Source organism: Pseudophryne corroboree, chromosome 1, assembly GCF_028390025.1.
Source record: "Pseudophryne corroboree isolate aPseCor3 chromosome 1, aPseCor3.hap2, whole genome shotgun sequence".
NCBI classification, from domain to species: domain Eukaryota; kingdom Metazoa; phylum Chordata; class Amphibia; order Anura; family Myobatrachidae; genus Pseudophryne; species Pseudophryne corroboree.
This window is the reverse complement of record NC_086444.1, coordinates 1,233,750,551-1,233,822,639: the sequence shown is the minus strand read 5'-3', so window position 1 is coordinate 1,233,822,639 and position 72,089 is coordinate 1,233,750,551. Positions and strand designations below refer to the sequence as shown.

General features: G+C 42.1%; 1 protein-coding gene across 1 annotated transcript; it reads right to left on the bottom strand.

Moving 5' to 3' along the window:
- Window positions 1-17,387: 17,387 nt before the first annotated feature.
- Window positions 17,388-68,989, bottom strand: LOC135052481 (vomeronasal type-2 receptor 26-like). Its single transcript, XM_063957435.1, has 6 exons — window positions 68,945-68,989; window positions 58,518-59,306; window positions 57,707-57,758; window positions 56,481-56,677; window positions 18,819-18,942; window positions 17,388-18,295 (listed from the first exon to the last, which is right to left on the bottom strand). The coding sequence occupies exons 1-6, from the start codon at window positions 68,987-68,989 to the stop codon at window positions 17,388-17,390; spliced, it is 2,115 nt and encodes a 704-aa protein (XP_063813505.1).
- Window positions 68,990-72,089: the final 3,100 nt, after the last annotated feature.

The window sequence follows — 72,089 nt, the reverse complement described above, 5'->3', positions numbered from 1 at the left end:
TGGAAGCCTGCATAGTTCAAGCAGTAGACAGAGAGGGAGTTCAGATCAGGTTACAAGACATGTGCAACAGTATACTATGTAAGAAAATCACATAGAGAACTGCAGTCGCATTGATACTGTGTAGATGTGTAAATGGTACAGTAGCAGTGATCCCTTCTCATTAAGTACAATACAGATTCTCACAACACAGATTCTCTAATGCCGACGATCTACAGTACTGTGTTGCTCGAACAGTTAGTTGCTTCAGAATACACTAATTTATATTTACTGGTACTTTATGTCTATGGGTGTTCATTACCACTGTGTATTGTATATAGCGGAATGAGTCGCTCCTGCAGATTTACTTTGATTTATGTGAAACCTGTGTGCACCCTTCCATTGTATGTATTACAAAAAAATTATAAAAAAGTGAATGTCACGAGAACACAAAAAAAAGGTTGGCAGTTTGGGACTCGAACCCGGGACTCTCAGTGTGGGAGGTGGGAGCCTTCATCGCTAGCCCATGATGCTTCATGAGAGATTCACAAGCTCATGTGTAAAAGTACTGCAAAGAGCGATTCCTTCCCATTGGTTTTGGCTTATGCCTTAGGGGATTCGGATGCTCATACAGTACATGTATTTCATAAGCACGGTATTTTCCACCACCTACCCCTACCCCCATTGCCCGTCCCCCCTAGGAGCCTGCATAGTTCATGCAGTAGACAGGGAGGGAGTTCAGGTCAGGTACAATACACAAACGCCGACGATCTACAGTACTGTGTTGCTCAGTTAGTTGCGTCAGAATAAACTAATTTATAGCGGAATGAGTTGCTCCTGCAGATTTACTCTGATTTATGTGAAACCTGTGTGCACCCTTCCATTGAATGTATAACAGAGAAAATAAACAATAAAAAAGTGAATGTCACGGAAACACATAAAAAAAAGGTTGGCACTTTGGGACTTGAACTCGGGACTCTCAGCGTGGGAGGCGGGAGCCTTCATCACTAGCCCACGATGCTTCATAAGAGATTCACAAGTTCATGTGTAAAATCACTGCAAAGAGCGATTCCTTCCCATTGGTGCGCTCCTTCCCATTGGTGTTGGGGACTCGGACGCTCATACATGTATTTCAAAAGCACGGTATTTATGAACTGTACATACTTTAAAGTCAATGAGCTACATTATTCCTTTCACACATTAGTTGCATCTGCATACACAATCTTGCATCTGCATACACCAACCACTATTCACCCTCGCAAATTAACACCTCAACCCTGGCACACCAAATGCACGAGATATCTGCAAAAATGCTCACGCACTGCTGAGCAACACTGGAGGAAATCACGCTCTAAAGCAGACTTCCTCCATTTTCAAATGTATGCTCTCATCCTTCAGTGCTGCTAAACAGTCATACTTCAAGAACCTCATCTATTTCTCTTGCTAAACAGTCATACTTCAAGAACCTCATCTCCTCACTGTCTTCCAACCCCCGGTGCCTCTTTGCCACTCTCAACTCATTCCTGTGCCCATTGCCACCTAGTCTCCGCTCCTCAATCTCTGCTCTTGACTTTGCCACTTACTTCACATTCAAAACTGACTCCATACGTCAGGCTATCACATCACATCAGACCATCAGTAACCATCCTCCTCCCATCCCTTACCACCCCTCCCCATCCCTCCCACCAACTCTGACATCTTTCTCCCATGCATCTGGAGAGGAAGTCATGGCCCACATTCGTTCCTGTCCCCTCACCATCTCCCCACTTGACCCTATCCCCTCCTGCCTCCTCCGCTACCTCTCTCCTGCCTGTTCGCATCTTTCCCACCTTCTCAATCTCTCCCTCTCATCAGGCACTGTCCCCTCTGCCTTCAAGCATGCACTCATCTCTCCTATTCTCTGTCTTCCTACCTCTCTGACCGTTCATTCTCTGTCTCCTCTCGTGACTCCACCTCCCCCTCACTTCCACTAACTGTAGGTGTACCCCAAGGTTTTGTCCTTGGTCCTCTTCTTTTCTCCCTCTATACATCCTCACTAGGTAATCTCATTAGTTCTTTTGGTTTCCAATATCATCTCTATGCTGATGACACTCAAATCTATCTTTCCACTCCTGACCTCTCCTCTGCTCTCCTCACTCGTATCTCCAACTGTCTCTCTGCAATCTCTGTTTGGATGTCCCAGTGCTTTCTTAAACTTAACATGTCTAAGACCGAGCTGATCATCTTCCCTCCCTCCCGCATTACCTCACCTCCTACATTCTCATTATCTATTGATGGCACTACTATCTCCTCTAGCCCCCAAGTGCACTGTCTTGGAGTAATCCTTGACTCCCCCCTCTCCACAAACCACACATTCAGCACCTCTCACAATCCTACCATTTTCATCTAAAAAATATTTCCAGGATCAGACCCTTTCTGACCCAGGACACTACTAAGACCCTTATCTACTCACTGGTCATCTCCAGACTGCACTACTGTAATCTCCTCCTGACTGGCATGAAAAAATACCTCTCTCCACTCCAGTCTATCCTCAATGCTGCTGCCCGGCTAATTTTCCTCACCAAACGCACTACATCCACTTCTCCTCTCCTACAAGACCTTCACTGGCTTCCCTTCCCTTTCAGAATCCATTTCAAGCTTCTCACACTTGCTTACAAAGCTCTCTTCCACTCCTCTCCCATCTACATCTCTGACCTTATCTCCCTTTACATTCCCACCCATCCTATCCGCTCAGCTAATGCACGCTGACCTTCCTGCCTACGGATTACTTCCTCCCACTCCTACCTCCAAGATTTTTCATGTGCTGCATCACTTCTCTGGCATTCCCTACCTCTCCCCCTCAGACTCTCCACCTCTCTACAAAACTTCAAACAGGCTCTCAAAACCCACTTCACCAAACCCAGCCAAATCTCATCCTAACCCTCTGTTCCACGCTCTCTATGTACCCCATCTGTGTCACCACTGTCTGTCTACCCCTACCCTTTAGAATGTAAGCTCTCACGAGCAGGGTCCTCTTCCCTCATGTGCTTATTCTTTTTCTTACTTTAATAATCTTAAACTTCACCAAATCCAGCAGTCTTCTGCCACCTGATACTTATTTCAGGGTCATCTGCTGATGTAGCTATATTTATTTACCCTGTACTTGTCCTATATTGTCGTCAACTGTAAGTGGCTGTTTTCCTGTTTTGATTATTTGTTTATGTACTCTGTAATTGGGCGCTGCGGAACCCTTGTGGCGCCATATAAATAAAGGATAATAATAATAATAATAATAATACACAAGTATTTTAACATGTTCATTTGTGTCTGTATAAACTTTTTATTTTTTTACTCTCTCAGTCTGACCATTGGTCACCATCTATTAACATTACAGTCATCACTGACCATTTGCCAGACCTGTAGATCAATCTGCCACTATTCGATCTAGAGTACTGGATTAGTGGAGCCTTTGCCACCCAGTAGTGGAGATGTGTATTGCATGCTGAGTATCTAGTCATGCCTCAATGCGCCTGTCCGTGATTAAACTCAGAAACCTAAGCTATCGCCTAGGCGTGACTAAACCTCCATCTAGGCGCAGAAAGAGCAAAGATAACAGAGGACCCATCTGTATGTTAGGAGTCTCAAAAATGCTCTGAGTTCTTTAAATGTGTTGGAAACTCTTGCAGATTGTATAATGTCTTTTCTTTCCTCAGTGAGGTGTTTAGCTTGGTGGGAGATGCAGTGACCTAAAAATTCAACCTTTGGCTGAACTATTTGTAGTTTGTCCTTTGATATTTTGCAATTTTTGACATAAAAAAGTGAAGCAAAGATTGTATCTTGCAAAAACGGTGTCTTTGTATCTGTGCAAAGTTGTAGATCATCTACAAACTGTATGATCACCGTGGCTGTGTTGTAAGGCAACCAGTCTTTTAACACTAGTGCCACAGTCTATGAGTATTCACTCAGGCTACTAGCCCCTCACTGGGGAAATCTTGTCCGAATATATATTGTACCCCTTGTTGTGTAAATGTCAATAATTGCTGACTTTATTTCATTATAGTATCAGAAAAAATGCATTTGCAAGATCTATAACTGTGAACCAGCAAGAAGTGGGTGGTATATCATTAAGCAGTGTGTGTGGATTTGGCACTATGGGGGCATGTATTTGTATTATTTTGTTTATTTCCCTTAGATCATGAACCATTCTAAATAAAGGTGATACATCAGGACTGGGGGGGGGGGGGCTTTTTCCTAATTGGAAACAACAGTGAGTTCCAACTTGGTCAGGTATTAGAGAGTACTGGTCAGGTTTTAGGGGGTACTACTTAACTTTAACAAGCTGTACATTTGCTTTGAATTTAATCTGAACAGGCTGCCCAGGTAACAATCCCACATGGATTTTTCATTTTGCCCACAAATCATCATGGACCTGATGTCACGATCCGGGTATCTGGACGCCATTTCTTACCCATCAGATGCCTTCTAAGGCTGGCTCAGCGCTCCAGGACCGGATCCCATCTGTTATCCTAATGTTCACATTCCTGCATCCTCTCCTGTCTCTCTGAGACGCTGTCACAGTAACGCCTTATTACATCTGGCATGGCGTCTCCCGCGGCCTCCGCCGCCGTCCCTGAGCTTCTGCATGCAGAGTGTCAGAGTGGCGATTACGTCAGCCGTGGCCTCCGCTGTGTCCGCGTGGTTGGATGTGCACTTGTCAGCCTGGCGTCTCCTGTCTCCAGTGGCCGGCGCCGCCATTACTGTTTTCATTACCACATGGATTACAAACCAAACTTCCCTCCAAGTGTCTGCATGGGCGCAGCCATCTTGGATTCTGTCAGCTGATCATTTCCTCCAATCTGTTGTCAGTATTGTTAATCTGCATAATTGCCTAGCCAATCCCTTCCTTGCTGCAGGTATAAATACACTGTGCCTGAGCAAGGAAGGCGTCAGTGCTTTGGTTGTCAAACCTAGTTCCTGTTTGTCTTTCTCCTGTGATTGTCTTCCAGGTTCCAGCTCCTGTCTCAAGACTTCCACCATAGAGACCCGCACCAGCATTCCACCTGCGGTGTAGCCTGACTCTCCAATCCATTGTGGATTCATCTGTTTCCAGCTACAACATTACCTGCTTCCAGCTCAGCTTCCAGCAGAGTACAGCTTCCCTTAAAGGGCCGGTGTCCTTTCTACACTTTACCACTCTCCACCGGTATTATTATTTCTCCGCTCTCAAGTTCTACATTTCAGTTCATATTTCATCGCTCCCAAGTTCATTTATTATTTAACTGGTTCCAGCCAGTATCCACTCCGTGCTAACAACAGTCTGGTTCCAGCCAGTATCCACAGCAGCTGTTTTACCTTCAGCAACCCAGCTTTTCCTGGAACACCAGCTGGCACAATCCTGGGTTATCTCCATTGCTACAGTCGGGCCTGGTAAGGACTTTCCATCTAGAAGATCATAAGAACTATCTCACACTACCAGTGCCCTGTGGCTCCTGCCATCCTGTAGTACCCAGGAACTGTATTTATTATTTGCTGACTTTTACGTTTTCTTTTACTGCTGCTGTGTTGCGGAGTTGTCATAATAAACATCATTGACTTTTATCCAAGTTGTCGTGGTCACGCCTTCGGGCAGTTATTATTCATGTTACTTACATGTCCAGGGGTCTGATACAACCTCCCAGGTTCCGGTACATCTCAGCCCCTACAACTGAGGCTGCCTCCCGTCAGCTCAGGCCCTCAGTTGTGACAGTAAGCACTGACCTAATGAATCCAGCCGGAGACCAGGATCAAGCGGCCAGGCCGATGCAAGAACTGGCAGCCCGACTAGAACATCAGGAGGCTGCACAGGGCCACATCATCCGCTGTCTCCAGGATCTCTCTACTCGGCTGGATGGGATTCAGACAACTCTCCGTGGATCAGGCGCATCTGGTGCGTCAACCACAGTGACTCCAGCTATAACCCCACCCACCTTACCCATTTCTGCTCCACGTCTTCATCTTCCAACGCCAGCAAAATTTGACGGATCTCCAAGATTCTGCAGGGGATTTCTCAACCAGTGTGAGATTCAGTTTGAGCTACAACCTGGCAATTTTCCCAGTGACCGTACAAAAATTGCCTACATCATCTCTCTTCTCAGTGGCTCCGCCCTTGACTGGGCATCACCGTTATGGGAGAGGTCCGACACCCTGCTATCTTCTTACACTGCATTCGTGTCAACATTCAGGCGCATCTTCGACGAGCCAGGCCGGGTAACCTCAGCTTCATCCGAGATTCTCCGTTTACGCCAGGGGTCACGTACTGTAGGACAATATCTGATACAGTTCCAGATCCTGGCATCCGAACTGGCATGGAACGACGAGGCCCTGTATGCTGCATTCTGGCATGGCTTATCTGAGCTTATTAAAGATGAGTTAGCTACCAGAGACTTACCTTCTAAGTTAGATGAGCTAATCTCACTCTGCACGAAAGTTGATTTACGTTTCAGAGAGAGAGCAACTGAGCGTGGAAGATCATCTGCTCCAAAATCTTCTGCTCCTCCTCCTCGTCAACTGTCACCATCTAAAGATGAGCCCATGCAAATTGGCCGTTCCCGTTTAACTCCTGCTGAGCGCCGAAGACGTCTCTCTGAGTCTCTTTGTCTTTACTGTGCAGCTCCGTCTCACACCATCAATGCCTGTCCCGAACGTCCGGGAAAACTCCAAACCCTAGCTTGCCCAGGAGAGGGCCGGCTAGGAGTAATGATCTCCTCTCCATCTCCTCATGATTGTAATCTCCCAGTCTCGCTTCAAGTTGCTCAACGTTATCGGAACGTCATTGCTCTCCTTGATTCCGGAGCAGCTGGGAACTTTATTACTGAAGCCTATGTTAAACGGTGGTCCCTACCCACCGAGAGACTTCCTTCCTCCTTTTCCTTAACTGCCGTGGATGGCAGTAAAATTTTTGATACTGTTATTGCTCTAAGGACTCTACCAGTTCGTCTGAGAGTGGGAGTTCTTCATTCCGAACTTATTTCACTTTTAGTGATTCCAAGAGCCACACATCCTGTGGTCCTGGGCCTTCCATGGCTCCGTCTTCACAATCCTACAATTGATTGGACGACTACGCAAATCCTGGCATGGGGTTCCTCCTGTGCAGAGACATGTTTGTTTAAAGTATTGCCTGTCTGTTCTTCCTCCCCCAGGTCGTCTGATGTTCCACCTCCTCCATATCAAGATTTCACGGATGTGTTCAGTAAAGCTTCTGCTGATATCCTTCCTCCTCATAGAGAATGGGACTGCCCGATTGATCTCGTTCCAGGGAAGGTTCCACCTCGAGGCCGAACTTATCCGTTGTCTCTGCCTGAGACGCATTCTATGGAGGAATACATTAAAGAGAACCTAGCAAAGGGGTTCATTCGACCTTCTTCTTCCCCAGCCGGCGCAGGCTTCTTTTTTGTAAAAAAGAAAGATGGTGGTCTGCGGCCGTGCATCGACTACAGAGGTTTGAACGACATTACCATCAAGAACCGTTATCCTTTACCCCTGATTACTGAGCTCTTTGACAGAGTTAGCGGAGCTACCATCTTTACAAAGCTGGACTTGCGAGGTGCATACAATCTCATCCGGATCCGTGAGGGTGACGAGTGGAAGACCGCCTTTAACACCCGTGACGGACATTATGAGTACCTCGTCATGCCCTTCGGATTGAGCAATGCTCCAGCTGTCTTCCAGCATTTTGTCAATGAGATTTTCAGAGACATTCTATACCGTCATGTCGTGGTCTATCTAGACGATATCCTCATTTTTGCAAACGATTTAGAGGAACATCGTTTTTGGGTTAAAGAGGTTCTGTCCCGTCTCCGTGTCAATCATCTCTATTGCAAATTAGAAAAATGCGTCTTTGAAGTCAAGTCCATTCCGTTTCTAGGGTACATTGTGTCCGGTTCCGGACTAGAGATGGATCCTGAGAAACTACAAGCAATTCAGAATTGGCCGGTACCCTTAACCCTCAAAGGGGTCCAGAGGTTCTTAGGGTTCGCCAATTATTACCGAAAGTTTATACGAGACTTTTCCACCATTGTGGCGCCTATTACTGCTTTCACCAAGAAGGGTGCTAACCCGTCCAAGTGGTCTGAAGAAGCCATGCAAGCTTTTCATCTTTTAAAACAGAGGTTCATCTCTGCGCCTGTCCTGAAACAGCCTGACATCGACTCTCCTTTCATCCTAGAGGTGGATGCCTCCTCCGTTGGAGTAGGAGCGGTGTTATCTCAGAGGGCTAAAGATGGCCATTTACATCCTTGCAGTTTCTTCTCCCGGAAGTTCTCCCCAGCTGAGCGCAACTATGCCATTGGTGACCAGGAGTTGCTAGCCATCAAGCTCGCTCTAGAAGAGTGGAGGTATCTGTTGGAGGGAGCTTCTCATTTAATCACCATACTTACAGACCACAAGAACCTTTTATACCTGAAGGGCGCACAATGTCTCAACCCTCGTCAGGCCAGATGGGCACTTTTCTTTTCCAGGTTCGACTTTAAACTCCAGTTCTGTCCGGGCTCTCAGAATCGCAAGGCCGATGCCCTTTCCCGCTCATGGGAGCAAGAAAATGAGTCAGAGTCTTCAGACAAGCATCCTATTATAAATCCGTTGGCATTCTCCACGGTAGGGATGGACTCTACGCCCCCATCAGGGAAAAGTTTTGTGAAGCCGATGCTAAGGAAGAAGCTCATGCATTGGGCCCATGCTTCCCGTTTTGCCGGACATACAGGTATCCAAAAAACCCTGGAGTTTATCTCTAGGTCCTATTGGTGGCCAACTCTGAAAAAGGACGTCTTGGAGTTTATTGCATCTTGCCCAAAGTGTGCCCAACATAAAGTATCCCGCCAGTCGCCTGCGGGGCAACTGGTTCCACTATCCGTTCCCCGTCGACCATGGACCCACTTGTCGATGGATTTCATTACAGACTTACCCATGTGCAACAAGTTCAATACCATCTGGGTGGTAGTTGACCGGTTCACCAAGATGGCACACTTCATTCCTCTCACCGGTCTTCCGTCAGCTTCCAAGTTGGCTCAAGTATTCATACAAGAGATCTTCCGACTCCACGGTCTTCCTGAAGAAATTATCTCAGATCGAGGAGTTCAATTCACAGCCAAATTCTGGCGAAGTTTATGTCAAGTCCTCCAAGTCAAGCTAAAGTTTTCCACGGCTTACCATCCTCAGACCAATGGTCAAACCGAGAGGGTGAATCAGGACTTGGAGGCCTTCCTCCGCATCTATGTGTCCTCCTCTCAAGATGACTGGGTTCAATTACTTCCCTGGGCCGAGTTCTGTCATAACAACCAGTATCATTCTTCATCTGCTTCAACACCATTCTTCACTAACTTTGGATTCCACCCTAAAGTTCCTGAGTTCCAACCACTTCCAGCAACTTCTGTTCCCGCAGTGGATATCACCTTGCATCAGTTTGCCAATATCTGGAAGAGCGTACGATCAGCTCTGCTCAAGGCATCGTTCAGGTACAAGAAGTTTGCGGATAAGAAGCGTCGAGCAGTTCCTGCTCTCAAGGTGGGTGATCGGGTATGGTTATCCACGAAGAATTTGAGGTTAAGAGTTCCCAGTATGAAGTTTGCACCTCGCTATATCGGTCCTTTCAAGATTGAACAAGTCATCAATCCTGTTGCTTACAGACTCCAGTTGCCTCCCTTCTTAAAAATACCCAGGACATTCCATGTTTCCCTGTTGAAACCGCTGATCTTGAATCGGTTTCATTCCTCACTTCCTCCAACTCCGAAAGTCCAAACTCAACGAGGCGTTGAGTATGAAGTGGCCAAGATCCTGGACTCACGTCACCGTTACGGTCAACTACAATATCTTATTGACTGGAAGGGTTATGGTCCTGAGGAACGTTCATGGACCAATGCTTCTGATGTCCATGCTCCTGCCTTGGTCCGGAGATTCCATTCCAAGTTTCCTCAAAAGCCAAAGAAGTGTCCTGGGGCCACTCCTAAAGGGGGGGGTGCTGTCACGATCCGGGTATCTGGACGCCATTTCTTACCCATCAGATGCCTTCTAAGGCTGGCTCAGCGCTCCAGGACCGGATCCCATCTGTTATCCTAATGTTCACATTCCTGCATCCTCTCCTGTCTCTCTGAGACGCTGTCACAGTAACGCCTTATTACATCTGGCATGGCGTCTCCCGCGGCCTCCGCCGCCGTCCCTGAGCTTCTGCATGCAGAGTGTCAGAGTGGCGATTACGTCAGCCGCGGCCTCCGCTGTGTCCGCGTGGTTGGATGTGCACTTGTCAGCCTGGCGTCTCCTGTCTCCAGTGGCCGGCGCCGCCATTACTGTTTTCATTACCACATGGATTACAAACCAAACTTCCCTCCAAGTGTCTGCATGGGCGCAGCCATCTTGGATTCTGTCAGCTGATCATTTCCTCCAATCTGTTGTCAGTATTGTTAATCTGCATAATTGCCTAGCCAATCCCTTCCTTGCTGCAGGTATAAATACACTGTGCCTGAGCAAGGAAGGCGTCAGTGCTTTGGTTGTCAAACCTAGTTCCTGTTTGTCTTTCTCCTGTGATTGTCTTCCAGGTTCCAGCTCCTATCTCAAGACTTCCACCATAGAGACCCGCACCAGCATTCCACCTGCGGTGTAGCCTGACTCTCCAATCCATTGTGGATTCATCTGTTTCCAGCTACAACATTACCTGCTTCCAGCTCAGCTTCCAGCAGAGTACAGCTTCCCTTAAAGGGCCGGTGTCCTTTCTACACTTTACCACTCTCCACCGGTATTATTATTTCTCCGCTCTCAAGTTCTACATTTCAGTTCATATTTCATCGCTCCCAAGTTCATTTATTATTTAACTGGTTCCAGCCAGTATCCACTCCGTGCTAACAACAGTCTGGTTCCAGCCAGTATCCACAGCAGCTGTTTTACCTTCAGCAACCCAGCTTTTCCTGGAACACCAGCTGGCACAATCCTGGGTTATCTCCATTGCTACAGTCGGGCCTGGTAAGGACTTTCCATCTAGAAGATCATAAGAACTATCTCACACTACCAGTGCCCTGTGGCTCCTGCCATCCTGTAGTACCCAGGAACTGTATTTATTATTTGCTGACTTTTACGTTTTCTTTTACTGCTGCTGTGTTGCGGAGTTGTCATAATAAACATCATTGACTTTTATCCAAGTTGTCGTGGTCACGCCTTCGGGCAGTTATTATTCATGTTACTTACATGTCCAGGGGTCTGATACAACCTCCCAGGTTCCGGTACATCTCAGCCCCTACAACTGAGGCTGCCTCCCGTCAGCTCAGGCCCTCAGTTGTGACACCTGAGATTTATTTAATTGGGGGTTCTGGAGCTTTGCAAGCATAACACAGTTCATTCTTAACTGTGTTATGTCAAATACAACATTGCCAAATGCTCCTGGTTTCAAAATCAGAGTCACTTACCTATTTTAGTACAGTATGACTACATTTAAAACTGACAGCATGTCAGTTCCCAGTAATTTAACAGGAAAATCATCAGAAAGAAGAAATTGAGTTGCAATTACTACAGAATAATTAACACAGACTTGTAGGAGTTTTGTCAATTGTAAATATTGCAATTCTTTGCTCAAACCAGTTGTCGGCACAATAGAGAATGTGAGCATGTCAGAAGGCATCAATCTAGATTGCACTATTGATGTGGCAGCTCCAGAGTCTAACAATGCAGTAGTATCAATTGTTCCCTGTATGTTAATAAGGACCTTGTGGACCATTAAATTTAGTCAAACTGGTGAGTATATAACTCTGATGGACATTTTTCTATGCTTGCTTTTATTTGTGCTCTGCTGTGGGTTCAGTGGTATGTGGGCAGTATTTTTTAAGGTGCACTCTTTGTTGGCAATGGAAATACAGACCCTGCTTCATGCACGTTTGTGATCTTTGCCTGATTTTAACAACTGTGTATGCTGACGGTTTAATTTTAGGGTTAGCACCAAGGTTACCTCGGGTTTCCTGGTGTTGTACTTGAGAGGCATTTGCTGCACTACATAACTGGTTTGTGCAGCCTATATCTTGTTTAATCTGTCAATATTGTTATCCTCAACAGATCTAAGTATTGTGAGAATTACTTAAGGGTCCAGAGTTGCATATTATGGGTGACTGACCTTAAGGGCCTTGAGTAACTCTAGCTGTATACCACCAAGGAAAGTGTTTTTAAATATGTGTGCATCCCAAGGATCATCTAAACCTAATCCATAATTTTCATGTCTTTGATGGGTTGTTTACACCATCAGCCGCTCTTGCAGGATTCATTTGGGAGAATACTGGATATAGCCAGGTAGAGGGGGGATTACAGAGGCTTGTGGTACCAAAGCCATGGCTACATTATAGGAGGGTGGTTGACTGAGGGATTGTCTATTATCCCTATGTAACCTGCATTTATTAAATTTTTTCTCTCGCCACAGTTTAACAGTGGGACAATTACACCTCCAAGTGTGCTTTTTGTTGTACGACATCCAATTGTTTTTAATTTCTGCATATCCCCTTGTATCATTTATGTGACCAGCAAAGGGAGTTGTGATGTAACAAGGTCTACATTACTCTAACCAAGGTGTCTTACAGACTATACACAACTGATCCTCAGATGAATTGCAAAATCTACTATCTGGATTTGGACACCTCCAGTGTCTTCCATTATTGCCAAAAACTGAACAACTTGAATTACAATCATCCCAGATGTTACCTAAATTCATTGCACAAATCTGCTTTCCTAAATCTTGCGGGTTTTTTTCTAAGATTACCTGTTCTGCCACTTTGAGCCAATTGGACAACTTTCTCTTTAGTTTATGACTTTTTATATAGGGACCTCATGTCTTATAAATTTGTTGTAACTTAATTGGGTCCAATGTGCCCTTTTTTGTCTATTCCAGCCTTTTTAAATAGATCTGGCAGTCTTTCCACGCCCTCAGGACCTAAAACTGTGCTCATAATGTCCACAAGGTTTTGGATTTCTTCAAGTATTTTACTGTCAGTGTTACCCATACTAATTTTTCAGTGGGTTTAACTAAAACCCTATTGTTACCTGTTATAAAATAACTTATTCATATTTAGGAGACTCTGTCTTAAATAAGTTTTTTATATCTGTGGAGACCAGATGTTTTGGTATCTCCTGTACCTTAGGACACATTACAACTAGGTTCGTAAAATACTCTGGCTCTGTTTGTCAACCAAAAACCAAAGCAAAACAACCCACCTTTTTAATACAGTGGGATATAGAAAATATATTGAACAAGGGATTTTTGAGGATGATATTCAAATAAGATTTGGTACCCTGGACAAGGGGGCTTTTTGTATAATGACTACACTTTTACAGTCCTTACCATCTAAAATTATTTATGTTTACAGACATGTCATATTGAAAATAACAACAAGAGCCTGAGACACATAGATATCCATACTTGTTACCACAGACACATATAGGAGGGCATAAGACAATGTAGTCCGATGAGTAGTAAACCTACTCACCACAGTTAGAGTCAGAGTCCAGGATTTCAGCCTAACCCGTCATGTCTGTTCTTGGAGAGTAGGATATCTCAGTGGAACTTCTTGGAAAAGTGAGATCCAACCTTGGACCCTCAGTGGGTCACTGGGCTAGGTGAGCTCTTATTTGTGTCAGGGCCCCTGGTCCGCTTAGTACCAGCTGAAGTGAATAAACACAGGATAACTCTGTGGTTTCAAGGTATTCTGATTTAATTGTAAAATGGTTCCATATTTATAGCACATTGCATGGGTTCATTCCTTTTACAGTTTCTTACTAAAGAGTTCCTCTTAGAGTTTCTTGCTAATGAGTTCCTCTTACAGTTTCTTGCTAAAGCTGCTTGATTACTAATACATTTCTGCTACTGAATATGCTTAAGCTAGTAGCAAAATGGCAACTGAAGAACAACATGGCTGCTGACTATAAAATCACACTTCTCAATGGTATTTTAATATACACTTTATGTTTCAGTGACATACAATAACTTCCATCAACCCAAATGTCAATTACTTAAATTATAGTGCAGACCAGAAGTAGTGCAACATTTTAAGACATAATAATGTCTCAAAAATCAAACATTTCCACAATGTGCACTGATAAAGAACATGAAATTAAATATAGTTTTTACACCCCTGACATGTTCTGTCTGTGAGATATCGGCATCTCTAGGGTATTAAATCTGGTTATTACCTGGAAGCACTGGTGCAGGGAGATAAGTGAGGGCCTCAAACCTTCTCCAATCTGGCCCTGGCATTTACTGTTGCACTTGTGGTCAGTAAATAGACGTTTGTATACTGAATCAAATTGAAACTGAATCAAATTGAAAGAGCAGCAGGAGTAGGAGACATAGTAGTGATGGGAGACTTTAACTATCCCGAGATAAACTGGAAAATCAATTCATGTGATACTGCTAGGGGCAATATGTTTTTAAACACACTAAATGATAATTACTTAGTTCAATTAATCGAGGAACCAACAAGGTACAATGCAATCTTAGACCTGGTATTAACTAACAATGGGGAATTGGTATCAAATATTGAAGTAGGAGAGCCCATAGGTAACAGCGACCACAATATGGTCACATTAAATATCAGTTTTCGTAAGCAGTCCTATACTGGCTCAACTAGGACTCTAAACTTTAGCAAAGCCAACTTTGACATGATAAAGGAAGCGTTAAGGGACATTGAATGGGAAATTATGTTTCACGGAAAAAATACTACAGAGAAATGGGATGTATTAAAAACACTGCTAATTAATAATACTCGTAAATTTATTCCCACCAGCAGCAAAAAAAGGAATAAAAATCCCAAACCAATGAGGTTTAACAAAAACATACAGGAATTAATGGACAAAAAAAGACAAGCATTTAAAAAATACAAATCTGAGGGGTATGCTGAGTCATTCCAGCACTATAAAGACTGTAACAAAATATGCAAAAAAGGAATAAGAGCAGCTAAAGTAGAAACTGAAAAACTAGTAGCAAAGGAAAGCAAAGCGAATCCCAACATTTTTTTAAGTACATCAACAACTAGAGACTAAAAAAGGAGAGTATAGGCCCTTTAAAGGAAAAGAGGGGAGTCTTAATCAAAAATGATAATGACATAGCAAACAAACTAAACAAGTTTTTTTCAACGGTATTTACCAGAGAGGACTAAATGCTGCGTCTAACACAAAATCTCAACAAAGATTATGTTCCACTGCTAAATGCTTATTTATGTGAGGACTTAGTCTGTGACCGATTAAAAAAGTTAAAGATTAATAAGTCACCTGGTCCAGATGGAATTCACCTGAGAGTTCTTATGGAGCTGCACGCTGAACTAGCAAGACCTCTATTTTTGATCTTCAGGAATTCTGTTAAATCGGGTATGGTTCCCAAAGACTGGCGTATAGCAGAGGTAGTGCCGTTATTTCAAAAAGGGGAGCAAAGCTGAACCAGGTAATTATAGACCAGTTAGTCTTACATCTATAGTGGGGAAAGTATTGGAAGAAATTCTAAAGGACAGTATTTAAAAGTTCCTTGAAGCAAATAAGGTCATTAAAAGGAACCAACATGGATTTGTGAAGGACAGATCATGTCAAACCAACTTACTTGGCTTTTATGAAACAGTAAGTGCGAACCTTGATCAGGGTAAGGAGGTGGATGTAATCTTTTTAGACTTTGCCAAAGTTTTTGATTCTGTACCACATATGCGTCTTATCTATAAGCTACAAGAAATAGAGCTAGGGAGCACAATATGCAATTGGGTTAGTAATTGGTTAGATAATAGGGAGCAGCGCGTTGTGGTCAATGGATCATTTTAAAATTGGACTAAAGTACTAAGTGGTGTGCCACAAGGGTCTGTACTTGAACCACTTTTGTTCAACATTTTCATCAACGACCTAACAGTAGGTCTAGAGAGCATGGTGTCAATTTTCGCAGACGACACAAAATTGTGTAAGGTTATAAATACGGAGGGGGATGCTGAGTCTCTTCAGAACGAATTAACTAAACTGGAAGCATGCGCGGCAAAATGGAGAATGAATTTCAACACAGACAATTGTAAGGTAAGGCACCGTGAGGGCAAGACCAAAAATAACACCTACATACTAAATGGGGTAATATTAGGGGATTCTGTACTGGAAAAAGACTTAGGGGTTCACATAGATAATAAATTAAGCAGCAGCAGCCAAAGTAGGAGTGCAGCAAAGAAGGCAAAGAAGATATTAGCATGCATAAAATGGGGAATTGATGCAAGGGACGAGAGTATTATACTCCCATTATATAAATGACTAGTGAGGACACATCTTGAATACTGTGTGCAATTTTGGGCACCATATTACAAAAAGGATATCCTGGAGCTAGAAAAGGTTCAGAGGCGGGAAACCAAACTAATCAAGGGCATGGAGACGCTGGAATACGAGGAATGGCTTGCAAGGCTAGGCATGTTTACATTGGAAAAGAGGAGACTAAGAGGGGGACATGATCAACCTCTACAAATATATAAGGGGTCAATACATGGAGCTTGGGAGGGACTAGTTTTCAAGAAGATCAGCACAGAGGACATGTGGTCACTCGTTTAGGATAGAGGGGAGGAGTTTCCGCACATTGAGGCGAAAAGGTTTTTTCACAGTAAGGACAGTACGTGTTTGGTATTCCCTGCCTGAGAGAGTAGACATTATAGTTAATCTAACTAGTCCTAACATAAAAATAACTAGTCCTATAATAGGACCACAATAGGTTGAACTCGATGGACAATTGTCTTTTTTCAACCTTAGTTACTATGTTACATGTTTGCCCCTTTAAAAAAAATTCTGAGTTTAGTGGCTTGCATCCCACATGGCTGCCGAACTTGAACTTCATTGTTCTAATGGTCTAAAAGTTGTAAAAAAAAATGACCTTTAGTAAATACAGTATACCCCATAGAATTACATGAAATAGGAGGATGCAGTATTTGTTTAACTGCATTAGGGGGGTAATTCCGAGTTGATCGCAGCATCAAATTTGTTAGCAGTTGGGCAAAACCATTTGCACTGCAGGTGTGGCAGATATAACATTTGCAGGGAGAGTTAGATTTGGGTAGGGTGTGTTCAAACTGAAATCTAACTTACAGTGTAAAAATAGTATTTACAATGCACATAAACAAAATAACCCACCCAAATCTAACTCTCTCTGCAAATGTTATATCTGCCCCACTGCAGTGCACATGGTTTTGCCCAACTGCTAACAAATTGCTGCTGCGATCAACTCAGAATTACCCCCAATATGTATACAGTAACTGTGGGTACGTTGTTGCTTAGTGTATTGGTCTTATTACTTTTTCATCATTTAGGGAACAGTTAGATTGGTACTTTTAATAGCCAATGGATCAACTATACTCATAATCTTACAATGCAAGTAATTTTAATGAAAGAAAGGTCAGGGAACACAAACATTATTATAGAACAGTATATGATATTTATACATGATTGTTTTCTAGTATTATTTTTCTGGAGTTCAGGTCAGGTTTTATAAGCAGAATATACAGCTTTGGGAAAAATATACAGCCCAGAACTCCAGCACACGAGGTGAGTATAGCGAATATCTCCACAGCCACCATGTATTTCCCTTTGGTGCTCAGATAGGCCGGGATCATTGAAATCCAGACACTGCAGAACACCAGCATGCTGAAGGTGATGTACCTGGCCTCATTAAAGCTGTCTGGCAATGTCCTCACCATGAAAGCCAGAACAAAGCTCACAGCTGCCAGGATCCCCATGTAACCCAACATAGAGTAGAACCCAATGACTGACCCCTCATTACACTGAACAATGATCATTCCCTTATAGGAGTGATGGTCATACTCCTGGTAGGGAGGAGAAACAAAGAGCCATATACCACAGATCAGAACTTGGAGAGAGGAGCACACAATGACCACATAATTAGATACTTTGACTGTGACCCACTTCCTCCAGGGACTGCCAGGTTTGGTGGCTTTGAAAGCAATACAGACGGTGATGGTCTTGGCCAGTACACAAGAGACAGCTGTTGAGAAGAAGATCCCAAATAACATCTGTCTAAGCCTGCAGGTTATATCTACCGGTCGACCATGGAACAAGAACACACAGAGGAAGCTCAGCAAGATGGTGACCAGGAGAATGAAACTTACAGACCGATTACTGGCTTTCACAATTGGGGTGTTACAGTAATAAATAAAGTTCCATAATATAAATATTGTTGTGGCAGAAAAAGATAAAGCAGTTACTGAAGAAATTAGGACCACAATGTCCTGTTCATATGATAGAAAGTTGTATGGTTTGGGAACACATCTGACTTTTCTGTCGTCTGGCCACGCTTCATCAGGACATCTATGGCAGATCTCACTGTCTAAAATGAAATATAAAACCACACATATTATCTGGGGGCCAGTTTTTCTGTTCGTAATAAAATAAACATCAACTTTCAATAAAAATCTGCAAAAATATCTTCCATGCTTTTTACATACTGTAGCAACGGGAGTCTTGGCCAAGATTCCTCCTCAAATAGCTAACCAAATGTAGGGTATCAGAGTATATTTAATCTAAATACAATATTTGTGTCTCTCAATGGTTTGAATATATCTCTGTTGAATCTCAATAAATAGGCATAGTTAACTGGAAACGTACTACATTATGATATATAGTGTGTTCAGAATGTGGTATTTTATTCTTTAGTGTGAATACATCAACTTTTCATTCTGTTCTTTCTCAGTGAAATAGCGACATGAAGATCTTTTCTTAGCAATTTGGACTTTATTTTATTCCTTCATACTGTATATCTTATATACTGAGCACATATATTGTATCATTACCGTTATTGTAAAATCTTTACTTTCATATGATGACTTTTCCTGGGTATAACACATTCCTACCTGTTGTATCAGAAATGTCTCCCTCAGAACACGGGACACAGTCATAGCAGCAGACATGGAATCCTCCATTAAAAGCTTTTCTGTATCCAGGAGGACATCTGTCATTGCACCGAGATTTAGGGATCTTGTAAATTCAGTAAAATGTAAAATATGATTAGATTTTTTTTATTAATATACAATACTTAATTTCATATATTTTATCTGCACAACCTTAAACTTTATGGTTTATTTATCATGGGTATGAGCGGGTTCGGTTTCTCTGAAACCGAACCCGCACGAACTTCATGTTTTTTTTACGGGTCCGAGCAGACTCGGATCCTCCCGCCTTGCTCGGTTAACCCGAGCGCGCCCGAACGTCATCATGACGCTGTCGGATTCTCGCGAGACTCGGATTCTATATAAGGAGCCGCGCGTCGCCGCCATTTTCACACGTGCATTGAGATTGATAGGGAGAGGACGTGGCTGGCGTCCTCTCCATTAGAAATTAGATTAGAAGAGAGAGAGAGATTGTGCAGAGTCAGACAGAGTTTACCACAGTGACCAGTGCAGTTGTTGTTAGTTAACTTTTATTTATTTTAATATAATATATCCGTTCTCTGCTATATCCGTTCTCTGCCTGAAAAAAAACGATACACAGCAGCAGCCAGTCACACAGTGTGACTCAGTCTGTGTGCACTCAGCTCAGCCCAGTGTGCTGCACATCAATGTATAAAAGGCAAAGCTTATAATAATTGTGGGGGAGACTGGGGAGCACTGCAGGTTGTTATAGCAGGAGCCCCCAGGAGTACATAATATTATATTAATTTAAAATTAAACAGTGCACACTTTTGCTGCAGGAGTGCCACTGCCAGTGTGACTAGTGGTGACCAGTGCCTGACCACCAGTATAGTAGTATATTGTTGTATGTATTGTATACTATCTCTTTATCAACCAGTCTATATTAGCAGCAGACACAGTACAGTGCGGTAGTTCACGGCTGTGGCTACCTCTGTGTCGGCAGTCGGAACTCGGCAGGCAGTCCGTCCATCCATAATTGTATTACAATATATACCACCTAACCGTGGTATTTTTTTTTCTTTCTTTATACCGTCGTCATAGTGTCATACTAGTTGTTACGAGTATACTACTATCTCTTTATCAACCAGTGTACAGTGCGGTAGTTCACGGCTGTGGCTACCTCTGTGTCGGCAGTCGGCAGGCAGTCCGTCCATCCATAATTGTATTATTATTATAATATATACCACCTAACTGTGGTATTTTTTTTTCTTTCTTTATACCGTCGTCATAGTGTCATACTAGTTGTTACGAGTATACTACTATCTCTTTATCAACCAGTGTACAGTGCGGTAGTTCACGGCTGTGGCTACCTCTGTGTCGGCAGTCGGCAGGCAGTCCGTCCATCCATAATTGTATTATTATTATAATATATACCACCTAACCGTGGTTTTTTTTTCATTCTTTATACCGTCGTCATAGTGTCATACTAGTTGTTACGAGTATACTACTATCTCTTTATCAACCAGTGTACAGTGCGGTAGTTCACGGCTGTGGCTACCTCTGTGTCGGCAGTCGGCAGGCAGTCCGTCCATCCATAATTGTATTATTATTATAATATATACCACCTAACCGTGGTTTTTTTTTCATTCTTTATACCGTCGTCATAGTGTCATACTAGTTGTTACGAGTATACTACTATCTCTTTATCAACCAGTGTACAGTGCGGTAGTTCACGGCTGTGGCTACCTCTGTGTCGGCAGTCGGCAGGCAGTCCGTCCATCCATAATTGTATTATTATTATAATATATACCACCTAACTGTGGTATTTTTTTTTCTTTCTTTATACCGTCGTCATAGTGTCATACTAGTTGTTACGAGTATACTACTATCTCTTTATCAACCAGTGTACAGTGCGGTAGTTCACGGCTGTGGCTACCTCTGTGTCGGCAGTCGGCAGGCAGTCCGTCCATCCATAATTGTATTATTATTATAATATATACCACCTAACTGTGGTATTTTTTTTTCTTTCTTTATACCGTCGTCATAGTGTCATACTAGTTGTTACGAGTATACTACTATCTCTTTATCAACCAGTGTACAGTGCGGTAGTTCACGGCTGTGGCTACCTCTGTGTCGGCAGTCGGCAGGCAGTCCGTCCATCCATAATTGTATTATTATTATAATATATACCACCTAACCGTGGTTTTTTTTTCATTCTTTATACCGTCGTCATAGTGTCATACTAGTTGTTACGAGTATACTACTATCTCTTTATCAACCAGTGTACAGTGCGGTAGTTCACGGCTGTGGCTACCTCTGTGTCGGCAGTCGGCAGGCAGTCCGTCCATCCATAATTGTATTATTATTATAATATATACCACCTAACTGTGGTATTTTTTTTTCTTTCTTTATACCGTCGTCATAGTGTCATACTAGTTGTTACGAGTATACTACTATCTCTTTATCAACCAGTGTACAGTGCGGTAGTTCACGGCTGTGGCTACCTCTGTGTCGGCAGTCGGCAGGCAGTCCGTCCATCCATAATTGTATTATTATTATAATATATACCACCTAACCGTGGTTTTTTTTTCATTCTTTATACCGTCGTCATAGTGTCATACTAGTTGTTACGAGTATACTACTATCTCTTTATCAACCAGTGTACAGTGCGGTAGTTCACGGCTGTGGCTACCTCTGTGTCGGCACTCGGCAGGCAGTCCGTCCATCCATAATTGTATTATTATTATAATATATACCACCTAACCGTGGTTTTTTTTTCATTCTTTATACCGTCGTCATAGTGTCATACTAGCTGTTACGAGTATACTACTATCTCTTTATCAACCAGTGTACAGTGCGGTAGTTCACGGCTGTGGCTACCTCTGTGTCGGCAGTCGGCAGGCAGTCCGTCCATCCATAATTGTATTATTATTATAATATATACCACCTAACTGTGGTATTTTTTTTTCTTTCTTTATACCGTCGTCATAGTGTCATACTAGTTGTTACGAGTATACTACTATCTCTTTATCAACCAGTGTACAGTGCGGTAGTTCACGGCTGTGGCTACCTCTGTGTCGGCAGTCGGCAGGCAGTCCGTCCATCCATAATTGTATTATTATTATAATATATACCACCTAACCGTGGTTTTTTTATACCACCTAACCGTGGCAGTCCGTCCATAATTGTATACTAGTATCCAATCCATCCATCTCCATTGTTTACCTGAGGTGCCTTTTAGTTCTGCCTATAAAATATGGAGAACAAAAAAGTTGAGGTTCCAAAATTAGGGAAAGATCAAGATCCACTTCCACCTCGTGCTGAAGCTGCTGCCACTAGTCATGGCCGAGACGATGAAATGCCAGCAACGTCGTCTGCCAAGGCCGATGCCCAATGTCATAGTACAGAGCATGTCAAATCCAAAACACCAAATATCAGAAAAAAAAGGACTCCAAAACCTAAAATAAAATTGTCGGAGGAGAAGCGTAAACTTGCCAATATGCCATTTACCACACGGAGTGGCAAGGAACGGCTGAGGCCCTGGCCTATGTTCATGGCTAGTGGTTCAGCTTCACATGAGGATGGAAGCACTCAGCCTCTCGCTAGAAAACTGAAAAGACTCAAGCTGGCAAAAGCACCGCAAAGAACTGTGCGTTCTTTGAAATCCCAAATCCACAAGGAGAGTCCAATTGTGTCGTTTGCGATGCCTGACCTTCCCAACACTGGACGTGAAGAGCATGCGCCTTCCACTATTTGCATGCCCCCTGCAAGTGCTGGAAGGAGCACCCGCAGTCCAGTTCCTGATAGTCAGATTGAAGATGTCAGTGTTGAAGTACACCAGGATGAGGAGGATATGGGTGTTGCTGGCGCTGGGGAGGAAATTGACCAGGAGGATTCTGATGGTGAGGTGGTTTGTTTAAGTCAGGCACCCGGGGAGACACCTGTTGTCCGTGGGAGGAATATGGCCGTTGACATGCCAGGTGAAAATACCAAAAAAATCAGCTCTTCGGTGTGGAGGTATTTCACCAGAAATGCGGACAACAGGTGTCAAGCCGTGTGTTCCCTTTGTCAAGCTGTAATAAGTAGGGGTAAGGACGTTAACCACCTCAGAACATCCTCCCTTATACGTCACCTGCAGCGCATTCATAATAAGTCAGTGACAAGTTCAAAAACTTTGGGTGACAGCGGAAGCAGTCCACTGACCAGTAAATCCCTTCCTCTTGTAACCAAGCTCACGCAAACCACCCCACCAACTCCCTCAGTGTCAATTTCCTCCTTCCCCAGGAATGCCAATAGTCCTGCAGGCCATGTCACTGGCAAGTCTGACGAGTCCTCTCCTGCCTGTGATTCCTCCGATGCATCCTTGCGTGTAACGCCTACTGCTGCTGGCGCTGCTGTTGTTGCCGCTGGGAGTCGATGGTCATCCCAGAGGGGAAGTCGTAAGCCCACTTGTACTACTTCCAGTAAGCAATTGACTGTTCAACAGTCCTTTGCGAGGAAGATGAAATATCACAGCAGTCATCCTACTGCAAAGCGGATAACTGAGTCCTTGACAACTATGTTGGTGTTAGACGTGCGTCCGGTATCCGCCGTTAGTTCACAGGGAACTAGACAATTTATTGAGGCAGTGTGCCCCCGTTACCAAATACCATCTAGGTTCCACTTCTCTAGGCAGGCGATACCGAGAATGTACACGGACGTCAGAAAAAGACTCACCAGTGTCCTAAAAAATGCAGTTGTACCCAACAATGTCCACTTAACCACGGACATGTGGACAAGTGGAGCAGGGCAGGGTCAGGACTATATGACTGTGACAGCCCACTGGGTAGATGTATGGACTCCCGCCGCAAGAACAGCAGCGGCGGCACCAGTAGCAGCATCTCGCAAACGCCAACTCTTTCCTAGGCAGGCTACGCTTTGTATCACCGCTTTCCAGAATACGCACACAGCTGAAAACCTCTTACGGCAACTGAGGAAGATCATCGCGGAATGGCTTACCCCAATTGGACTCTCCTGTGGATTTGTGGCATCGGACAACGCCAGCAATATTGTGTGTGCATTAAATATGGGCAAATTCCAGCACGTCCCATGTTTTGCACATACCTTGAATTTGGTGGTGCAGAATTTTTTAAAAAACGACAGGGGCGTGCAAGAGATGCTGTCGGTGGCCAGAAAAATTGCGGGACACTTTCGGCGTACAGGCACCACGTACAGAAGACTGGAGCACCACCAAAAACTACTGAACCTGCCCTGCCATCATCTGAAGCAAGAAGTGGTAACGAGGTGGAATTCAACCCTCTATATGCTTCAGAGGTTGGAGGAGCAGCAAAAGGCCATTCAAGCCTATACAATTGAGCACGATATAGGAGATGGAATGCACCTGTCTCAAGTGCAGTGGAGAATGATTTCAACGTTGTGCAAGGTTCTGATGCCCTTTGAACTTGCCACACGTGAAGTCAGTTCAGACACTGCCAGCCTGAGTCAGGTCATTCCCCTCATCAGGCTTTTGCAGAAGAAGCTGGAGGCATTGAAGAAGGAGCTAACACGGAGCGATTCCGCTAGGCATGTGGGACTTGTGGATGCAGCCCTTAATTCGCTTAACAAGGATTCACGGGTGGTCAATCTGTTGAAATCAGAGCACTACATTTTGGCCACCGTGCTCGATCCTAGATTTAAAGCCTACCTTGGATCTCTCTTTCCGGCAGACACAGGTCTGCTGGGGTTGAAAGACCTGCTGGTGACAAAATTGTCAAGTCAAGCGGAACGCGACCTGTCAACATCTCCTCCTTCACATTCTCCCGCAACTGGGGGTGCGAGGAAAAGGCTCAGAATTCCGAGCCCACCCGCTGGCGGTGATGCAGGGCAGTCTGGAGCGACTGCTGATGCTGACATCTGGTCCGGACTGAAGGACCTGACAACGATTACGGACATGTCGTCTACTGTCACTGCATATGATTCTCTCAACATTGATAGAATGGTGGAGGATTATATGAGTGACCGCATCCAAGTAGGCACGTCACACAGTCCGTACTTATACTGGCAGGAAAAAGAGGCAATTTGGAGGCCCTTGCACAAACTGGCTTTATTCTACCTAAGTTGCCCTCCCACAAGTGTGTACTCCGAAAGAGTGTTTAGTGCCGCCGCTCACCTTGTCAGCAATCGGCGTACGAGGTTACATCCAGAAAATGTGGAGAAGATGATGTTCATTAAAATGAATTATAATCAATTCCTCCGCGGAGACATTGACCAGCAGCAATTGCCTCCACAAAGTACACAGGGAGCTGAGATGGTGGATTCCAGTGGGGACGAATTGATAATCTGTGAGGAGGGGGATGTACACGGTGATATATCGGAGGGTGAAGATGAGGTGGACATCTTGCCTCTGTAGAGCCAGTTTGTGCAAGGAGAGATTAATTGCTTCTTTTTTGGGGGGGGTCCAAACCAACCCGTCATATCAGTCACAGTCGTGTGGCAGACCCTGTCACTGAAATGATGGGTTGGTTAAAGTGTGCATGTCCTGTTTTGTTTATACAACATAAGGGTGGGTGGGAGGGCCCAAGGATAATTCCATCTTGCACCTCTTTTTTCTTTTCTTTTTCTTTGCATCATGTGCTGATTGGGGAGGGTTTTTTGGAAGGGACATCCTGCGTGACACTGCAGTGCCACTCCTAGATGGGCCCGGTGTTTGTGTCGGCCACTAGGGTCGCTTATCTTTCTCACACAGTCAGCTACCTCATTGCGCCTCTTTTTTTCTTTGCGTCATGTGCTGTTTGGGGAGGGTTTTTTGGAAGGGACATCCTGCGTGACACTGCAGTGCCACTCCTAGATGGGCCCGGTGTTTGTGTCGGCCACTAGGGTCGCTTATCTTACTCACACAGCGACCTCGGTGCAAATTTTAGGACTAAAAATAATATTGTGAGGTGTGATGTGTTCAGAATAGGCTGAAAATGAGTGTAAATTATGTTTTTTGAGGTTAATAATACTTTGGGATCAAAATTACCCCCAAATTCTATGATTTAAGCTGTTTTTTAGGTTTTTTTGAAAAAAACACCCGAATCCAAAACACACCCGAATCCGACAAAAAAAATTCGGTGAGGTTTTGCCAAAACGCGGTCGAACCCAAAACACGGCCGCGGAACCGAACCCAAAACCAAAACACAAAACCCGAAAAATTTCAGGCGCTCATCTCTAGGTATAATACATAATGCTGATACTGTACACCCTCTGCTGATAACATTACCATCTCTTCTGTTCCCCCAAGTATGTTTCCTCTGTGTCATCCTCAAATCCACTTTCTGCTACACGTGCCACATTAAGACTACTGTATCTCTCCAAACTGTTGTTTCCACCTTCAGAGCATCCCTTTACCCATTCCTTTCTTAGTTCTAATGCCACAAGAACTCATATAAAGATCTCTTTTCCCACTTAGGCTACTGTAACCTCTTTTCTGGTATGCTTCACTAGATCTCTATCCCATCCAGAATCCAGTTCAAACTCCTCATCCATTCCTACAAAGTCATAAACTACTTTGCACTCCACTACATATCTGGCTTCATCTCTACACACACTCACTTCTGCCCTCTAATCTCATCCTTGGACTGGTCCCTTTCAACCACACTGGTTATTTCAACTCACTCTTTCCACCAAGATTTCGCTCACTCCCTCACCAAGTACATTTTTTTCCTAGCCACCTCATTTTTAAATACACCCAAAAATTGACCTTTTTATTAAAGCATACCAGACTTTCTATTAAATTGATACTTTTCAAACTCTGCAACATTTGTATTTCCCAGATCACTGTCCAACTGGTCTTCCCTTCCACTCAGAATGTATGCTCTTGCTGGCAGGGATCTCCTCCATCTTGCTTTTAAATTGAACAATCTATGTCACCAGTACTCCTCACACTTGTATCTTGCTCACCATCTATGCTTCTGTTATCTTGCCCATATGTTGGGTATAGGAACACCGAGTACTGAATTTCATCTCACCTGTGACTCCAGCTACTGTATCTTCAATGAGCTGCCCTAACCATATTGTAAATGTTAATGAGAAATGTTTGTACTGTGTGTATACACTGTGCAGTAGTTTGTACTTTTTGTTGCACATTATAAATAAAAGGCAATAAAAATAGCATGGGATTACACTTCTTTGACTTTTTTTGTGTTCCTTTGGACACAGCAGTTACATCATTAGTAATAATTTTTCACAGCACATCAACAATAAAGAATAGTGTACAAAATTCCACATTATAAAATTATACAAATGATCAAACAAAAACAAATAGACATAGTATTAATGGAACACAGAATTGCAGAATCAGCTGTTGACAAGACAGTGAGCACACGTGATAAGTAGCACTCTCATGGCATAGGTCAGTGATCCAAAGATTGAACTTGAAAACATTGAGAATGAGATGCAGTGCTAGGAAGGAAAACCACAAGGGAAGAGTTCCCTGATAATGATGGCTTTCATCCTAGAGGGAACAGGCAGACACACATTGGGTGGCACTAAGTGAGGTGTCGAGATGGAAAAAAATACAAGAGGTTAATAGGGTGATAAGGTTGACTGAAGATGTAAAGTTTTTGTTTTTTCCATACAGTGAATGGACAAAATCCTAGAGAATTTGTAGCAGTTGACTATATGGGAATACGGATTGTTTCAATAATGGGAGTGAAGAAGATGGAGGAGTTGAGGATGATTTCCCGACAGCAGACTTTTGTGACAAGGGAGAGGGTATTACCTTTAATGGACAGGGGAAGAAAGGGATGGGAGGAGTATTGGGAGGGGTGAATAATGACTAACATTTCATACATATTGAGTGTTTTGCAAAGAGAATGACGATATGGTTTCCTGCGCTGTGAACAGGACCTTTAGCAGGACGGGAACAGCCCTGTAGCTCCCTTAATAGACCTCCTAATGTTAGACTGGCAAAGTAAGGGAAGGGTGACTCTTCCTACTAGGCACTGATCCTGTGAAACTGTGTATTAGGGTGCATCAAACGCCCCGACATTCGGTTGCTTGCTGTCCCTATTCTTAAAATGTACCTTTTTAGCATAGAAACAACTGTGCAAATTTTTTTTGATGTACGATTTGACTAAGGTGGTCCACCTCCACACCCAAAAATTGTCTGAATTGTATTGCATTGTATTGTACTGTACTGTATTGTATTATACAAAACAACTAACTTTAGCAAAACGAAGCCAACTTTTGTATGTGTGCCATGAATGCGTGTCTTACATTGATTTAAGAACATAAGAACATAACAAAAAAAGGGAACAGCATGAAGCCTCATGGGCCTATCGTGGCTGTTCCCATCCAAATCACAAATCATTAATCAAATCATTATTTCTTTTTCAGATAAAATAAATAGAAATTTATAGAAATAAATAGAAATAAAATAATTTAAAAAAATAGAAATTAATAGAAATCTTTAATCTTCAGGGGCATGGTGGGCCACATAAATATCATCTCAGATTCTTCAAAATTGGTATGCAATATATCCTTAACAATTCAAAAAAATGTAGCATGGGGACAAATCATTTTTCTTACTTTTAAAAATTCATGGGGCGTTTGATGCACCCTACTGTGTATGAGTACTGAAACTCCAATTTTCAGGTAGAGGGGTCCCTTTTTCATGGCTGTATGCCCTCAGTGCCCTTGTCCATCCTTGTATGTTGTAGGCTGACCATTCCTGACTGGCCACATATGAAATCCCAGCACTTCCGGTCCGGCAATTACTGGAACCGGAAGTGATGTCCGCTTGCCTTCCACCTGCTGGCCAGAAGTCAGATGCGGTTCACCTGACCAGAATCAGAAGTCCGAGGGAGTTAGATTGCCGCAAAACGGTATGGAATAGTCCATGTGGGTTTGTTGTTGCTTCTTCTCTCCTTCATATGTCCATTGTTGTTTTTGATGAGAGTGATGTTTCAGTCACTTGAAATGTATTTCCCAGATGTGTAAACAGGGAAAATATAAACACAAATAAATAGGTAAATGGCATGCAAATAAATAGGTAAAAGTCCTAGTTCAGGCTATTGCCAGATTGGTTTTCTAAATTTCTGTTTTTCCATGTTGCCTTGATGTTAATTAGTCCCACAAAGTATAATATGGAGTCCGAGGAACATTGATGTTCTTTCCTAAAATACTCCAAGAGATGATGTGTGGTTAATCCTTTGCGGATGTTGCGCTGATGTTCCCCTATGCAGATTTTGAGGGACCTTGAAGCTCTGCCCAAGTAAGATTTGCCACATTTACATGGGATAAGATATACGACATTTGCGGTATTACAGGTGATAAAATCATGTATTTTCATAGTGATCCCGTTAACAGTTATTTTGGTGTATTTTTATTTATCAGTTTTCACACTCCTGCATACCAAGCATGTACCACACCGATGTAAACCTGATGTTCTAATTGGATTTGAGTTTTTGAAAGGTAAGGCACTGTATACCAAATGATTTTTAAATTGGGTGCTTTGCGGATGATGAATTTAGGTTTGGGTGGAATAATGTCCCTTAAAAAAGGATCACCTTGCAGGATATGCCAATGTTTTATTATGATTTGCTTGAAGAATTTATGATTAGAGTCAAATCCTGACCATGGACATTAAACTATAATTTGTGGGACTAATTAACATCAAGGCAACATGGAAAAACTGAAATTTGGAAAACAATCTGGCAATAGCCGAACTTAAGACCATCTTTTTTCTTCAAACTCTTTCTCTGATAGGCCTGAACCAGGGCTTTGAAATAAAGTGGTTCCTATAAGGCCATATACAGTATATTTATTCATTTTTATCACTCTCGGCTATTTTTTCAAGATTTTGTTATATTACTTTTTTATATATTACCTGCTCAACTTACTTGGTGTTTACCTCAAAATTATTTACATGCCATTTACCAATTTATTTGTATTTATATGTTCCATGTTTACACATCCGGGAACGTTTTTTCAAGTGACTGAAACATTGCTCTCATCAAAAACAACTATGGACATATGAAGGAGACAAGAAGCAACAAAAACCCCACTTGGTTTATTCCATTCCGGTTCGTGCCAATCTAACTTCCACAGACTTCTGGTTCCAGTCAAGTGAATTGAATCCATCTTCCGTCCGGCAGCTAGAATGCACGTGGACGTCACTTCCGGTTCCAGTAATCGCCAGACTGGAAGTGCGGGGATTTCACACGCGGCCAGTCAGGAATAGTCAGCCTACAACATAAAAGGATGGACACGGGCACTGAGGGCATACAGCCTTGAAAAAGGGATTGTCCCAAAACACATCAGAATTGCCCTCCTGGGCTACTACAGATGGACTTTCTGGCTGAGTAAATTGCCATTTGGAAATTAATCTTTGGGAGCCATGTGCAAGGTATCTTCCTGGGAGTACCTAGAATCAGTACACCTGTAGCTCCTTCCTCAACATTGGTTGGATTGATTTCCCTTTTGGTTTACACTTCTGTTTTTATTGTTATTTTATTTAACCCTATTTATCTGTTTCTATTTGTGTCAGTGATTACTGTATGTATTAAACTCTGATATTGTTTTACCATACATCCTGACCCAAGGTGTATTTCATATATACTGTACACTCATCAACCCTCCACCTAAAAATGTAAGTTTCATAACTCAAACACAGTTTCACAGGATCAGTGCCTAGTAGGAAGAGTCACCCTTACCTTATATTGAGATTGAGGTTGGGATATAAAAAGACAACTGTAGACATGAAAAAGGAGGGAGGGTCAGAGGTCAAAAGAAAAGAGAAGCTTTTTGGAAGCAAAAAGATCTGAAGAGATCATCAATGGAGGAGTAGAGTAGAGGACAACAAACTGATACTTGGCTTACCAAAATTGTTAAAGGAACAAATGGATAGGTGGAGTCATGGAAACATACATAAAAGGAACAGTTAGTTAAGAGACAACATTGTCGCAAAGGCAGATGGAATTAAATGATTTGAGTGGAAATAAAGAAGTCAACAGTATCAAAGGAAGCAAACAGTAGCGTTGGATATGAACAGCAGTATTCCTCTGACCTGCCAGTTTGGGGAAGCAAGAGTGGGTGGGTTGGAAAGAGGGCAATGCTGGTAGGGTAGAAAGTAGGAAAACCTCATTTCCATGTGACAAGACAGAAGGAAGAGGAGGAAATTAAAAGCTCTGTTGTAAAGAGATGTCATGATGTTTGGATTTGGAGCCTAATTCAGAGATGGACATAAACCTGATGTTTGTAGATCTGTAGAGAGGTAGAATAGACCGGACCAAGGAAGTGTCCATTAAAAAGGGCAGGAGAGGAGGTTCACTGACATTCACTGAGATCATTGCAGAAGAAAAAAGGTCGTTTTTAGTGAGTAGGTTCAGATGGATTGTTAATAAGGATGTTAAAATCCATGAGATGATATGGAAAGTTAGAAAAAAAATGCAAGAGAGCTAAGTGGCTAAGTTATCAAGGAATTTAGAGACCGTTCGCTTTGCAGAAATTGACAGGATGGAAGAGGCAGATAGTGGACCTCAAAGTAGAAGGAAAGGGAAGGTTCAGGTCAATCATACTGGATGTGCAGTTGAATGGGAATAAAGACTCACACACCAACCACTTGTCAGATCTGGGATTATAGCATATGCAGAAGTCTACAAAAAGAGTGCAGCATTGAGGTTGTGTAAGTGGAGGACAATGAAGGTAAGAAAATTATAGATTAAGTAAACATGGACAGAAGTCATATTTTTTTGCACATTGCTCTGGCATTACAGAGAGAATGCTGAAGAGAGCCTAATAGATTTTAGTGAGATTGCTGGTTTGCAGTGGTAGTCAATGTTTTAAAATGGAGGGAAGAGGGGAATTGGTCAATAAACAGAAAAAGAGGGAGCTCATCAGTAGGCCTGACTGGAAGAAATGGAGGAGGTGTGTACTATATTTTGTTAGAGAAGCTGACAGAGTGCTTTGCAGGGAAAGAGCAGAGAAAGATTTGTAATGTACGGTAAGGGGAGAAGGAAGTGGTGATAAGCTTGGAAAGAGGGGAGCAGAAAGAGTACCAGTGAGGGAAACAATGCAGGTGAAGACTGAAGGGACTGAAAAGTAGAGGAGAAACTGTGGGAGATGTATGTAAAAAGATAAGAACATCTAACAATATTATTATTATTATTATTATTATTATTATTATCCTTTATTTATATGGCACCACAAGGGTTCCGCAGTGCCCAGAGTCCATATGCACATAATCAAAACAGGAAAACAGTGACTTACAGTTGAAGACAATATCGGGCAAGTACAGGGTAACTAAGCATAACTACATCAGTAGACGACATTGAGATAAGTATCAAGGTGGCTGAGAACTGCAGAATTCGGAGAGTTGGGAATTTTTAAAGAAGTTAAAGGATAATCACATGAGGGAAGAGGGCCCTACTCGTGAGAGCTTACATTCTAAAGGGGAGGGGCAGACAGACAGGGGTGACACAGATGGGGTATACCGAGCATGGGACCAAGGGTTAGGATGAGATTTGGATGGGTTTGGTCAAGAAGTGGGTCTTGAGAGCCCGTTATGGATGTAAAAGATTGAACATTGGGTTTAGGATTATATAAGGAAGAAAATAAATGTAGGAAGAAGCAGAGCATGATAAATGGATGAGAAAGATAGAGTTTTAAGAAAGCAGTATCTCTTTTACACTAAGTAAGATTATACCAATAAAGCAGATAACAAAAGGAGAGAAATAGAGAAGAGGTGTAAGAGGAGTGAAAGGCTGTAGTAATTGGATTAGCAAGTACAGTAGGTGGAAATGACAGTAACAATAGAGGATGTAGTGGGTAAATCACAGCAAAGTGTGACTGTGACAATGGAATAAGTGTGATAAAATGTGTGTGCAGCTATTGAATGGTGGAGATATAGAGGTGTATTTACGAAGTGAATGTCTGTAAAACAAGCAAGACATGTCTAGTAAAATCAACTACCAGATTTACAACCCGACACTTTGTACATTAACTAGAGCTGAGAGGTTTAGGTTCTTTGAGAACCAAGCCCACCTGAACTTCTAGGAACCCATGGAATCCAAGCACTGACTTGGGTTTTTCCACCGTGTTTGGTTTCTAAATTGAGGCAAAATGTCATCATCTCAGGTATCGAATCTGGTGGGGCTTTGATTTGATAGTCCCTCACATGGTGATTTGGGTGCCATTTCACAGCATTTGGAAGAGGGAGGGCACATCCACTAGACATCCAGGGTAAATATTTATATAGTATATTATTAATAAATATATATTATTTATGTATAACAATACTGGTACACAGACCAGAGACCCTAAGGGCAGTTTTACTAATGCTAACCAACATTATTGGTGCACATGAACAGTGAAACTGTTGCACTGCTCACAGTTGTTGAGGAAGCTTTAAAGTGAGGAGTCACTATTTGATATGTCCCTAGTCATTTTTGATAGTGCAGGTTAGAATAATATATAGTATTTGCATTTTTGTCACACTGGTGCTGTAACATAAATGTAGCACAGCACACTGTTGTTGGGGTTTCTTTTCACTACCCCATCCTCCATCCTAATACAGGGCAGTATTAACCCTTACTGCACAGCGTTTTTTGTTACTGCCATGCTTACACTGCAGCCCAGAGCTCCATATAGTGCAACATTAACCATTGGTGCACATTGGTATTTTGTCATTGCCTAGAATACAATGTATCCAAGAGCTACTAATACAGGGCAGCATTATCCATTTTTTTGGTTCATAGTGCATGCTGGTTCCCGCAAAAGTGTTTGGTGAAAATTAAATAAAACTTCAAAAAATAGTTGTTTATTGTGTGCTGCAGGTGCCATACCCCACTGCATTCATATAAATTCATATAAATACAGTAAAAGCACTGTGATTCCTCAGTGTGAGTTGTCATTTGCAAAAAAAAAGTTTTTTTTTGTACAATTCTTGTGTTCAATAAAGCTCAGTGGGTTCCGTGCCTCTTCAATAACCTGTTTTGGCACATGGGTAGTATTCTATCCATTTTTCTAGATTTCTTGAGGAATGACTAATTTTGTACCAATGAAGAAAAATGTGGTGGATTTTTTTTCTCTCAATATAATGAAAAAATATTGAAGTGCTGGTTAGAAAACTACACACTCGGGCCAAAGCAGGTTAATAAATATAAGCACTGAGTCTATTGTATATGAATCATGATCAATTGATAAAAGAGTAGAGGCAGCAACCAAGTACTAGTGCTTTGGCAGCTGCTAGTCATGATAATACTACAACATAAAGGCGGTCCAGGAGGCAGATGGTTTAGGAAAGGGCACCTGAAATCTAAATATTTCACAATGTTAAAAAAGAGGTAGAAGTGTCACATTAGAAACAAACTAATCAGTGCCCCCCCTCCTCCCCCAAAAAAACCCTAAAAAAATCCCACTAAGGCTGAAGAACAAACTGTGTTTTCATAAATCCCAGAGAAGAATCTAGGGGTGTCCATGTTAGCTAAAGTATGTGTGTGTGTATGGCATTCCTCAGACTGTAATCATAGAGAAGCCTCATTCATCTCCTTTCACCATTTCTGCACTATCTGCAAGTGTGGGGATGAGCAGTACATGGACAAGGACGAGGAGGTGTACTATCTGGTGCTAATGAGGATGAGGATGTTGATTATGTTGTATATAGATAGATAGATAGATAGATAGATAGATAGATAGATAGATAGATAGATAGATAGATATGTATATATTTATTTACAGAATATATATATACAGTATACTGTATATATATATATGTGTGTGTGTGTGTGTGTGTGTGTGTGTGTGTGTGTGTGTGTGTGTGTGTGTGTGTATATATTCAATTTTCTTTTTGATCAGAATTCTAACTGAATTACTGTACATTCTTAACTAAAGTAATCAGAGCTGAACTACAATAACTGTTCTGTTGCACGATATATGGTACAAGATAAAAATTAGTCTGTGCTCTTATATCAGATATAATGATATTTTCCCAAATATTTTTCTTCCCTGTGGTTAATATTTCACATTTCCAGTTGACTGACATGAAAAGGACTATGACTTCAGGCAATACAGGTAGACCACCCCCTCCAGTCATGACCTGTATGACTCATGATAGCAGGAGGTGGGTCTTTCTGTATTAGCCTGTGTAAATGACAAGGAGAATCCCAGAGCACTAGGTAGATTTAGGGGAAAAATAATATAGAGTTATACTGTAGATCTAAACAGAACAATTAAAAAGATGGAAGCAGACTACAAATGTTATTTTTATTATATTACAGAAGATGTTTATAGTGTGTACATATATATATATATATATATATATATATATATATATTCTTAAAGCAAAATCACATTATTTCCAAAATAGAAGTACAGGTTGAGTCTCCCTTATCCAAAATGCTTGGGACCAGAGGTATTTTGGATATGGGATTTTTCCGTATTTTGGAATAATTGCATACCATAATGAGATATCATGGTGATGGGACCTAAATCTAAGCACAGAATGCATTTATGTTACATATACACCTTATACACACAGCCTGAAGGAAATTTTAGCCAATATTTTTTATAACTTTGTGTATTAAACAAAGTGTGTGTACATTCACACAATTCATTTATGTTTCATATACACCTTATACACACAGCCTGAAGGACATTTAATACAATATTTTTAATAACTGTGTGTATTAAACAAAGTTTGTGTACATTGAGTCATCAAAAAACAAAGGTTTCACTATCTCACTCTCACTCAAAAAAGTCCGTATTTCGGAATATTCCGTATTTCGGAATATTTGGATATGGGATACTCAACCTGTAGTAATTACTGCAGACTGCTACTTTCTGGAGACATCTGTAACTTCAAGAGCAACAAAAAAACAAACAATTAAGTGGTGACAAAGTTATGTGAAAAACATGAATAATAGTAATAATAATAATAATAACAATAATAATAATAATAATAATAATAATAATACACAGTATGCATGAGTAAAAGCTATTTCACCTTGTATTTTCATTTGACAGTGAAGGAGATAACATAGCTTCAGTTGCACATTGGGGACTGTAGGGTTGATTTTATTTATTTTTGTAAAAGGAGTACTATGAAATAATAACATAGCAAGATGAAGTCATCTTAATCAGCCTTATATAACTGATTTGTTTTCCGAAATGCCCTCCAGATAATCTCCCAATCTCATGATTATGATTATAGTATCTAAAAATATTTTTCAAGTGCAAACTTCCTAATTTGTCTGAGGAGTCCCCAAACACTATTATAGAAATTTATAATTTGACAGCAGATAAGAACCAATTGGCTCATCTATCCTGCCCCTATTTTTTTATATTTTGGCAACCTCAACCCTAAGGTTAGTCACATGCCCATCATATGTCCATGACTCATTACTAGGTGTTGTGTGTCCACAATTATATTTATACAAGACAATAAAAAATTACACTTCAGCAGTCTAATATTTCAGTATTAAAGAAATATAAAAGTAATGAGACTATTCAGTTTCAATATTGTGTTCATTAATGTATATATTATTCCTTAAAATCTGTGACCAACTCTGAATAACCCCATTAGTGCAGCACACTGCGTATAATCACTGCCACATAAGAACACATCATGGCAGGTGATTATTTGCTGGATGAGGGAGGACACAACTGTACAAATGTCCTAATATACCTAGTGCCTTTATGGCATGACGTGAGATGCTTTTTGTAACTGAGATGCTTCAAAATGGGTAAAGAACATTTCACTATTATTTGTTTCAGTTGCTTCATACAGTAGCTGAAAATAAATTTGCTAACTGTGTACCAGATATAGAGGAAAAATAGGTACTGGCGCCGGCTGAAATCGAATATGAAATGAATGACTCAATTTGTAAAATTTAAAAATTATATTTAATAAACATTCATCAAAGAGAGGATATCCCACCCCTCAGAAATAAAACACAAGCAATTGCTGTACAATAAAAAAAAACCTTTGTAGGATCCCACTAGGTAAACCCTTTTAGATGTAATGTCCACAATTCCTGGCTAGGACACTGTTCCACATTTACCCACAAGTTCAATTAGGTATGAGGTAATTTACCAGACTGGATTCCAGATAAGTCCCCTAGGTCTCTCTTGCAGTTGAGAACCAAATGGCAGAAGGGGATGAGTCCAAGTCAAATGAAGAACTTGTGTTTGCAAAGTTTGCCAGGAGGTGGATTAGGGTGCTGGTGCTTGTGGTCCTACCAGCACCAGCACCCTAATCCACCTCCTGGCAAACTTTGGACCTATCAGCTTCCACTAGAATGAAATTCCGACACAAGTTCTTCATTTGACTTGGACTCATCCCCTTCTGCCATTTGGTTCTCAACTGCAAGAGAGACCTAGGGGACTTATCTGGAATCCAGTCTGGTAAATTACCTCATACCTAATTGAACTTGTGGGCAAATGTGGAACAGTGTCCTAGCCAGGAATTGTGGACATTACATCTAAAAGGGTTTACCTAGTGGGATCCTACAAAGGTTTTTTTTTTTATTGTACAGCAATTGCTTGTGTTTTATTTCTGAGGGGTGGGATATCCTCTCTTTGATGAATGTTTATTAAATATAATTTTTAAATTTTACAAATTGAGTCATTCATCTCATATTCGATTCCAGCCGGCGCCAGTACCTATTTTTCCTCTTTACCCGTATTATTTAGGGAACTGACCTTCCCAGTACAGGCTGCCGCTGACAGCGCACTTCATCTGTGTATTTTTGTGTACCAGATATGTTAGGTGTTTTTGTGGCAAAGGATATGATATGACCCATGTACAAAGTCACAGAAGCAGCATAATGGAACATAGTGGAGGAAATAGCCACAGGCACCCCTATCTACAGTAAATCTATTTTACACAGATTTCCTTCTTAAACACACACACAGATATACAAGTACCACAAGCCCAGTGGTTAGTGCACACTAACAATACAGTTTTGTGGCTTCTACTTTTTAGCAATGCAAAAAAGTATGCAACTTTTGAAGAAAAAAACAACACTTCAACAAAAACCTACACACCCATAGGTACAATTTGCATTTTGCTGCTTTGTTATTTCCTGTAAATTATATGCTTCTTACATTTGTATTAATATTTGTTCTCTTTGTATATATATCATTTACAATAGTGCAAGAGTCCAATTTTCTGCCCAGCAAACGTTTGCTTGGTAGAAAATGGGCACATCAGCTAATTTTCATTAATTAATAGTAGAGTACTTAGGTTCAAAACCTTGGATTTTGCAAGGGCAATGTTTATAGGCATGATTAGTGCTAGTTACCATATTGTTTAAAGTGTAGTAGTAAATGTCAAGTTTTCTTACATGTTAGAAGAGCACTTAGAGCATGTGGAACATTTACTAAAAGGGTTCAACCCAAATATTTTCAGCTGCTGCTATTGCTCTGATACTTACCTGTAGTCCCTTTGATACTGTATCTAATTGTTCTCTGAAATAAGCTTTCAGTGTTTGTTTACAACCATATAATTGTACAATTGTGTAAGAACGCAAACACTTTGTGGGAAATGAAGATGTCGATCAGTACTATTTTCTGGAAAAATGGGTTCAGGAACTCTAGGTCTGGGTGTGGAGCTATTAAAAAAAGGTGATAGATAGATAGATAGATAGATAGATAGATAGATAGATAGATAGATAGATAGATAGATAGATAGATAGATAGATTATAGAAAAGAAGGCACTCAAAATAAAACTTATATGGAAAAAACATTTTGGCCTATGAGAGGTTCAGGTACTTAATTCCTGCTGGTTACAACTGAATAATAGTCCTGATGTAGATAATTTCCTGGCACAGAAGCCTTAGTTAGGTAATCTGATTTCATGGATGGCTGTAATTCTTGAGATAGTTGTCAATGGTGTTCATATAAACTATATCCTATGTAGGCATTCTGTTGGGCACTTTTTGTAATTTAATCGTTCTCTTGTATCTGTAATTGAGATATTAAATACTAGAGCACATATAATCAAATCATCTACTGTACAAATGAATTACTGTAGAAACAACTGGTAAAGAAGAAAATTGTAAGTACTGGAAGAATTTGCACATCCCTACAAAATACTGGCCCAGGTGTATTGTGTGATAAAATATGTAAATGCAACAATCACTAAATAAAACTAGAGATACAGAATCGGGACAGAAAAAAAGCAAAACATAAGTCAATTACTTAAAAATGTCTACTTTCTGATGGTACTTCAATCAAAACAGTGGCAGGATTTGTTACTACAGGATGCAATGGCTCAACAGTTGCATTAACTGCTCTTAGACCTTGTACTAATTTATACAGTAAGTCTAGTTACTACGGTTTAAGATGTCACAGATGGGCAACAGTATTTCTGAAACTTGTGCCTTGACCAACACCGCTTGGTTTAGTTATGTCTGTGGGGGTAATTCAGACTCCATCGCTGCAGCGGAATCCTGGTGGGGGGGATTTGCTACGATCGCCAGACTGCGGGATTGGTGGCGACCTAAGGTCGCCATGGGTTCTATTCTTCCTCTATGGGTGTCGTGGACACCCAAAGTGGGAATAGTCCCTGTTGGTCGGCATGTCGACCGTTGGGATTGGGAGGGGGCATGTTATAGGGGGAGGTTATGTGACCATTGGTTTCCTGACCAATGGTCACATAACTACATCCCAGAAGTACACGTATGAAGTTATATTATATTTATATAAAAATCTCTCTCATGTATATATATATATATATATATATATATATGTATTTATCCGGCACTCAGGATGAATGAAAGCTTATGCCAGGGTGCCCTCCTCTTAGTAGCATATAGGAAAGAATCCTCCCAGGGTCCTATGCAAGGCCCTGTAGAAGAAAACACGGGCGGCACTCCATGGTCTTATCAAGTTGATCTGTATTCAATAGTTACAACATAGTGTAAAAGCAACGTTTCAAGACCATTGCGGTCTTTTTTCAGGCTGTGCATCATGAGCTGTTTTAGTCATTTGTTTTTCACAGCTCATGATGCACAGCCTGATGAAAAAACCGCAATGGTCTTGAAACGTTGCTTTTACACTATGTTGTAACTATTGAATACAGATCAACTTGATAAGACCATGGAGTGCCACCCGTGTTTTCTTCTACAAGGCCTTGCATAGGACCCTGGGAGGATTCTTTCCTCTATATATATATATATATATATATATATATATATAGATATATATTAATTTTTGTTTGTGAGACTCAATAGTTTTGTTGGCAGTAAACAGCAGAATTTCATCTTAGTAAAATGATGTTCTTAGCAGTCATTTGACTAACCAATAGAATTGTCTTATTAAAGTTCCCTCCCCTTTTATTGTTTTCTTATAGTGTCCCCTAGTAAGATAGATATCCAGCTCTGAAACAGAGCATGAGCACTTCATTTCATTTTTTTTAAATGCAATAAAACCACCAAAAAGTAGATTGCTATATTATCTCACTTTGGGGCTTTTATTGCAATCACAATTTTGATTAAAAAAAAGATAGAAAAAGTAACGAAAAAGACACAACTGATGAAACATTTTTAGAAACTCATCGCCTTTCTGATACATCAGAGCCCTGTAGTCATAATATCAACATTATAATGTCAACAATTAAGATGTAAACAGTACTAAAATGTCAACATTAAACATATCGGCATGTGCAGAATGTCAAATAGTTTACAACTGCGATGTCTGAAATATCAACATATAAAAATCAACATTCTGAATGAACTGGATAAGAAGGGTTAGGATTAAGCTATGGAAGGAGAGGATTATGGTTAGGCACTACGAGAAAGGTTAGGCATAGGATATGGGAGGAAAAGTGTGGATTAGGCAGTATGGAGAGGGTCATGGGTCATTTGTTATAATTAGAGATATAGATACCAATGTAAAAGCCACTTGTACCACCAGAAATCATCATAAGCTGACCCCCCAAATCCAGAAGACACTACTGGAGCTGCCAGAATTTCCATACCAGGTAAGTTACCGTTACAACAGGAGACTTGCTTGAGGTACATGAGAATTGGATTTATGAACTATTGCTCCAAAGCAGGGATATTCAACATGCTGGAGGATGGCATTTTGAATATCCGTGCTCTACAGAATCACCTCTCACCATGTTGTTTGGAAATAGTGAGCAGTCTGTTTCAGAAAAGTGTATCTCTAAGATTCATACAATAAACATCTTGGGATGAGAGAATGTCCATTGTTCGACAGAAGATTGGACTTGGAGCATCAGAAACCTCACCATTAATGGGAAATCACTTGTGGTACACAAAGAGATCCTTCCTGTTCTGCAGTGCATGGTGCAGGCATGGCCACCTTAAGGTCTGCAGGGCCATCACAAATACAGTCTCCACTTCATCTGGGGCTCCATGATGGACAGAGTTTAGTGGTCAGTTATGTACAAGGAGCCAGTCAATGGTGGAAATAGAATTCCTGACATTCCCACAATATTGGAAGCCATCTTCATCTGTAACTTTGTCTGCAAAGCATTGTGAAAAAACTCAATAGTTTTGCAGGGAACTCCATGTTTTGACTGATTCTTTCTACCCCTTTGGAGGGTCCTTGGCTGGAAAAGTGAGACAGCAATTTCCTTAAAACTTGGAAACTTCCTGGTTCTACATGGATGTTGCCACATCTGTGATAGTGCACAAACTGGAGAGAATTAAAGTTGACTTTTGGAAACCTAAGACAATGGCCCTCATTCCGAGTTGATCGCTCGCTAGCAGATTTTAGCAGCATTGCACACGCTAGGCCGCCGCCCTCTGGGAGTGTATCTTAGCTTAGCAGAATTGCGAACGAAAGATTAGCAGAATTGCGAATAAATAATTCTTAGCAGTTTCTGAGTAGCTCGAGACTTACTCCTACACTGCGATCAGCTCAGCCCGTTTTGTTCCTGGTTTGACATCACAAACACGCCCTGTGTTCGGCCAGCCACTCCCCCGTTTCTCCAGACACTCCTGCGTTTTATGCTGGCACGCCTGCGTTTTTCCGCACGCTCCCAGAAAACGGTCAGTTTCCGCCCAGAAACACCCACTACCTGTCAATCACACTCCGATCACTTCAACGATGAAAAATCTTCGTTCAGCCGTGAGCAAATCTACTAAGTTTTGTGCTAAAATACTTAGCACATGCGCGCTGCGTACCATGTGCATGCGCATTTTTGCCTTAATAGCTCCGTTGCGAAAATCAGCAACGAGCGAACAACTCGGAATGACCCCCAATCTACAATCTAATAAGAACAAAGGACACCATGGGATCTATTACAAATCTCCCATCTGCAACAGTAAAGCAGATTTGGAAGAATGTGTCCTTTAAGAGGCTCACAAATATTCATAAAGACTCATGGATTGCCATCCAAAGGTGGTCTAACTGACATGTCATTCATGCACTCATAAAACCTGTACAGGTACAGACATTGCCCCTGGTTTATCATCCATGAGGAAAATTCTGTACACTTCTTTTGGGAAAGTCCCTATGCACAGCTGCTGTTGGATGTGCTTCAACTTGAACTCAGAGATAGTGTGACAAGGAACAGCCAGTCATACCACTTTGTAATTTATGGATTATTTCCCGACAGCCATACCTTTTGGGCAATCCAAGAGGTCTGGCACCTTATGAACTGTTATAAGTAAGTTTTTTGGCTTGCCAGGAACCACCATTGAAAATGGAGAAGATGTCTATCCAGGACTGTAGCAGGCTGATCCACAGCCTGCTAAGAGACTATTCCACCATGGTCAATCCTGAGAAAAGAAGATCATTTAACCCTCATTCTTCTTCCATTTAATTTGTCATTCAATACAGTTTGGGCCTCAATCAGAATTTGACCACAACTTGCTTTATTTAGAGCTCATGCATCGCTTTTCTTGATATGTGTATGCTTCCAGGCAAGTTGCAATTGTGACACCTTGTAAGAAGAGGTCTAGATCAAGGGTTGGAGTGAGTGTGTAGATGTTAATGAAAATTGCAGCCACAATTTCTCCAGAAACAAATGATATCTTCCTGCTTGGAGGTACCTGTAGGGTGATGACATTCTGATGTAAGGGGTGAGCTAATAATGATAACGACCACTGACCTCATCTGTTTGTCAAATGCATCTAAGAAACACAGAACAATTAAAATGAAAAAAAAAACTGTTGCTGCAATTTAAATAGCAGGTAGTGTTGATTCTGCACAGATATGCTCTCAGAATGATAAAGAAGTATGTGCTGTGATATGTGCATACCAATGTTAACACCAATTTACATGAAATAAAGACATTTGGAGACAAGAAAAGAGCATGTAGTAAATGTTTTTCTTTGCTATTTAAATACAGCACTTTTAGCTGTACTACTATATTATAACTAGTGATGTGCACCGGACATTTTTCGGGTTTTGTGTTTTGGTTTTGGGTTCGGTTCCGCTGCCGTGTTTTGGATTTGGACGCGTTTTGGCAAAACCTCACCGAAATTTTTTTGTCGGATTCGGGTGTGTTTTGGATTCGGGTGTTTTTTTCAAAAAACCCTCAAAAACAGCTTAAATCATAGAATTTGGGGGTCATTTTGATCCAAAAGTATTATTAACCTCAATAACCATAATTTCCACTCATTTTCAGTCTATTCTGAACACCTCACACCTCACAATATTATTTTTAGTCCTAAAATTTGCACCGAGGTAGCTGTGTGACTAAGCTAAGCGACCCAAGTGACCGACACAAACACCTGGCCCATCTAGGAGTGGCACTGCAGTGTCAGACAGGATGGCACTTGAAATAAATACTCCCCAAACAGCACATGATGCAAAGAAAAAAAGAGGCTCAATGAGGTAGCTGTGTGACTAAGATAAGCGACCCAAGTGGCCGACACAAACACCTGGCCCATCTAGGAGTGGCACTGCAGTGTCACGCAGGATGGCCCTTCAAAAAAATACTCTCCAAACAGCACATGACGCAAAGAAAAATGAAAGAAAAAAGAGGTGCAAGATGGAATTGTCCTTGGGCCCTCCCACCCACCCTTATGTTGTATAAACAGGACATGCACACTTTAACGAACCCATCATTTCAGCGACAGGGTCTGCCACACGACTGTGACTGAAATGACTGGTTGGTTTGGGCCCCCACCAAAAAAGAAGCAATCAATCTCTCCTTGCACAAACTGGCTCTACAGAGGCAAGATGTCCACCTCATCATCATCGTCCGATTCATCACCCCTTTCACTGTGTACATCCCCCTCCTCACAGATTATTAATTCGTCCCCACTGGAATCCACCATCTCAGGTCCCCGTGTACATTCTGGAGGCAATTGCTGCTGGTGAATGTCTCCACGGAGGAATTGATTATAATTAATATTAATGAACATCATCTTCTCCACATTTTCTGGAAGTAACCTCGTACGCCGATTGCTGACAAGGTGAGCGGCGGCACTAAACACTCTATGGAGTACACACTGGAGGGAGGGCAACTTAGGTAGAATAAAGCCAGTATCTGCAAGGGCCTCCAAATTGCCTCTTTTTCCTGCCAGTATACGTACGGACTGTCTGACGTGCCTACTTGGATGCGGTCACTCATATAATCCTCCACCATTCTTTCAATGGTGAGAGAATCATATGCAGTGACAGTAGACGACATGTCAGTGATCGTTGGCAGGTCCTTCAGTCCGGACCAGATGTCAGCACTCGCTCCAGACTGCCCTGCATCACCGCCAGCGGGTGGGCTCGGAATTCGTAGCCTTTTCCTCGCACCCCCAGTTGCGGGAGAATGTGAAGGAGGAGATGTTGACGGGTCACGTTCCGCTTGACTTGACAATTTTCTCACCAGCAGGTCTTTGAACCTCTGCAGACTTGTGTCTGCCGGAAAGAGAGATACAACGTAGGTTTTAAATCTAGGATCGAGCACGGTGGCCAAAATGTAGTGCTCTGATTTCAACAGATTGACCACCCGTGAATCCTGGTTAAGCGAATGAAGGGCTCCATCCACAAGTCCCACATGCCTAGCGGAATCGCTCTGTTTTAGCTCCTCCTTCAATGTCTCCAGCTTCTTCTGCAAAAGCCTGATGAGGTGAATGACCTGACTCAGGCTGGCAGTGTCTGAACTGACTTCACGTGTGGCAAGTTCAAAAGGTTGCAGAACCTTGCACAACGTTGAAATCATTCTCCACTGCGCTTGAGTCAGGTGCATTCCACCTCCTTTGCCTATATCGTGGCCAGATGTATAGGCTTGAATGGCCTTTTGCTGCTCCTCCATCCTCTGAAGCATATAGAGGGTTGAATTCCACCTCGTTACCACCTCTTGCTTCAGATGATGGCATGGCAGGTTCAGGTGTTTTTGGTGGTGCTCCAGTCTTCTGTACGCGGTGCCTGTACGCCGAAAGTGGCCCGCAATTCTTCTGGCCACCGACAGCATCTCTTGCACGCCCCTGTCGTTTTTTAAATAATTCTGCACCACCAAATTCAAGGTATGTGCAAAACATGGGACGTGCTGGAATTTGCCCAGATGTAATGCACGCACAATATTGCTGGCGTTGTCCGATGCCACATAACCCCAGAAGAGTCCAATTGGGGTAAGCCATTCTGCGATGATCTTCCTCAGTTGCCGTAAGAGGTTTTCAGCTGTGTGCGTATTCTGGAAACTGGTGATACAAAGCGTAGCCTGCCTAGGAACGAGTTGGCGTTTGCGAGATGCTGCTACTGGTGCCGCCGCTGCTGTTCTTGCAGCGGGAGGCAATACATCTACCCAGTGGGCTGTCACAGTCATGTAGTCCTGAGTCTGCCCTGCTCCACTTGTCCACATGTCCGTGGTTAAGTGGACATTGGGTACAACTGCATTTTTTAGGACACTGGTGACTCTTTTTCTGAGGTCTGTGTACATTTTCGGTATCGCCTGCCTAGAGAAATGGAACCTAGATGGTATTTGGTACCGGGGACACAGTACCTCAATCAAGTCTATAGTTGGCTCTGAAGTAACGATGGATACCGGAACCACGTTTCTCACCGCCCAGGCTGCCAAGGCCTCAGTTATCCGCTTTGCAGCAGGATAACTGCTGTGATATTTCATCTTCCCCACAAAGGACTGTTGGACAGTCAATTGCTTACTGGAAGTAGTACAAGTGGTCTTCCGACTACCCCTCTGGGATGACGATCGACTCCCAGCAGCAACAACAGCAGCGCCAGCAGCAGTAGGCGTTACACTCAAGGATGCATCGGAGGAATCCCAGGCAGGAGAGGACTCGTCAGACTTGCCAGTGACATGGCCTGCAGGACTATTGGCATTCCTGGGTAAGGAGGAAATTGACACTGAGGGAGTTGGTGGTGTGGTTTGCGGGAGCTTGGTTACAAGAGGAAGGGATTTACTGGTCAGTGGACTGCTTCCGCTGTCGCCCAAAGTTTTTGAACTTGTCACTGACTTATGATGAATGCGCTGCAGGTGACGTATAAGGGAGGATGTTCCGAGGTGGTTAACGTCCTTACCCCTACTTATTACAGGTTGACAAAGGCAACACACGGCTTGACACCTGTTGTCCGCATTTGTGTTGAAATAATTCCACACCGAAGAGCTGATTTTTTTTGTATTTTGACCAGGCATGTCAATGGACATATTCCTCCCATGGACAACAGGTGTCTCCCCGGGTGCCTGACTTAAACAAACCACCTCACCATCAGAATCCTCCTTGTCAATTTCCTCCCCAGCGCCAGCAACACCCATATCCTCATCCTGGTGTACTTCAACCCTGACATCTTCAATTTGACTATCAGGAACTGGACTGCGGGTGCTCCTTCCAGCACTTGCAGGGGGCGTGCAAATGGTAAAAGGCGCAAGCTCTTCCCGTCCAGTGTTGGGAAGGTCAGGAATCGCAACCGACACAATTGGACTCTCCTTGGGGATTTGTGATTTCGAAGAACGCACAGTTCTTTGCTGTGCTTTTGCCAGCTTAAGTCTTTTCTTTTTTCTAGCGAGAGGATGAGTGCTTCCATCCTCATGTGAAGCTGAACCACTAGCCATGAACATAAAAGGCACAACTAAAAGGCACCACAGGTATACAATGTAGATGGATGGATACTATAGTATACTTATGGACGACGAGTGACGACACAGAGGTAGGTACAGCAGTGGCCTACCGTACTGCTATATACAGTATAATGGACCTGGTGGACACTGTCAGCAGACTGCGTTTATAGTATAAAAAAAAAGACACCACAGGTATACAATGTAGATGGATGGATACTATAGTATACTTATGGACGACGAGTGACGACACAGAGGTAGGTACAGCAGTGGCCTACCGTACTGCTAAATACAGTATAATGGACCTGGTGGACACTGTCAGCAGACTGCGTTTATAGTATAAAAAAAAGACACCACAGGTATACAATGTAGATGGATGGATACTATAGTATACTTATGGACGACGAGTGACGACACAGAGGTAGGTACAGCAGTGGCCTACCGTACTGCTATATACAGTATAATGGACCTGGTGGACACTGTCAGCAGACTGCTAAACTAGTATAAAAAAAAGCCACCACAGGAGTATTTTTCAGGCAGACAAACGTATACTGGTGGTCACTGTCAGCAAAACTGTGCACTGTACTCCTGCTATAACTGCTCCCCAGTCCCCACAATTAGGCAGTGTGAGTACTCAGCACAGATATATATCATGCAGCACACTGAGCACAGATATGGTATGGAGCGTTTTTTTCAGGCAAAGAACGGATAAAAAACTAGCAAAACTCTGCACTGTACTCCTCCTAACAGCTGCTCCCCAGTCCCCAATCCTCCCCACAATAAGCTAAGCAATCAGATCAACTGTGTATTATACTATTAATAATTAACTATATAAACGGAGAGGACGCCAGCCACGTCCTCTCCCTATCAATCTCAATGCACGTGTGAAAATGGCGGCGACGCGCGGCTGCTTATATAGAATCCGAATCTCGCGAGAATCCGACAGCGGGATGATGACGTTCGGGCGCGCTCGGGTTAGCCGAGCAAGGCGGGAGGATCCGAGTCTGCTTGGACCCGTGTAAAAAAAAGGTAAAGCTCGGGTGGGTTCGGTTTTTCGGAAACCGAACCCGCTCATCACTAATTATAACCAGCACTAAGTGTTCTTCTTTTCTTTCTTTAGTGTACATATTCGTTGGATTACAAATCGTTTTTTGAATACAGCATTTAAGCTATTATTGACTAATTGAAATTATTTACTACATGCTCATTTCTTGCCTTGTCTCTGAATGTCTTTATTTCATGTGAACACAAGATATGACCCACCAAAAAATATATTTTAATAAAATGTAATGCATTTTTAAAATTCTAAATAAAAGAGTGCCCCAACTAAAGAGTTTTATTCTCAGTTACTTATTATCGCTGCAATTTAAATGCCAAATTACAGCATACTGCACAATCATTTTTAAATAATACAGTATGTTCTTATTCGGTTTAAGAATGGAAAGACTGCAGATATGTATGTTTATTAGTGTGAACTAAAGTCAAAACTTTATACTGTCATCATGTTTGATTTGCAATTCACAGGCTCCAAATAAATTGGGTACATATTATCTATATTATAGATAATATATTATGTACATGTAATGTTTGCTGTGTCTTTGAGCATTTTTGGACTCAAAGAGAAGCCACACTAATCTCCATGATAGCAGATGCTGCTTTCTCGGTCAACCCTTTAATAATCAAACTATTAACAAGAAATAAATACATAACACGAGTGATTTGGCATTTTAAATGATGTAATCATTTTATTGATAACATTGTAAAACTAAAGTACAGTACCTTCAGTACTATTACAAGTCCTTTTTTATGAGTCCATTTAGGGATTGATTACTGATGCCTAGTTGAAAGCCTTGTTTTGATATGGAATCGTCCATGTGTATTGACTTTTCATTGGTTGATCAGCTGTGGGCCCCTAAGGTTCTTATGCAATCCCAGTCTGCTTTGCTTTCCTGCACCAATGACTGTCTGATGATTTAGGCCAAACTGATGGTTCGCCTCACCCTGCAATTCATACTTTATCACTGACAGTTCTATATCATGTCATTCCTCATATACACCTGAAAGTCTGGATTGCAAGGGTAATAACTTGTTCAGATCAGGGAATGAGAGAGACAGAATGGGAGAGAGAAGTGAGTCAATCAGGGAGGCTATTGAAGTGGTGTCGATAGCCTTAATGTTATTCATAGTGATGGTAGCTTTAGGAGGTAGAGATGGAGAAGCAGAGAGGGATAAGTTAATAGAGAGCAGCTGATGGAAAGATAGGGCGAAAGGTGAGGAGGTTCACTGGGAGAGACAAAATGATAATGTAAGGGTAAAGAGTGTAAAGGCAGAGGATTCTGTAGGAATACCGATAGGAATGTTGAAATCACCTCAAATAAATAATAGAAGGAATGTCTGGAGAGAGGAAATGAGTGTGGCAGGAAGCAAAGTAAGTGAGGAATTTGGTGGGAATGCTAGGGTGACTGTAAATGAAAGATACTCAAAGGTGAACAATACGGTAACGTTCTGGAGATATGGTTAGGTAGGAGTAAGACTGATAGGCCTTAGGCTATTAGTGCTTACATATAAGTGCTGACATAAAATTGTTATCATGATATTAGTATTATACTGGCATTTATTTATATTGTCAGCTTTAATCGATTGTGAATTGACTCCTCATCCCTCCTTCTCAGCAACGGGTAGATTGAACAATCACTACTCCCATTGGATGCAAATAAAATAGGTTTTGCATAGGTAAATTAAAACCATTTTTTTTCTCTTTACCGTTGACTCAGATGTCTGCCATGTTGGCATTCAATGCTTGCGTGTGTTAGCTAACTTATTGCCTAGGCTTTTAAATGGGAAAGTATTGGGAGAGGTTTGTAATCATTACTGTATCTCACTACATTTCTCTCACATGTTAGTTTTTCATGTAATGTCTTGCTTGTAACTGGTATTGCCTGTACGTGGGGTTATTCAGTAAATTATTGTTTATTGTCGCATGCTGCCTGGTGTTTACTCAAACACAGTGATAATTATCTTCTGTGATCATTTGGACGTTTGTGGTCAGGTGTAGCCTGTCTTAAACAAACCTACAAAACTTTTAGATTTAGTGAGTTGCAGGCCTGTTGTAAGGGACAAATTGTGATTTCTGAACAGTAAAAAGAAAAAAATAACTAAACATTGATTAACAGTTAATTGAAACTTTAGACTTGACTTTTTTATGTATTGTCTGTACTTGGCTAGGAATAACAGATGTACAAATAAAATTCTTAAAGCTATTTGTGCAAATGTAAGTAGACTGAAAGTATAAAATCCAGAGCTAATTGTGATACTGACAAGGGGTGATTTGGATATTGTGTTTATTATGGAGTCATGGTGCTATAAGAATCATGACTGGACATAGCTATACCAAGATTGGAGAAATGGTAGCAATGTATGTGAAAAAAAAGCAGAAAATGCTACTTTAATTCAAAATATTGAAGAAAAAACTAACACCGTTTGGGTGGTCATAAAAACAGGGGAGAAGGACACTATTCGCACTTGAGTGAACTATAGACCACCAGGCCAAGGGCAGGAATTGGACAGATACCTATAGTTGGATATCACTAAAATGGCTTTAAAGGAAGAGGTCATACTTATGGCAGACTTTAATCTACCTGATGTAAATTGGTTAGGGTCTTTTGCAAGTTCAATTGGAAGTGGCAAATTTCCAAATTCCTTACAGGCAGGCAGTATGCCTCAAGCAATTGGTGGGGGAGCCCACTTGCAAAGATACAATATTAGATGTACTACAAATGGTGACAGGATATCCGGATATCAGACATATACTGTATGTGGGTGAGAACCTTTGATCCACTGATCATTAAGCAGTATGAATTAGTATTAAGACAGGGTCCAACTCCTGTCACAGAAAAATAGAGGTGTTGGTTTTAAGGAAAGCTGACTTTGGAAAAACAGGGAGATGTTTTTGAAATTCATTGGCAGATTGGAAGAACGTGAAGCTTGCAAGCAGGGTCTCTCTACATCTATGACTATTTGTAATTACCCAGTTTTGTTTTATCATTGTTGTTTCCAATTGTAGAGCACATTGGAATTTGCTGTGCTATATAAGAAATTGTTTATAAATAAATAAAACTTGAAAGAAGTGCAGGAGAGGTGGGAAAAAATAAAAAGTGCAATACTAAAAAACAACCTGTGTATCAAAAGGGGTAAGAACAGCACCAGGAAAAGGAAGTCAGTGTGGTTTACAAAAGCGGTATCAACTAGTGTGAAAGCAAAAAAGATAGACTTTTTAGAAATATAAGCAGACTCAAAATAATAGCTACAAATAGGTATACAGTATCTTGCCAGATGGAAGGAGTCTAAGAAAATGATCAGGTGTGCAAAGGCTCAAGCTGAGGAGAAAATGGCCAAGTCAGTAGATAAAGGGGGCAGAATTTTTTTAAGTATATAAATGAAAGGAGAAAATCAAATGGAGACTGAAGACAAAGAGTGAGAACTTGGTGGGGGGAGACAAGGCAATAGCAGATCATCTAAATTATTTTTGCTCAGTATTCACTGCAGAAGGAGAGGGGCCATAGTTAAGATAGATTGAAGAACATTCACAGAGGAAAAGGTCCTAACAGAACTCTCAGAACTGAAAGTGGATAAATCAATGGGGCCAGAAGGGATACATCCAAGGATACTAAAAGAGCTTAAAGATTTGATGGCAGCACCATTACTAGAATTATTCAACCAGTCACTAGATAAAGGTACAATTCCAGAGGACTTGAAAAGACTGTATTTAGTACTACTGCACAAAAGTGGAAGCAAGGAAGAAGCAAGTAAGTACAGACCAGTAAGCCTTACATCAGTAGTAGGGAAAGTAATGGAAACATCATTAAAATAAAGAGTTGTGGAATATCTTTAATCAAACAAATTGCATGATTTACTAAGAGGAGATCATGCCAAACAAATCTTATTTACTTTTTTGACATAAAATAATTAGTCAAGGGGGCAGTAGATGTAACTATCTAGACTTTAGTATGGAATTTGACACAGTCCCACATCACAGACTGCTAAATAAACTCAAAAGCATGGGATTGGATAATAAAACAGTTAAATAGATAAGAACCTGGTTGTAGGATTAGAAATAGACAGTTGTAGTAAATAGAGTGCAATTTATGGAGGGAAATGTTACCAGTGGAGTACCCCAGGGATCTGTACATGGACCAGTGCTTTTTAATATCATTGTTGGTGACATTTCAAATGGTATTGAAGGGAAAGTATGCTTTTAAGCAGATGATAAAAAGATATGCAGCAAGGTAGACACATCAGGAGGGGAAAATAAAATGAATGATGATCTAGATAGACTTGAGGAATAGTCAAGAATGTGGCAACTACAGTTTAATGCAAAAAAATGCAAAATGATGTAGTTTGGTCTCAAAAGCCCAAAAGCTAAATATACTATCAAGAGTACTATAATGAAAATTACTAAGGAGAAATGCATTTGGGAGTCACTACAGGATTTCAAGTGACTTAAAGGCAGGGAAGCAATGCAACAAAGCAATAAGAAAGGCAAGTCAGATGCTTGGTTGCAGAGGGAGAGGAATCAGTAGCAGCAGCAGCAGAAAGCAGTAATAATGCCACTGTATAGGTCATTGGTATGGCTTTATCTGAAATACTGTGTCCATTTCTGGAGACAAGGGTATAGCTACCATAGATGCAGGCATTGCAGCTGCTATGGGGCCCAGAGCTGAGAGGGGCCACCTTCCCTGTCACAGTTACATGTGTTATATACAGGGTGTAGCTACCATAGGTGCAGGGATTGCAGCTGCTATGGGGCCAGAGCTGAGAGGGGCCACCTTCCCTGTCACAGTTACATGTGTTATATACAGTGTGTAGCTACCATAGGTGCAGGGAGTGCAGCTGCTATGGGGCCAGAGCTGAGAGGGGCCACCTTCCCTGTCACAGTTACATGTGTTATATACAGGGTGTTGCTACCATAGGTGCAGGGAGTGCAGCTGCTATGGGGCCAGAGCTGAGAGGAGCCACCTTCCCTGTCACAGTTACATGTGTTATATACAGGGTGTAGCTACCATAGGTGCAGGGAGTGCAGCTGCTATGGGGGCCAGAGCTGAGAGGGGCCACCTTCCCTGTCACAGTTACATGTGTTATATACAGGGTGTTGCTACCATAGGTGCAGGGAGTGCAGCTGCTATGGGGCCCAGAGCTGAGAGGGGCCACCTTCCCTGTCAAAGTTACATGTGTTATATAAATTTTTCGTCATTGGGTGGAACGTAGGGGTCCTTTCAAACTTTTTACTTGGGGCCTGCAATATATCTAGGTATGCCCCTGGACCTGCTCATTGTAGTGTGGTATAAAATGAACTGGAGGGCATTGTAATGTTATAGAATATGAACCGGGGCACTGTCTTGTGGCACAATATGAACGGGGAGCACTATATATCATAATGTAAATTGGGGGTTCTGTGCGGCATAATGTAAATTGGGGGTTCTGTGCGGCATAATGTGTACTGGTAGCTCTGAAATGTGACATAGGGTGAACTTAAGCACTACTGCAATTCATAAAAGACACTAGGGCACTACTATGGGGCATAACATTAAATAAGGCTCTACTATGGTTCAGAAAATGAACTAGGCCACTATTACAGGGCATAACATTAACAACTGCTGCAGAGAAGTGTCTCTAGAAGCATTGGGACGGGGGCCCCTTCAAAATGTTGCTATGGGACCCACAAAGTTCTGGCTACACCCCTGTCTGGAGACCATATCTCCAGAAGGATATAAATACCTTAGAGAGCATACAAAGAGGAACAAATGAAATGCTACATGGTCTACATCACAAAACTTACCAAGAAAACTAAAAGATCTTAACATTTGGAGCAGAGATGGGAAAGGTGAGATATGTTAGAAAATTTCAAATATACCAAGAGTTTTTACCAAGACCAAGAGGGTAACATTCTTCAAAGGACTCAAGGACATACGCTGAAACTGGAGGGAGGTAGGTTAATGTTAAATTTAAGAAAAAAATACTTTACAGAAAGAGTAGTGAATAGGTGGAATAGTTTCCTGTCAGAGGTGGTAGAGGCTAAGACAGTAAAGCAATTTAAACATGGTTGGGATAGACATATGAATAGCCTTACAAAGAAATAAGGATCAAATAGGGTTGATATTGCCTAAAGGATAAAAAAGGGGCAGGCTAGATGGGCCAAGTGGTTCTTATCTGCCATCAAAGTCTGTTTCTATGCGTAACTGGAGGATATAAGTACCCCAACACTACCACTACAATGGCCTCCAGGCTGGGGTGAGTGTGTGTGAATATGAGTCCCCCAGCAGAGTGAGCAGCAGGAGAAGTGGTTTCAGAGGGGTTAACCCAAGTTTTCAGTATATAATGGGAATGAGATTCAGGGAGTTGGAGAGGAACAGGTCATGGGGAAGAACCAATCTGTTACAGACAGAACTGCATTCATGAGCACACAGGAGAGATGAGATTGTAGGATAGATGTGAATGAGATTATCTGGGTTGCTGTAGCATTGAGGTGAAGTTAACATGGATGGATGATGAGAGGGTGGTGATGGTGCAGGTGCCTAAAATAGGAAGAGAAATTTCAGGAAATGGGCAGGGAGGGAGTTCAGTCTGATGCAGAAAGAGGTGAGATGAGATGACAGTGAGAGGATGGGGGGATCAGAGCTGAGCGGAGGGGTAGGACAATGGTGGGGCAAAGGTGAGGGAAAGTGAAGCAACAGGAGAGGAAGGAAAGCAGAGGGGTGGACAAGCAGCAGAGGAGGAGAATGAGGAGGAGGTGTGGGAGACAGGGGGTATAGGATAGAGCTGAGAACAGGGGGAAATATAAAGGATTAGGTAGACACTGAGTGATTGGGGAGTTGAAGAAAACCTGGACATACAGTAGTGTGGATGAGGTAAAAAGAAGTGAAGGTGGAGTGGAGGAGAAATTGGAGAATTTGTGTGTGTGGAGGGCAATCCAGCAATGGTAAATCAGATACTGATGGAGCCATGCTCATTGAGTATGGCTACATTGCATGTGGGGGCGAGCGGCATGCCTAGGTCCTAGGTGCACTTGCACCTCAGCACCCCACCGGGCATACACAGACAGTCCTATTCACTTTGATTGGGGCGCGTGTGCATCTACGACACAGGTCTGCCTCGCCGGGCCATGCTTGGCACAGACAGAGCCACGGTTAGCATGGCTCCATCTGTAGAACTTTTAAGTGTAAAAAGGCAAATGCATTTGCATTTGTACAGCTGTGCAATAAAATAAAACATAATTGAAAGTACAACTAAAAGCAATTGCAGGTGAAATGCAGTAACCAGGACAGTGAGTTCAGTGCTAAATATCCAGATAAAACAATCAGGTGGTGAATGATGTGAAGAGTAATCTCACATGTGTTTTTTAAAAGCAGTCCTTCAGTTTTTCTTATTTTTAAGAGAGAGTTCTCCTTTAGTTTCATTTGCTTTAAAGCAGATTTGTATATCCAAAACTGTTCTTATGTTGTTGTGAATGTTGGTGAAATTTTAAAGTTGGATTGTTCTCCTTCTGTTTCACTTTAGTTTAATGCAGGTATAACGCTAAAGTAAAACACGTTCTACATCTGCATTTAGTACTATTTGTATACTCCAGCCACAGTTGCCGCAAACTATGGGAATGAAATTTATGCAGAGATGCAGCCATGTGTGCTCGCTATTTATTGTAAAACACCCACTGGCCGTCCAAAACAAGCCTAGCAATAAAATGTCTTAAGTAAACAGGCAGGACCCTCTGTACATCTAGGGCTTGATATAAATCATGCCTTAATATATTCTATAGATCGTAGAGAGTGCATATGGCAATTTACATACAATTTATATATCATAATGTACTTTGGAACAAAATCAGATGCCTCATACCTATGATATATGATCAAAGTCATCATTGGTATGTAGATTGTATAAGCGTGCATGGACCTGTACAGACCTTTCCAATCCTGTATATGTCCAAACTAAAGGGTCCTACACATTGGCCGATCCGCCGCCGAGCTGCCCGACTACGGATACGGGGGACCCGGCGGCGGAGGGGCAGTGACGGGGGGAGTGAAGTTTCTTCACTCCCCCCGTCACCCGGCTGCATTGAAGTGCAGGCAAATATGGACGAGATCGTCCAGATTTTCCTGCATGTACAGCCGACGGGGGACCAGCGATTAACGAGCCCGGGGTTGCGCATCGTTCATCGCTGTTGCCTCCACACTGCACGATATGAACGTTATCTCGTTCATATCTTTGGCTGATGTCGGCCAGTGTGTAGGGCCTATAACTTCTGCTATCAGTAGGTGTGATATTACTAGGATGACCACATGATCCCTTTAATTCTGGACACATATTAATTACACAGGTTCTGTGGCTGACTTCAAGACTCCATTTCACCTGTTTTAAATCAGCCACAGAACCTGTGTAATTAATATGTGTCCAGAATTAAAGGGATGAGGTGGTAACCCTAGATATTACCTTCTGGTGTTCTTTGGTGGTTTATGCTCCATTCTTTAATTGATCTCCATAAAATCCCTCTCAACTGTAAAGTGGGATTCTCATGAATTGTACAGTTTCTCTAGGTGAAATGTTGGTTTAAAGAGTGTCCCAGTTTAAAGGAAGAATATGGTAAGCCTAGCCTACATGTATTAAACATCAACTGGGTTCCTACTGTACAGTATATTATTTTGTACTGTTTTTCATATTCTCTTACCGTGCTTGTTTTCCATATGATTTCTCCTGGTTTGATATTATAAACTGGATCATCATCTTGTGATTCTTCAAATGTGGTCACAGACTTTACATCAAATGTATATGATGTGTTGGTTTTATATATAACACAGTTTGCCATTGACCACTTAGAGGGCAGATCTCCTCTCTGATTGAAGGTCATCTCTTCTCCAGTGGGATCTGTATAATGAAGGTTTCTCATAGAGTGCCGCTTTCATAGGGAAATAAAAATGTCTGTATAAATATTAGCACAAACACAGGGGGATATATTTACTAAAATTATTAATTGTCGGGATTTGGAGGGAGATTAAATATGAATGACATCGAATGTGTGAATTTGCAACTTTTGGAATTTTTTACGCCTCATTTACTATGCTGTCGTATTCTGCATTGTCGTGTTTTCCGATGTCGATGTCATTCATAATTTCGGCCAGTGTTTTACGGGAGTGATTAGTAAAACACTGTCGAACTTAACACAATGAATCTCGGCCGGATCTGTGAGATCCGTGCAGGGCTTCATTGTGTACCTTAAAAAGTGTTTAAAGTGTTAAAAATCCAGAAAAAAATTGCGTGGGGTCCCCCCTCCTAAGCATAACCAGCCTCGGGCTCTTTGAGCCGGTCCTGGTTGTAAAAATATGGGGGGGAAATTGACAGGGGTCTCCCCATATTTTAACAATCAGCACTGGACTCTGCGCCTGGTCCTGGTGCAAAAAATACAGGGGACAAAAGATGAAGGGGTCCCCCGTATTTTTAACACCAGCACTGGGCTCCACTAGTCAGAGAGATAATGCCACAGCCGGGGGACACTTTTATATTGGTCCCTGCGGCCCTGGCATTAAATCACCAACTAGTCACCCCTGGCGGGGGTACCCTGGAGGAGTGGGGACCCCTTAAATCAAGGGTTCCCCCCTCCAGCCACCCATGGGCCAGGGGTGAAGCCCGAGGCTGTCCTCCCCCATCCAAGGGTGGCGGATGGGAGGCTGATAGCCTTTTGTGTAAAAAAAGAATATTGTGTTTTGCAGCAGAACTACAAGTCCCAGCAAGCCTCCCCCGCAAGCTGGTACTTGGAGAACCACAAATACCAGCATGCGGGGGGAAACGGGCCCGCTGGTTCTACTACAAAAAAATACCCAAATAAAAACAAAACACACACCGTGATAGTACAATTTTATTAAACATACATGCACACTTACATACATACATACTTACCTATGTTAACACGAAGCAGTTGGTCCTCTTCTCCAGTAGAATCCTGGGGTACCTGTAATTAAAAATTATACTCACAAACAATCCAGTGCAGATCGGTCCTCTTCTTATAAGTTATAATCCAGGGACTTGGTAAAAGAAAAAAACAGAATACCCGATCCACGCACTGAAAGGGGATCCATGTTTACACATGGATCCCCTTTACCCGACTGGCGGGACCCCTCGTGACTGCTGTCAAAGAGGGTCCCTTCAGCCAATCAGGGAGCACCACATCATGGCACTCTCCTGATTGGCTGTGCGCGCCTGAACTGTCAGTCAGGCTGCGCACTGTAGATACAATGTAGCGCAGAGGCGCTACATTATATCCAATGGTGGGAACTTTGCGGTCTGCGGTAGACCACGAGGTTAAGTGGGGTCACTCTTGTGGATGGCCCCACTTAACCTCGCGGTCTACCGCAGACCGCAAAGTTAAATTACCTAACTAGTATGTCAATGTCTATCTCTTCTTTGTCTCATCTGGTATGAAGTATGAGTTTAACACAACTTGCACCCTATTACATTTAGCCCAATATGCCCTTGCAGGGATCAGTAGTAAAAACTTGTGCCATATTTAGACTCATACCCTCAGGTTAAAAAGTGCCAGTTTAGACTTACAGTATGAGTCTGCAGAACCACTAACTGGGTTAGCGATTCATAATGATGCCACCAGCCAATCGATGTGAGACCAACACCATGGCAAACGTTTTGGCAATTCAAATTTAGATACTTTTATCCGACAATTCTCTCTTCACTCTTTTACATACACACAACTTACTGTTTGTTTTAATCCAAATGTTTTAGCTTTATTTTTATGCAGATTCATTCTGTTCAGAGCATGAGCCAGAGCATATACTGACATGTATGTATAGTGGGGCTTTGATTCTGCAACTCCATGAAATGTCGGTGGAAGATGATTTTTGCCACTACAATTATATCCAGAAAAGTTATATATAAGCTGATAAACAGTATTTTTGAAAATGTTTTTTGAAAGACAATGATAAACACGGAGCCAAATATCCTCCAGCATTGGGTCATTTGGTCTTTCAAATGGGTTTGCATTGTTAATAAAACGATAAATGTTGGGGAATTTTTTAGGAGGCAGTATAAAAATTAGGCTGTTATTGATGGACGGGTAGAAGATATTGTCCAAATATTTTACATTAGTCCATGTTTCATGGAGAATCAATGTAAAATTTTCATTTATAGCTTCAGTCTTATCAAAATATTCAACATAACTTATGGAGAAAAGACCACATATTACTATAATTCTAGCTGTAAATTGTTTAATCTCCTGAATTTTTCTTCTATTAATTTCTGTGTTACTAGAAAGTTTAATTGTAAACTCAATGCAGATCCCATGCTGGCTCATCAGTTTACTCAGTTCTAGTAATTCCATGTCCCCACTACCATCACTTGGTGTAATAACTCCAACCCAGTTCCAACCAAAATGTAGCAGACACTTAACAATAGCTGCATAACGGTCCTGGTCATCTGGGACAATCCGGGAAAAAGTTGGATATAATTCTCTGTCATTTAGAAGAGGGTCAGTGGCTCCATAATTGATCTATGGATATAGAGTATACTGTTAGATTCATGGTGTTTAGGTTGCAAAAAATGTAATCAATACAATACAGTACAATTTATTGTCATCGGGGAAAAAAACAAGTTTCACAAATGAAATTACTTTGTGCAAATACATCAAAGCAATTACAGTAAATAGCAAATAATAAATATGTACATAAAAAACATAAAACAATTCAGATATTTAACATTTGTATTGCTTATGGAAGAAAACTGTCATGTAAACGCCCAGTGCGTGCCTGAAGGGTTAACTCTTCTGTGCTTTGTAAATATTACTTTTTATATGATCAATTTCCTTATAATAAGTATAGTGTAAAAGTGAATATTTCTACCTCCCTAATGAAGGGTTAAAACATGCTATATGAACTGTTATGTGTTTGCATAGATGCGTGCTACCCTGTGCTGGATACCTTTATCTGCTCATACAATACCAGGCTTGTATGTGTCTGCTTCTCAAGGACAGTTCCATACCAGATCAAACCTGTATTACTATTTCTGTGTTATCAAATATCCTGTGTTACATACTTTGTTAAATGTTTTGAGAAACTTGTAGAAAACCCATATATGCATATCCTTCCACTGCGGCAGTTCCTAGCCAATCATGTTATGTTAGCCCCTTTTGTGTTCTGTCCAATTAGTTATTGACTTTGGATATACACGCCCTAAATCCTTTCTTTTATATACTTATGTTTAACGAACAATAAACAGTGTGAATTTTTACTGCTTGTGTTGTGCATGTAACTGATAGCATAAAGGTTTACACTCCCAGACGTCTGAGAGGCCATCACATCGAGGGTTAAAGAATATAAGGGCAAATCCTTTCAGCTGGGGGCTATGTCCGGGATTCAGTGATCGTCCCTGAATGGTAAAGATAGAGAATTTATTGTCTGTCTTTGCCATACAGGATTGCGGTCATACACTGAAGCTGAATCCGTGTCAGTGTTCCGGGAACACGTGACAAGGTAATATTTAAGTCCGGGACTTAATATTACGAAGTTTTATGTAAAAGCATAAAACAGGTATCAGGGATACCATAGAATCTTTAATGTCTGGGACTTAAAGATACGTCTGAGAAAGGACCCGGGGTCCAAGCGCAATTCTCCAAAGACGTCAGTATCTGGGATACTTAAAATAGACCTGGGGTCTATACGTAACGTAGATTATACCTCGATTTGATCGTCTATATATATTCTTGTATGTTTGTAGTGAGATAAGTTCTTATATTTGGTCCAGACGGCTGGTAAGTTTTCGTCTGCCAGATATCTTTACTCAAACACTTTTCTTGCTTCCTGTTTAAAACGCTGTATTTTTCTGACATCTTGTACGAATGGTAAGTATCGTACTCGTCAAAAGATTTCATGTTCTCACTATACAGATAATATTGTGATATTGTCAATGACTAATTAACTGGTTAAGCTGATGCATGCATAGAAAGTTATTGTAAATTGCATTGTTATTGTAAATTGCATTGTTATTGTAAAATTGCATAGAACGTTGGTGTAAATTGCATTTTTTACTATGGGAGGGGGTCAGAGTAAGACAGTCATTTACCCCCCACCTTTACCAGGGGAAACATGCAAGATGTATGTCGCCCGCAACTCTACCTCAGAGTATTACTTAGTTAACCCATGGGTGGATAATTTAGCGGGATGGATAGAGAAAGCAGGACAGGACCCATTCCTACGGGAAGGCAGTAATTACCCTTTCTATATGGAGATTTAAGAAAAAATGTCAGTTTCCAACAGCACAGAAGCGAAGCTGCAGTGAAACTATAAATCTTTGAAATCCCTCTCCCTCCCCCTTGCATTCCAATGTATCCTGCGCTCAGAGACACAAATCTCTTGGCAGCAGTAACCCTTTCACACTAGATGGGATCGCCTCCAACTTCACTGCTGGAGGGTGCGTCCACTAGCTCTATCCCTAGCACCAATAACCCAGAGTTTAGATAATAGTAAAACACTGTCCCAAGCCCACTATTACCCTCGATGGCTGTATATCTTGTTTGCGCAAAGCTTGCAAAGGACGCAGCTATACACATATGAAGGAAGTCTTTAAAGCCTGTGCTTTTTTGCCTGTCGCTGTGGCTTGTAAACAGAAACCTTCATAGTCTGTTACTGCGTTTTGGAAAAGGTTTAAGGACTGCTGGACAGATGACGCTGGCTTACCTTTGCTTAACTCAGAAAGCTTACTCACTTCCCCACTCACTCATAACTATCGGAACTCCAGACGCTTTGACAGACAGAACCAACCCCGCAGTCAGGGAAGATTCCAAAGACCCCGCGCACTGACGGGGCCCGGAGGAGGGCATCCCAGCCTTTATTCAACTCACCCGTCATAGTAAAGATTCACCTCTGCTGCCACTTATTATAAATGGAAGTAAAATTCCCTTTTTAGTGGACAGCGGTGCAACAACCAGTGTTTTGTGTTCTGACTTATGCAGTATCCCCTCTCACCAGAAAAGATAGAAGGTCTCCGCCCCATGATACAGCAATTCTTACAACAGGGTATTCTCAGACATATTGTATCACCATACTGTACTCCTGTGAACCCTGTTGCAAAAGCTGATGGCAGTATAAGATTTGTACAGAATCTCAGAGCGATCAATCAGCTAATTGTCCCAATTGCACCAATTGTTCCAGATGTAAACTCACTCATTTCTGCAATCCCTGCAGATGCTGCGTTCTTCTCTGTAATTGATTTGAAGAATGCCTTTTTTCAGCATACCTGTAGATTCACAGACACAATTACTTTTGCCTTTTCTTTTGAGGGTAAACAACTTACCTGGTGCAGATTATTGACGCACCTGTTGTCTCCAGGCCACATTGAGGCCCTGGCAACCTCACCATGGTTCAGTCCTGCTACAGTATGCAGATGATCTGCTGCTCTGTAGTAAAACTGAGGAGGCCTGCCGAGAGGATGGTGTTTCATTACTAAACTGGCTTTGTGAATGTGGACACAAGGTGTCCAAAATAAAAATGCAATGGTGTAAAAAGCATGTTGATTACTTAGGTTTTGTGCTCACTCAGGGAGAGAGGAAGGTCAGTCCACAACGCATACAGTCTGTATTGGGCCTGGTCACCCCAACTACCCAGAAGGAACTACTGTCCTTCCTGGGTATGGTAAATTACTGCAGACAGTGGATTTCTGATTGCTCCTATTATGATAACATTTTGAGACAAGCCACACTGAAGGACAAACCTAAAACTGTACAATGGTCACAAGAAATGTTAACTGCATATGAAAGTTTAAAATGTATGTTGATGAAAAGTCCGGCACTTGGCCTCCCCAATTATGTACTACCTTTCCATCTATATGCAAGGGACAATTGTAAAACCATGGCGGGGGTGCTCACACAGTTTCATGGAGGGAAGTTGCGCCCCGTGGCATTTTTTTTCCCAAAGTCATGCCAGTGTCTGTGCAAGGTATGCCTGCCTGCCTCAGGGCTTTGGCAGCCTGTGCAATGGTTGCAGAAATGACCACTACCCTCACTTTAGGCCACATCACAGTACTCCACACCACACATGATGTCCTGGCAATACTTAAAGGCTTACACACACAGCACATGTCAGCACAACGCCTTAGTGGATATGAAGTACTCCTTTTGAGTAACCCTACCCTTACCATCAAGTACACTGCTAGTTCTTCTGGCCCTGCACCCATTCTCAATACCCTTTTGGGCTTGAAAGGTCCTGAGGATGAACCACCCGACCTACATGACTGTGCTGCTTCCATTGAAGCTGAAACTTCTCCCAGACTTGACATGTCTCCCGTTCCCATACCAGGCGCAGACATAGTTTTTGTTGATGGCTCCTGTAGTAGGCCCAATGACAATACATACCAGGCTGGCTATGCCATTGTCACCCTCCCTGACACTGTGTTGGAAACCCTGCCAATACCTTATAAACCCTGCCAATACCTTATCAGTCCGCGCAAGCTGCAGAACTCATTGCACTCACTAGAGCATGTCCCTCCCTTGACAACGTCCATCTGCTCACTCAACTTCAAGCTGCTGCGACTAATACTGATCTCTCCGACTGGACTTACCCAATTCTGCAGAAAAAATCCTAAATCAGGATTAATCTGCAAAGAGGGGAAACCCTGTATACCCCAGTCCAGTGCCCCTTTGCTCGTTGCCCAGTGCCGTGGTGTTGGTCACCGTGGTGAAGCCACAACACTCCTCCTACTAACCAATGATTTTTATGTTACTAATGCCAAATCACTTGTGGACCAGTATGTTAGCAGATGCATCACTTGCCTCAGGAACAACCCTAATAAAGCTAAACACCAGCATCTTGAATACCCCACAGAAAACTCTAGGATACTCCCCATTTGAAATACTAATGGGTAGACCCTTTTCCTACACCCTGGGCTAAGAAACCACTAGTAATACAGGAAGGAGATCTAGAACTCATCAGAGAAGAGTATGTCAGGTCCCTGATAACAAAACTGAATGAAATTGAACATGAGGTTGTTTGTAAAAACCCTTTTGAATCCACAGGAACCTACACACCCCTTTAAAGTCGGAGACAGAGTCGTGGTGAAGGTGCTCCCCAGGAACAAGAGCCCAGGAGACTTCACCTATGGTCCAGAGACAGAGGTCGTAGCAGTTACCCGAACAGCAGTCCTGACAGAGGAAAGTCCTACCTGGATCCATGCATCCCGAGTAAAAAAGGTTCCTAGACCAGACCTAGAGAGGGAAGCAAGTGATTCCAGTGAGGTACGAACCGGGGCAGACAGCCCTGACCTCCCACCTAGCGAAGAAAGAAGAACAGAAGAAGATGAGGAACCTGCCCCCTATCTCTATCCTGGGGACTATCTCGATAGCCCTACTGGCCCTCATTCACCTCACAATATGTGAAGTCGACATCACACAAACAAATGGGATCCCCACCTTGTGGTATAATTCCTCTAACACACACGTAGCCACATATATCCTTGACTATTTTATGTTCCCCAAAATTGCTGATGACAAATATTATATACAACAAAGGAGGAAATCAGGAATGTCTGAGACAGTATATATTTGTGTTACTGACGAATGGTACTATGACATTAGATATTATGGATCTAATTGTAATTCCTGGGAAGCTGTGAGGTGGAATACAGGAGCAGATTGGAAATATGGCCCATCATTTGCAAAAAAAAAATAGATATAGCAAATATCCCCAAAACAAACCTTTAAAGCCCCATATTGCCACTTCTAAAGATATGGTGGCTATTACTAACCCTACCTTTGAAGACACCCTAGCTATTGAAACTGGTTTCTCTGACATTAATTTTGGTTGGAATGGATGAAGTATAGTGCTAACAAACACAATAAAAGCAACTGTTATGTCTGTGGCAAATCTAGGCCCCACCTAGGTACAGTGCCCCTTAATATACCCCTAGAACAGGAAAATTGTTTTTTCAGCCTTTTTAATGATCACCGATGACCCCACTCCTCCCTCTAATACTCCTGCTAATCGAAAGAAAAGAGCACTCCCAGGAGGTAGCTTTGACCCCACGTATACATTGATGCTATAGGGGTCCCAAGAGGTGTTCCAAATGAGTTCAAAGCTAGAGATGAGGTGGCTGCGGGTTTTGAGTCATTGTTTCCTATAGTAACTGTAAATAAAAACGTAGCCTGGATTAATTATATATATTATAATCAACAAAGATTTGTTAATGATACCAAAGATGCTCTTAAAGGTATAGCTGAACAGCTAGAAGCCACTTCCCAAATGACATTCCAAAATAGAATGGCCCTTGACATGATCCTAGCAGAAAAAGGCGGTACATGTGTTTACATTAGTAAGGTGGAAGGCTGTTGTACATATATTCCTGACAACACTGGTCCCAATGGTAAGGTTACTTTAGCCATAAACAAGTTAGAAACCTTATCCATAGAACTTAAGAAAAATTCAGGTATTGATAACCCATGGAGCCAATATTTTGGATGGTTTGAAAATTGGAAACAGGCTCTTGTGCAAATAAGCATATTCATACTTGTAACTTTAATTCTTGTAGGCATTATAGTTTATTGTGTAATCCCCTGTGGAAAGAAACTTACCTCCAAAGGCATTGATAAGGCCCTGATGTACTATGATATAACCACCAGTCCTGTCACCTCCTCTGATAGTAAGGGACCCGACGACTATGTCCAATATCTCAAGAACTGGAGGAACAAGAAAGGAGCCTCACTCAAGAATCATGTCATATAATAATCATGATTCTAAGAGGGGATTGAAGGGTTAACTCTTCTGTGCTTTGTAAATATTACTTTTTATATGATCAATTTCCTTATAATAAGTATAGTGTAAAAGTGAATATTTCTACCTCCCTAATGAAGGGTTAAAACATGCTATATGAACTGTTATGTGTTTGCATAGATGCGTGCTACCCTGTGCTGGATACCTTTATCTGCTCATACAATACCAGGCTTGTATGTGTCTGCTTCTCAAGGACAGTTCCATACCAGATCAAACCTGTATTACTATTTCTGTGTTATCAAATATCCTGTGTTACATACTTTGTTAAATGTTTTGAGAAACTTGTAGAAAACCCATATATGCATATCCTTCCACTGCGGCAGTTCCTAGCCAATCATGTTATGTTAGCCCCTTTTGTGTTCTGTCCAATTAGTTATTGACTTTGGATATACACGCCCTAAATCCTTTCTTTTATATACTTATGTTTAACGAACAATAAACAGTGTGAATTTTTACTGCTTGTGTTGTGCATGTAACTGATAGCATAAAGGTTTACACTCCCAGACGTCTGAGAGGCCATCACATCGAGGGTTAAAGAATATAAGGGCAAATCCTTTCAGTGCCCTTAAAGACCTGAACCTCTTTTGGGATGGTACAGATAGAGCCACACTAGTCGTGGCTCTTTCTGTGCCTGGGCATGCCTAATGACAAGAGCGTCTCATGCATGCCCAAGATGGAGATGAGCCCCATTCACTAGCATGGGAGAGCGTCTCCGTCTTGCGCCCGGATGGAGATGCTCAGAATGGGAGCGTCTCTGTGCACTCCCGGCGTGACTAGATGGACGGATCACCTAGTCACACCGAGAGTACACGCCTGCAATGGAGCCACCTCAGATGAGAACTGCTCCATCTGTAGTTTAACAAATACCTTATGAAAAGGATGACTAGGGTCCAGTAAAATATTTTTAGATCTCTACCGAACTCTAGATTCATAGAGATCATGGATGGTTGGCAACCACACTCCAATGATCTTACCAGTGGACCTTACCATGCAATAGCAAGGTACAAGAGCACCTTTATTACACTAAACATACATGTAAACCCATAACCACAATATATATACAGGTAGCATTAATAACAATTCCAGTTAAAACTATATAAGTCACAAACCACCGAAAGGGACCCACCACCTACCTAATCAGTCAATAGTCACCTCTCAGGGCACTTGAGCACGATCCTTTGGCTATTAGGCTCCGCTGGGTGATCATCTGCCAGACTTGCTGATCCCGGCCGCTATTAACCTGAAGGTCCATCACCTGCCAAAGGTAGGGCATGATGACCAGTCACCCGGCTTCAGCTGGCACACCAGCCACACACTTGGGACAGCTTACCGATTGAGGAAGCGCTTAGTTGCCTATACTGGACCCTCTCCGCAAGGCCAGGTCTCCTGATAAATGGGCTTACAGGATCTCCCGACTCCTGGCAAAAGCCTCATTTCAAACCTTCTCACAAGGAAAGAGCTTCACTCCACTCTCTCCCTAAATCCTTGCACGTCACCATGTAAAATCTCTGCTGCTTGTCTGGGATTGGTTGGATTTTTAATCCTAATATTTAAATGTGTCCAGAAAAGCTAGATGGTCCCATGCTGGGAAGGTGCCTGACTGTGTTCCAAGACCAGGCTAGAACATAGGCCCCTAATTATGGAGTTAAGAAGGTTGGCTGCCCCCGTTAACCCCTTGGAGTCATTTGTAATGTCACAAGCCATTCAGCTGATCAGGGCTTCCTGTACATCACACAGCCAGATAGCCATAGAACAGCTTACGTTGCTGACCATAAACAAGACCTTACACCTTTTAGTGAAATAGCAGTACAATCACATGTAATACATGTAATAGGCATTTTGTAGGAAACAAATCTGTGCTAGAAAAACATTCCCTGACAGGCACAACCATATAACAAGAGGGATAATCACATAAATACTGTACATATATGTGACGACGCTGCCGGCAAGTTCCACAAATATGCCAATTTGAGAACTGCCACATGCGATGTATGGGGTCACTTTTGACACACGGGATTATATAAATACTTTCAGCTGCCACCAGCAAAGACTTTTCAACGTATTACGGACGTTGCAGGCGTCTTCAGCTTTACCTGTCACACACACACTGCAATACTTAGAAAAATAGGTAAGCGTGAGCCACACAGGCGTTGAGTTCATAAGAACAACAGAATCAGAACTAAAATTAGGATTTTAATTTCAAGAATACTTCAGAGCTTTGGTTACAAAAAGGTTACAAAGATTATTAAGAATATTTAAAAAAAACACACAGAATACAGCAATCTCAATAAATGAAAAGGAAATAAAAACTTACAGAAACCTTAATTCACTTATACAAACGAATATTGGATACTTCTGCCATGGGGGACTTCACAGAAACTCAGGTCACCTCCAGCATACTAGTTGTATCCCCAAGAGATCACAACTTCTATTTTCATGAGTGGGACAGATGTAGTCTCCAGCTTTATCAGGCCCTCTCCCTTGGGATTTTTAACCACTTTCCTGCTGGACACAACACCTACACCAGGTTTTACATACGTGGTGCTTGGCAACAGCCAAGGGGGGAGGTAAGGGGTGTCAAAGAAAGCAAGGTTTATGACATTAGCCAGGAAACAGGATCCCTGGTCTGTTTACAGCCCTTTGTTGAGAACAAACAAATGGCATTATCAGCCCTCAATGTCCAGAGCTTGCAAATCTCTGCTTTTGATGTAGAGATGTCATGCCCCTTTACAATGGTACAGTCAGGCACATTTCATCTCAAACTTTATGGTCTGCAGATCTCTCCCAGCCTGGCCTATTGGGGTCAAATGCAGGATATTGCCTGTCAGCCATGTTGTCACATCTCGGCTGAAAAGAATACAAAATTATATATATACTGGTCCAAGTTTGCTGAGACAGTGCTAATCGCTATGTTTTAGGTAATTATATATATCACGGTACGTGTTGTCTAAAGATGTTTATGTCACTAGGCATTACGGAGTTTTAATATTTTATGCATTTTATATATGTGTGTCAGTTGGGTCTCTTGTAACCTACACTGTCTTATTGATTGCACGATTGTTTATGTTTATAGAGCGCACCATGGCAACGACCTCCCCCGCCCCCTGCATGACGGCACTGGTAGCTCACGTCACGGGGTAGGGTCACCTGACCGGAAGCGCTGAGCCCGGAAGCCGAGCAGCGGCGAGGAGAGGACGGCTGGAGGCGCCTGGTAAGTGTATTTAAATGCATGTGTTTCACTTGTTAAGTTCACTGTGTGTCCTGAAGACGGGGGCTTGCACCCCGAAACATCGATAAAGTTTTTCCAAACAGAGTTCACCTGTTTACCACAAGACTCCTGAGTGCCGCCTCGTTTTTTGCAAAGTATATATACCGAGACAGCACAGTCCGGACTGGAGGGCACCGGAGCAAGAGCCATGCTCAGATAGCCTGTGGGAGAGTGCCAGACCATCTGTTCACTATAATATCGGTGTGTCGGTGAGGAGCTCACGAACACCGCTAGTCGTGGCACCCCGTGGCATCGTTTTCAATAATTCAGGACGCTTCCAGCATTTTATGTTATTCACGTTTATCACGGATTGATTCCAGCACAGCTGTTGCACCACGAGCAATTTTTCACACAAGTCACAGCAGGGAGCAACCCCAGCTGTCTGCATAGCGATTGGGACGCTGCCTCAGCAATCCAGGCCAGTTAACAATCCTTGTTCATCAGGTCCACCTCACAAGATGGCGCAGGGTGGAGAAGATATTGATGATTTATCCACATATTTTTCTCAGTGTGAAAATTTTGAAACACTAAGCTTCTCAGAAGCAGAGGCTGAAAATATCCTGTATACGGAGCCTGCGTTCAGCACGGATGATGTCACCACCAACGATGAACTATACCGAGATCTGTTCAAACTCAAGAAAAGGGAGATTGACTTTTTGTACCACGGGAAAACCCTGTCTGATTATTACAGGGCAAAGCAAATACCACGTGGGTTCCGAATCCACAACATGCCCACCATTGGCAGATACAGCATACCATTTTGTAAACACTGGATATCGGTGTTAAATAAGTGCTCCATGGACTTAATTCTCTTGGTAATAGAAGAGTCCAAGAGAGAGCTTGCCATCACCAAACAAAATATCATTAAATTCGAAGGGGAACATCTATCCAACTTATCCTCAGATACAGCCACCAAATGGATGGAGAAACTGTCACAGCAAGTAGAGCAGTACCAACGTGAGCTGATTAAATATAAAAAAGATAAGTTGGCATGAGTACAGCAGGATTACTTACAACACAAAGTGTATTCCTGGCTGGGAGCAAATACACCGAGACAGCAACAAGGCCCTAGAGGCATGTTTAGAAAAAGACCTAGTGTACGCTTCACCAGCACATCTGCCAGTGACACTGATGAGCCCAACACCAGCACGGGGGCTGATATGAAACAGACGGGCCCTTTAGGGGCACGCACCCGCACTGGAGGCAACGACCGAAGAACAAACCCACGAGGAGGGGCGGGCAGACGAGGAGGAGGGAGAGGAGCGAAATCAGAGAAAAAGCCGCCGAAAGGAACGCGCAGCTAATTTTCAATTTATCTTCGCAACCTCTGTCCCCAAAAAGTATTGAGGTATTAAGTAAAGGACTGTCTTATGTTCCTACCCACACCCCGGATGAGACACAGTGGAAAATTGACAACTATCGGCTACAAAGAAAATTAAGATTACAAGAGTTCTATGGAAAAAAAGTACAATCTACAGGCAATACAGATGATTCAGTGACTTCCCATGTTTTGAGAAAAATCAAACCCAAGTCACAGTTTGACCCTGTCTCAGTTAACCCCTCAATTAAAACGTTCACCCGCATGCTGGAGGGATCTCTAGCAGAGAATCAGAGGCCTTACCGATCTAATTTAGGCAAGGAGGAGAAGCAAGCGCTGAGGGAGTTACAGACACGGGACGATATCGTCATCCGTGGCGCGGATAAGGGAGGGGCGATTGTAGTGATGGACAAGGACAAATATTTGGCAGAATGCTCCAGATTGTTGAGTGATGATTCCACATATGCTAGATTGCCTAGGGATCCCACTCAACAATTCCACAAAGAGTTGGATGGGATATTAAGTGAGGCTGTCAGTCATTGTACCATCACCGAAGCAGTAGTCAAAGCACTGTCTAAACCCCATCCAGTAGTCCCCTTATTCTACATCATCCCCAAGGTGCATAAAGATGCACACAATCCCCCTGGCAGACCAATCATATCTGCTAGGGGATCATTGTGTGAGGCCATATCCATTTATTTGGATGCTTTCTTGCAGCCTTGTATTCAACATACACAGACGCACCTTAAAGATACATCAGCGTTATTGAGAAAATTTGACATGCTTCAATCGGTGCCAGAGGGCACTTTATTGGCCTCTCTGGATGTGTCCAGCCTGTACACCTGTATTCCCCATGAGTTGGGAATACAGGCGGTAAAACTATTAATTACCAATAATGCATTGTATGATGGTCCTGACGTTGAGTTTTTCTTGAAACTTTTGAGGTTTACGTTAACCCACAATTATTTTGTGCATGATAATCAGTTTTATATTCAATTCACTGGCTGTGCGATGGGGTCCTGTGTGGCCCCGTCGTTCGCCAATGCGTACATGTGGGTGGTAGATCAGGAGCTCTTTCTCAGTCAGCCAGAGATAACTCAGCATTTAGTGCTGTACCTTCGTTATATAGACGATCTGCTAGTGTTCTGGTCAGGGCCACAATATATATTGGAAGAAAGGATTAAGGCCCATAATACATCCCCTAGTCCAGTTAAATTAACTATGGCTATTGATGCACAACAAATTGATTTTCTCGATGTCCACATCTATATAGTGGAAGGCATGATCAATACATCCCTGTACACTAAGACAACGGACCGCAATACTTTGTTAAGGTTCAATAGTTTCCATCCCAGAGCAACCATTAATGGGTTGCCATACTCACAAATGCTGAGGGTATGCAGGATAGATAGTGATCTAAAAGTCAGGGATCAACAGCTAGATGAGATGGTTAATAAATTCAAAGAGAGGGGATACCCTGACAGTTTGTTACGAGGGGCCCGTACCAAAGCCATTTCAAAATCTTGACATGAGCTGCTTGCAGAAACTGATCCTAGGATTAAAAGGAAAAAGTTCCCCTGGGTGAACCAGTTTAATACATCCAGCAGACATACCAGCAGGAGGGCCAAAGAGCTGTGGCCCATCATCTGTACTGATCCCGACATGAAAATGTTGAGAGATACTAAATTAATGCCCAGCTACACCCGGAGCCGAAACATCAAAAGTTTAGTGGTTAGGACCAATGTAGTCAAAAACATGGCCACTGCAGGCAATTTTTTGAAATCGCGAAAAGGCTGCTATAGATGTGGGTGCACCACGTGTAATTTTTTGGTCCCGGGGGATTCATTTAAACACCCTTCTTCGGGCAAAACCATTACGCTAAGGGCAGCTTATACATGCAACTCTAGATTTGTGGTGAATCTCCTGTCTTGC

Excerpts from the sequence above, each read along its gene's own strand:
- LOC135052481 (XM_063957435.1), bottom strand. The coding sequence starts at position 68,989 with ATGGCTCTTGCTCCGGTGCCCTCCAGTCCGGACTGTGCTGTCTCG. Across the intron at positions 57,759-58,517 it reads CATTTGGATTAAAACAAACA|GTACCCCAGGATTCTACTGG; the intron begins GTAAGTTGTGTG and ends TTTTAATTACAG. Across the intron at positions 18,943-56,480 it reads TCATATGGAAAACAAGCACG|ATCCCTAAATCTCGGTGCAA; the intron begins GTAAGAGAATAT and ends TGAATTTACAAG.